The 72,089-nt window shown below is 38.3% G+C and overlaps 1 protein-coding gene and 1 pseudogene across 5 annotated transcripts; both read right to left on the minus strand.

Moving 5' to 3' along the window:
* Nucleotides 1–1,598: 1,598 nt before the first annotated feature.
* Nucleotides 1,599–3,268, minus strand: LOC105488517 (26S proteasome regulatory subunit 4 pseudogene; annotated as a pseudogene).
* Nucleotides 3,269–17,224: 13,956 nt separating this feature from the next.
* On the minus strand, nt 17,225–52,445 carry LOC105488516 (serine palmitoyltransferase small subunit B). Of its 5 annotated transcripts, none has more exons than XM_071091193.1 (5): nt 51,426–52,424; nt 35,531–35,623; nt 24,624–24,662; nt 23,854–23,910; nt 17,225–18,783 (listed from the first exon to the last, which is right to left on the minus strand). In XM_071091193.1, exon 5 carries the CDS (start codon nt 18,749–18,751, stop codon nt 18,521–18,523), a length of 231 nt encoding a protein of 76 aa, XP_070947294.1. In that variant the 5' UTR covers nt 18,752–18,783; nt 23,854–23,910; nt 24,624–24,662; nt 35,531–35,623; nt 51,426–52,424; the 3' UTR covers nt 17,225–18,520. The 5 variants fall into 5 exon arrangements, with proteins under 5 accessions (XP_070947294.1, XP_024650733.1, XP_070947295.1 ...); XM_071091192.1 differs by having other exon boundaries at nt 18,757–18,783; nt 51,426–52,445; XM_024794965.2 differs by lacking the exon at nt 23,854–23,910 and having other exon boundaries at nt 51,426–52,422.
* Between the last annotated feature and the right edge of the window lie 19,644 nt (nt 52,446–72,089).

The following is a 72,089-nucleotide window of genomic DNA, read 5'->3' on the forward strand; positions in this document are numbered from 1 at the left end:
ATCTAGGTGCATTTTTATCACCCTTGTGTATTTTAGATATCAGTCTCCAGTCAGATGATGGTTTGCAAATATTTTCTCCCATTCTACAGGTTGTCTCATCACTCCATTTACTGTTTCCTTTGCTATGCAGAAGCGTTCTAATTTAATATAGTTCAATTTGTCTATTTTTGTTTTCATTGTCTGTGCTTTTGGAGTCTTAGCTGTCAAGTGTTTGCCTAGGCCAGTGTCCTGAACAGTTTCCCTTTGTTTTCCTCTAGTAAGTTTACAGTTTGGGGTCTTATATTTAAGTGTTTAATCCATTCTGAGTCAATTTTTTTGTACATGGTGAGAGATAGGGGTCCAGTTTCATTCTTCTGCATATGGTTATCTAGCTTTCCTAGCACCATTTATTGAAGAGATTGTACTTTCCCCAGTGTATGTTGTTAATGGCTTTGTCAAAGATCAGTTGGCTGTGAATATGTGGATTTATTTCTGGGTTGTCTATTCGTTCCGTTGGTCTATGTGCCTATTTTTACACCAATATTAAGCTATTTGGGTTACTCTACCCTTGTAATATATTTTGAAGTCAGATAGTGTGGTGCCTTTAGCTTTGTTCTTTTTGCTCAGGGTTGCTTTGACTATTCAGGCTCTTTTGTGAATAGTTCCACAAGAATTTTAGGACTGCTTTTCCTATTTCTGAGAAAAATGGCCTGGGTATTTTGATAGGGATTGTATGGAATCTGCAGACTGCTTTGGGTAGTAGAAAAAAATTTTTAATGTGTAGATTTTATTGAAAATATTTATATTTATATTCAAAAATAGTTTTGAATTCTAAACACTTAGATTTTACCTAATTAAAATCAGAAGTGTTGATTTTATTGTTAGAAGAAGCTTTGGTTATCTTGTCTTAACAGATAATTTCTACATAAACAATTATTTGATTATATAAAATATCAAATGTAAATAGTAGTAGACCACGAAAACAATAGACATAAATAATTATTTAACCAGTAGCAATCATTTGGACCACCTTTTAAAGGTATTTTTGGATCCATGAAAAATGGAAAGATATTGTAATAAGATATTGAAGCACACAAAGCCATTTGATCCTAACTTGTCACTGTTACTAAGCTTTTGTTTTTCAGTAGTGGTGGACCCTCATTATTGCCCATCAATCATTCGGTTTATTATATAAACCAGAATGCAGGACCATGTGTTCTGCAGGCAGGACAGGTCTTAGAATGCCAGCATCTCTGATGGGTTGTAAGGCACAAGACTTAAATGTTTATTTCATTCACTACTTTAGACTTTTCTCTTTTTTTAAGTTCTAAGATGGACCAAGTTATCCTGTTGTTTTTTCTCTTCAGGAGGAATAGACAAGCATTTAAGTCAGCAAGTACTGCAACTGGCTGCTTGGAAAAGAAATCAACCAAGGAAGGGCAACAAGGAAAGCCATAGTGACACTGTGCTCCAGAGGCTGAAAGTTCTTAGAATCACCAAGGCAGCCCTTTCCCTTTACAGGCCATGTTCTCTAGCACGTTGCCTCAGTGCCCTTGCCAATAGCAGACATTGCTGCTCCCAGCCCAGCATTTGCAGCATCAGTCTTAGCCGGTTGGGCCATGCTGTTGTCTGTGGTTGTGGTTTGTTAATTTTCACTTCTGTATATTCTTCCATTATGCAAACCTGCCACACTTCATCCATAGTACTGTTAATGGATTTTCCTTTTTTCTTTCTTTCTTTTTTCTTTTTGTTTTTTTTTTTTTTTTTTTTTTTTGGTGAAATAGCATGCTTTATTGGGAAGCAGAGTGCTGCACAGTGACCAAGATAAGAAGGCTGCCCAATGGGCATTTACACATTTTACTCCAAAAGACACACAGAACATCTTACCAATAAAAATAAACTGGAACAGTGATTCCTCTGGGCAACTCCCCAGCCTCATCCCTTTCAGAGATTGGGAAATCTCCCACCCATTTTCCTCATGGCAGCTGTGGTTCACTAGAGATAGAGTCCCTTGGGAGTGCCTTCCTGTTTTTTGCAAAGAACATTTTTTCTTTGTATTTTTTGAAATCCTCCTTTGTTACCTTCATTCTGTAGCTCTCTTAAGGCCATCAGGCAAGCTTCTGTGCAGATTGTCTTGATGTCAGCACCAAAGATGTCATCTTTAGTCATGATCAAGTCGTCCAGAGTTACATCATCAGCCGGCGTCATCGTGCTTTTGTGAATCTGAAAGATGGTCTTCTTAGTATTTTCATCAGGGAGGGGGATCCCGATCTTCCTGTCAATGCGACCTGGTCTGCTAAGTGCTGGATCCAAATTTCTGTTTGGTTTGGGTCCATGATAACTTTCACATCTCCCCTAGAAACAAATCCATCCAACTGGTTCCACAGTTCCAACATTGTTCACTGAATTGCTTTCTCACCACCAGAATTTGAGTCATATATTTTTGTTCCAGTGGCATTAATATCATCAATAAACACAATGGATGGTGCGTGTTCTTCAGCAACTTGAAACAATTCCAGTATGAGTTTGAGCCCATCACCCAGGTACTTCTGAATAAGTTCAGAGCCAACCACTCTCAAGAAAGTGACTAAGGTTTGGTTTGTTACCGCTTTGGCTACAAGGCTCTACCTGTGCTAGGTGGACCATAGAGAATGACCCCCCACCCGGTAGGAGGCTTTATACCCATCTCTTCATAATATTCAGGTTGGGTAAGAGGAGGCTCCACAGATTCCTTAATTTCCTGAATTTGGTTGTCCAACTTTCCCCCAGTATCAGCATAGGTCTCCTGGGGAGTCTTTTCCACCTTCATCACTGTGACTAGGGGATCCATGTCATCCATCAGCACCCCTAATCACTGCATGCACCTTGTGGCTTGGCAGAACCGAGCAGCCAGGTTCCAGCAGATCCTTGTCTATAAATGAAAGAATGCTGATGTAGTGTTCTGAGCCCACAGATGTAGAATGATGGTATGATTGCGATCTCTTCCAGGGTTCCTACTGCTCTTAGGGTCCCCCTTCAGATCATCCACTTTTAATCTTTTCTCCTGTTGCTTTTCCTCTAATGGTTTCATTTATTTCTGATTTCTAATGAATTCTTCCTCCATGAGAAGACAGTCTTCAGTTCTCTCTAACTTCAGTAATTTTCATCGGCACTTTGCTGGCAGCATCTAGTCCCTGTGTTTTCTTCTTCTCCACTTTAGTTGATACAGGAGGTTTGTATTTATATTTCTTGTCCTGTCATCCTTCTTGCAAACTCCAGGACCATAACCCCCACTCTGACTTTCACCCATCTTGCCTTGGCCACTTGAGCTGCCGATTCTTTCTTAATGTCTGTCTTTTCATTAGGCTGTGGCTTCACAAGGTGTTCAATAGGTTTTTTTTTTTTTTTTGATGAATGGATACTGAGTAGATGGTGTAATGTTATGGTGATGTGAGATAACCCTGGAAAAGGTTAGTTGGGGCCGTACTGCCGAGAAATGCAAAGTCTGGTGAAAACTTTGTACTAATTTGTTAGACAATGAAGCTTCAGACTGGAGTGATCAAAAGCACAGACTAGGAGCCAGACTATCTATGTGGGTTCCACTGCCAGTCCTACCACTTACTAGCTGTGTAACCGTGGGGTTATTTACCTAACATATCTGTGTCTCAGTTTCCTTAACTGGAAAAAAAAAACAGATTTCATAGGAGGATTGTGAAGATTAAATGAATTCATATTTATAAATTGCTTAGACCAGTACCCAGCAGAAGATAAGTTGAAAGCAGTGGTTATTAAATAAAATGGTTATCCATCACAGGTTTTTGAACACAGAAGTGGCATTTTTGGAGCAGAATGAGAGGCTGTAATAAAGGCAGGGGCAGTGGTCCAGGCTACAGCTACTGTTAGGGTCAGAAGGCTGATTCTCACTGATCCCTGTTGCCTGTATAAGACATACTTATGAGCAACTCACAAGCAGGAAATAACTTGACAATAGGGATTGAGAAAATTACATTTTCAAAAATTTTATCCTTTACTTTTGCAGACAAATTCTGAGTGGGCAGTTTGGAATTGCAACCTGTAATTAGAAACTTTCATTTTTTATATCCACCAGTGAATGAACTGTAGTTATCACAGTGGTGGAATTTCAGACCAGCAGGAGAGGGATTTTTTCCATCCCACTGAAGTGGCACAACATAAGTTTCTCCCTGTGTTGCCTAAGCACGAGTTTGATCTGTTGAAATTTGCAGAAATTTCCACTGGAAGTTTCCTACAGTGAAGTTGTCTCTGTAGAGCTGGGTCATCTCACTGAAGCCACACTATGGAACAGTGAATATGCGGGAGTCTAGGAAGAAACAGATACTCCACTCCAACTGGGTACTTTGAAACATTGAAGAAAAGGATCACTTGCTGACTAGGGAAAACAACAAGAAATGATACAGAACCCTGAAGCCAGCAACCCTGGGGAAGCCTGATCATTTCAAGTCTGAATTGCATGCTTAATCTTATTTAATCCTCACAATATCTCCATAGCTATTATTACTAATACTTCTCAGATAAGGAAAACTGAGGCTTAAAGAAATTAAGTGAGTTGCCCAAGGTCTCACAGCTCGTAAGAATCACCTGAATCAATTTTAGTGCTAGGTTTTCTGAAGCTAAAGTCCATGCTCTTTTCACTACTTGAGTGTTCTACTGACCTTTTATTTATGCAATAACTTTATGTTTTACTCTATTAGATGAGTATACTTGTATACAATTCAAACATTACAGAAATTACAGAGTAAAATTATAGAGTAAAAAGTTCAATTCAGTTCTTCTGATCTCTGTCTCTCAAACCACTTTTTTTTTTTTTTCTCAAAAGTTATCATTATTGACAGTGGGACATGGTTTCTTCCAGATACTTTTTCCCCTGTGCATTTACAAACTTAGTACATATATAACTATTCTTACAGAAAAGGTAAACTGAAGCTTAGAGAAGTTAAAGCAACTTGCCCATGGTCTGTTTCTGCTGGATATCCACTGTAAATAGGGTCATTTTGTTAATAATTTCCTTTAACTTCTTATTACTTTGTGTTTTTTTTCCTTTCACTTTGGACCCTTCCCTCCCAGAGTGATTTGAATTATTTCATTATACAGTGGCTTAAATTATACAGGTATATATCTACACATCTATAGATACATATCTAAATATATATTTAGGTATGAAACTTCCTGGTGTCTTTATAGTTATACATAACTACAAAACCTGAATAAATTAAGAAACAACATAATTTAAAAATAAAAGTTAAATCATCAATGTTAATGCAATGCAGTTTAATATAATTGAAATAAAATTGCCAGTGTTTGGGTTTAATTATAGGAAGACATTTTATTCACTTGTTGACTTTTGATTGGAGCATGATAGTTCATTTTTATCTTTTTTTTTTTTTTTTTTTTTGCTTTTAAACAATAAATATATACTCTCATTTTATCCTATGGCCAGTCAAAAGGCAGTAAAGCAATGTAATAGTGCATGCCCAAACAATACTGAAACATTTTTAAAGAACAATTTACCAAAAATATTTTTCATGTATCTCTACAACTGTAAGTTCTGGTAATGAACTTCTGCAATCTGATTAGTACAGAGGTAGATACATACAAAGAATCAACATTTCCCAAATGGTACTAACTACCATACCACTGTATCTGAATTATTGTGTATAAGATGACTCAGTTCTCTCACAAATTGTTCCTTGTTTGAATTATTGGTAAACTTTTGTTTGCATAGTATAAAATGAGGCAATCTGGCCTCCAGTGGATGTTGGTGCCTTGTTTCCATTCTGAATCCACCTCAATTTCTTCCTCATTAGCTGCCCCTGTTCGTATATATTACTGCCCCGTCATTTTCATGACAGCATATGTAAACCTCGGTTTATTCAGTAACTTAAAAAACTAAAGTTTCAGTCCATGAAAATGTCTTATAATTCTATCATTGAAAATCTCAAGATTTGTCATATAATTGGTTAAAATAAATTACAAGTACAATAGCAGATACAGAATGTTGTCATTTAGATACCAGGATGTGCAGGCTCAAATGCATTCAGTTATGCGTGTGAATACATAGAAATGAAATGCTATTCCTTCATAGGATCACTTGGTTATAACCTGATTAAAAATAGCAGTACAAAATGCAGGGATTGCATTTTGTGGCTATTAGGTGGTCAACTGATGCAGAATATGCCTACGTTTTTTAAAGAGTATCAATCATATGAGAATAAAAAATTAAAATAATCTCACGGTGTTTGTGATATAGTCCCCCACCCCCGCCCCAACCACAGCTCTGGATAAGTGAGAAGTTCCCAGTTTGAGAATTGTTGTGCACTGCGTTCTACTTCCCTGCATGGGGCACAGAGGCCATAGGATTGGGGGTGGGAGGAGAACGCTGCTGAAGGGATTGAACACAGACTTACCTTCAAACTCTTACAGGGTTCTGTCTGCTGCTGGCAAGGAAGTTGGCCATATTAAGAATGGGATGCTGTAGTCTGTGTGGTTTTATATCTCCCCAGTGCCCAGGCCAGGGAGATATTTCTCCATTTTGCAGACAGGCTTAGATTACATTCTTTCTGTGGATGTCTAGACTCTGCTGGATTGATGTCAGCCTTCCATGTTACCCATCTCCTAGTCTGTACTATGGCTTGAAGCCCCTGTTTCCTGTCCTAAGATATACTTACTATAAAAGGGAAGAGAAAAAGCCAAAATGGAAGTTCTATGGCATGTAATGTCCTCATGAATCCATTACCCTGGTGCATAATAAATTTATTATTCTAGTTGGCATAAGTGCCAGAAGTGTTTCTGTTTCTGGATCTTTCCTTGGGATTCAACATGGGAATCCACTGAAAGGAAAGTGTTCCCTTAAAATACTATTCGTTTCCAAAGTAACTGATAGTTAAGAAAAAGGAAAAGACACTTTTTCCCTCCTTCCTTCCCTTCTTTAGTTCCTCTTGTTCCTCTGTCTCCTTTTTTCTGTCAGATATCCTTTAAGCAGAGTTGTGACTGGACAGGGATACCCAGACCCCCAGGACTGTACTCCCCACACTAGGCACCTGCTGAGAAACATAAATCAACAATATATTGAGAGTAGGATGATAGTTAACAGAGGCTGGGAAGGGTAGTGGGGCAGGGGTAGGAGGTGGGGGCTGGAGAGAAGTGGAGATGGTTAATAAGCACAAAAAATATAGTTAGAATTAATAAAATGTAGTATTTGATAGCATAACAGGGTGACAAAAGTCAACAATAATTTATTGTAGATTTTAAAATAACCAAAAGAGTATAATTGGAACGTGTATAACATAAAGAAATAAAAAATGCTTGAGGTGACCCTGATGTGATTGTTATGCATTGTAATACCTCATGTACCCCATAAATATTTACACATACCATGTACCCATAAAAATAAAAAATAAAAACAAAAACCCAGTATATTAAGAAACACAGCCTTACAGAAGAATTCCAATTAATAAATGTAAAATAAAAGAGGGGGAATAAAAAACCATCATTGGGGAAATACCAGAGTAGTAACTATTGCAGACAAGATCCAGTGACAGATAAAATTAGTGGGCAAAAGTTTGAGGAGAAATAGGACATTAGCACAGTCTCAAAATATCTCTCCCAAAGCACTTATCCCTTATAAAGGGAAGAATAATACATTTGCAAGGGAGAAACCCAATAACACCACAGTAACCAAGTGGTCAAGGTTAATGTCACTGGTATTGAGACATATCAACATTACACACCTGCTGATAGTGTTCACTGGGAAAGACACAGTATCATTTTTGCCATAATCTTTCCAAAAAGGTATAAAGCCTCTATTTAATCATGAGAAAACATTAGGTAAACCCAAATTGAGGGTCAGTCTACAAAATACCTGATGAACCCTCATTAAAAGTGTCAAGGTCACGAAAGACAAGGAAAGACTGAGAACTGTCACAGACTGGAGCAGACCAAGGAGACAATCAAATGTGATGTGGGATCCTGAGTTGATTCTTCAATAGAAAAAGGACATTCAGGGAAAGACTGAAGAAATTCAAATAAGAGCTGTAGTTCAGTCAATAGTGTCGTAACAATATTAATTTCCTGGTTTTGATAATATACTATGGTTATACAACGTGTTATTAAAAATATTAGAAGAAGCTAGGTGAAAGGTATACGGAAAGTCTCTCTCTCTCTCTCTCTCTCTCTCTTTTTTTTCTACAACTTTTTGGCAAATCTAAAATTATTTCAAAATAAAAATGTAAATAAATAAAAGAAACACTTAGGACTAGAATGGTCATAATAAGTTTCCTATGTAAGAAATTATTTGATCTCAGCCTTGAATCGTGGGCAGAATTCCATAGGCAGAATTCCAGACAGGGAATCTCCCAGATAGGGAAGGAACAAATCATCACTTGACTGATCAATGGCAAGAACACAGTGGGCCATGGATATTGATGTGAGGTTGTATTTGTAGTGGGAAGAGAGAAAACTGGATTATGAGGATTCTTGAAAACCAGGTCAAGATTATTAGACTATAAGCCTGCAGCAGATAAGAGAGAGTCTTTATATGTCTTGAGAATGGGAAGACTGTTGTGATCATCCAGATGGGACCGGAGGCCTTGCTAAGTTTGTGTTTTGACAGTGAGGATGGAGAATGAATATTATAGGAAATGTTATAGGACATGAAATATTATAGGAAATGTTCAAGATTTGATGAATATAAGGGAAATGAGGAAGAGTCAAAGAGGACTTGATTTTAAGCTCAGACAGGTGGATGGTGGTATCATTGACAGTAAGAAATTCAGGAGGCAAGAAAATGTGGAGTGGGGGGAAAGGACATCATATTGGTGTGAAGTTTGAGATATTGCAAGAGATTCAAATTAAAAAGTTTTAGTAATAGTTCTAGGGACATTTCTTTCTTTATTTGTTTAGCAGACATTTATTCCTTACTTTGTGCTAGGACTTGTGCTAGGTGCTGGAGATACTAAATCCCATGATGTGGCTCTTACCCTAAATGAGCTGGAGAGGAAACAGACACTGTATGGAGGGTTGCATATAGGCTGGGATTACAGGGAGTATGAAAAGCTTTAAGAATTTTCCCAGTGTTGGGAATATGGGACTACAGGTCAGACAAATACAGAAGATGTGAAAACTTAGGAGTCATTAACCAAAAATGGTAGTGGAAGCCTTGTATAGCTAAGTTAAAATTTAATAAAAGAAGAAAGGCAAAAGTTCAAGAGGTAGTCCTGCTGAGACTCACCCCGAGAGAGTGAAAGTCAAAAGTTACTCACAGAAAGGAAGAAAGTGTTGGAAAAGTTGCAACAGAATCTGTAGTCATGGAACCACAGACATGGAAGAGAGTTTCAAGGAAGTAGGAGTTTGCCAGTTGTTTGGATTTTGAGGGGATCAGTTCAGTGGAGTGGAAAGGTAAAGAATTATAGAGGCACTAGAGAGGAAATGAAAGCATGGAGTACTCATTTGAAAAGTATAGTAATGAAAGAAAGTCAAGAAGTAGGAAGGTACCTGGAGGGGGCACCGAGAGTGTGTGAAGTAGAATCTTCTCCACTCATTCACTCAATTCAACAAATACTGATTTCAGTTGCCAGGCACTGTGATGGGTATTTCATGTATATTTCTCAGTTAGTCCTCACAACTTTTTGAGTGGGTATTATCTCTTCAGCAAACATTTTTTTGGAGAGCCTACTTGGTACCAGAGAGTGTTTCAGTTGATGAGGACAAAATAGTGGACAAAAATAGACAATCTCTAACCTCTTGTCACTATTGACGTTAAGCAAATTATGTCACACATCATGAAAAATTGCAAAAGGAAGAAAGTATACTATTATGGAACTTGTGATCATTCATAGAGGGTTGTGCTCAAGTTCACCTTTGTCCTGTAAAAAAGAAAGGCTTGCTAAACAAATTAATAGTGGAAAGGTCATAACATCTTTATGCAAAACATTCCCATTTACAGAGAAGTGTGTAAATGGGAACTCTGGGTTTGCTGTAACTCTTAAAGCCATTCTAATTGTGGGCACTGACTTTAGGTGACTTCAGATGGAAACTTGTTCTGCTATTCTCTTGAGCCTTTCAACTCACAAATGAACCTTTTCAAAGTCCAGAATGGTTCCAGGAGTGTGCTCTGAAAGTGGTGGAGCTGGAATTTAGCATTGAACCTGGGAAACTGGGTTAGGTTGTCCAAATGCCTCCTCCACCCTAAACCCCAAGGGCAGCCAAGAATTTGGAATCTGCAGATTCTCCTTATCTGGGGTAGAAACCATAGAGTTTCCAGACAACATTCTCAATGCAGCCTTTGGAGTTTCTCACTTGGTCTTGAGACCCTATTTCTGTTATCTGAAGCTCCTGATCATTTTCTTTTTTACCCAGGCCCTGATCTCTGTTCTTAACTTAGTCTGATAAATTGAAATCATCTTTGATCTGTTTCTTTTTTCTAAGTTGGTTTCTGGGAAGGGCAAGACTTTCATAATTTTGATAAGTTTTATCACTTTTTTCCCTGCCCCTCATTTGGAGGCGGGTAACTTCAAATTTCCAGGCTATATGATTGTCTTTAGAGTAGAATAATTTTTGAGCTTGGTTTGAGCATCTTATTACAGCAGTTAATTAACTCAGAGTCATTCTGTTGCACCTTTGCAGAAATGAGAAGCAGTCATGTCTTCCCTGACATTCATTTTCTGAGCTTCTCAGTGTTTTCAGGTCTTATAGGTAAATGTGTCTTACAAGGCTAGTATCTTTGCATGACTGTAATATAAAGTCACCATAATGGTTAACTTAAATAACTATTCATCATTACAACAAATCTGAAAAATGTAAAATTAAATAAAAGACAAAATTATAAAAAAATACTATTCCAATATGGCCCTTTTTTATTCTATCTGGTCACTGTGCTTTCCTGTTGGTCTAACCACCCTTAAACTAGGTCACAGAGTATATAAGTAGAGCCAGTTTTAATTTGTCTGGACTCACGAAGATGTGCCATCTATTTCTTCACACCCTCATGAAGTTAGTGGATCATTACCTTTGATTTATTAGAAAGTCTGAAGCTCTTGACTGTGAGAAGGAACTATTTCTCTTCCTCTTTTGCCCTGAATTATTTTCTCCTTCCCTAATCAAGAATTTTATTAAATTTTTCTTTACTTCTCTAACTGCCCAAGAACATCACCTAGAAGTTCCATATTAAGACTTTCATATGAAAAGCAAGTTCCTCTAATTATAATAGCACTGAACTTTATTCTTATATATAATGTGAGGATTTCTTTGAGTTTTGAGGAGGGATGGCTAACTCTATTTACTGAAAGATATATTTAGAGGTCCAAGTTATATAACCAGTTGGCAAGGGAGAATGTTTATATTAGAGAATAAACTGATTTTAATTGCTAATTTTATTGTGACTAATTGCTGTTCATCCTCTAAGATGTAACTCGGGCATCGCTTTATGTAGAAAGACTTCTCTGAATTTCCTCATCCCCACCCAAAAGCACTAGGTAGGCAAACCAGAATCTGTGGTCATCCTATATAATGTTCTGTCTAAATCTCAAAGTGCTTACTACATTGATAGATGTCCTATAATCACACAGAATCAGTGAATGATAGAATGCAGAAAAAAGTGTGGTATAGTGATGGTTTATGTGGACGTGTAGAAGGTGCCATTTCGTCCAGTGGTTAAACCCGTCACGTCTGCAGCCTCAGTTCAAATCTCAGCTCCTTTACTAACTGTGTAACCTTGAGCAAGTCACTTAAACAATGTGCCTTGCTTTCCCTATCTGTAGAATGAGGATAATGATATCTACTTAACAGGATTGCTGTGAGAGTTAAATTAATTACATATGCAAAATGCTTAGAAGAGCAGATGCATAGTACCTGCCTTATAAATATTAGCTATTTAATGTTATGGCATGTAGTTGGCCTAATAGAAGAGGTAGAATTTGAACTGAAGTTGAAGAATAAGCGTACCTGAGTATATAGAGACAAGCTGCCAGTATGTGTGTACACATTTCTATGTGGCTGCAAAGATTACCTGTTACAGTGTTGTAAGTAGGTGTTTTCGTTTTATGTCCACAGGTTTCCAGCCACTGCACTGGGTTAGGAAAGTAATTCTATGATTTTTGACCCAGTAGAACTTAAAGTCCACTTCCTTTCTACTGATCTCATGATAGACACTGACATGTTCATAATGGCATTCTTTCCAATGAGCAGGTATACTGATCTCATGATAGACACTGATATGTTCATAATGGCATTCTTTCCAATGAGCAGGTATAGCTTCAAAGTTCTTAACAGCATGACCTTCTAGGGTGGCCCTGCCAGTGATCACAAGAACCAATAAGAGAAAAACACATATGCTATTCCCAGAGGAGTCATTCTTTTCACAGCAGAGAAACTGGATCCCAGAGAAGTGAAGTCCCTTGTCCAAGGGCACACACAGGTAGGCAGAGCAAGAAGAACTCGGGTCATTCTACTCTCTGAGGGGTGATTATCTTTCCATTATCCATATCACTTGTTTATCTTAGTTTCTAACTAAAATTTTCTGCCACAAACATTTGCAAACTATTCACCTGACAAAAGTCTAATATATAGAATCTCTAAGGAACTTAAACAATTCAACAAGAAAAAAAAAACCCATTAACAAGTGGGCAATGACATGAACAGACATTTCTCAAAAGAAGACCTACAAGTGACCAACAAAAATATGAAAAAATGCTCATCATCACTAATCATCAGAGAAATGTGGATTAAAACACAATAAGATACCATCTCACACTAGTTGGAATGGCTATTATTAAAAACTCAAAAAATGACAGATGTTGGTCAGGATAAGGAGAAAAGAGAATGTTTACACATTGTTGGTTGGAATGTAAATTAGTTCAGCCTCTGTGGAATACAGATTGGAGTATTCTCAAAGACCTAAAAATAAAACTGCCATTTGATCCAGCAATCCCATTACTGGGTATGTACCCAAAGGAAAATGAATCATTCTACCAAAAAGACATATGTACTTGTGTATTTATTGCAGCACTATTCACAATGACAAAGTTATAGAATCAACCTAGATACCCATCAATGGTGGACTGGATAAAGAAGATGTGGTACCTATGCACCATGAAATACTACAAAGCCATAAAAAGTAATGAAATTATGTCCTTTGCAGTAACACGAATGCAGTTGGAGGCCATTATCCTAAACGAATTAATGCAGGAACAGAAAATAAAATACCACATGTTGTCACTTATCTGTGGGAGCTAAACAAGGGGTATACACAGATATAAAGAGAGAAACAATAGACACAGGAGACTTCAAAAGAAGGGAAGGAGGGAGGAGGGCAAGGGTTGAAAAACTACCGTTTGGGTACTATGTTCACTGTTTGGGTGATGGGTTCAATACAAGCACAAACCTCAGCACATTATGCGATATATTCATTACATCCGCATGTCCGTGTAACCAACCTGCACATGTACTCCCTAAATCTTAAACAAACAAACAACAACAACAACAACAACAAAAAACCCACACCCGTTCTGGAGCCAAGTCTGGGTCCAAATAGGTTTGTTGAAATAAATACATATAACTGCAAGTAATTAAAAACAAAAGGAAGCAAGGTACACTCATTCATCCATGAGGTGCCCTATTGTGATATTATTGTGAAATGCACAGATTTGCATGCTCCGCAGCGGTGCTGATGGTACTATCTATCTGACTTAACCAAATTATTGTGACACGATCTTGTACTCAGGTTGTAAATGAAAGTGCTCCACCAAGCTCATCAGCAGCAGACTGAGTGTTCTTTAGAGCTTCATGCCTGTAAGCATAATTTGTGATATTTTACTGCTTTTAAATGATGCATGATGAAATGATTGAAGACATCATTAAGTGGAACAAAATGTAGCAGGGAGCGTGATGCTAACTATTAAGCACTTCAAGCTTCTATGGGAGTGTTGAGTACTTTTACTGAAAAACAGTAAGGAAGCGCTGTTTGTTATGATCAAGACCGTATCTAGAGAAAGAGTAGTGCCTTAATCGTATTATAGACATGTTCGACAAGCCTGGCAAGTGGGACGGTACAGAGGAGCATCCAGCTTGATGCTGGATTTTAGTGTTTTAATCAGCATTCACTAAAAGTCTGTTAAAGTGGTTCTCAATCTTGGCCAAGTATTAGAATTATCTGGGGAGTTTTTAAAACTACTATGTTGGGCTCTCCCTTCTGGGGGTTTCGATTTAGTTTCTCTGGTCAGGGCCAGGCATTGGTAGTTTTTAAAGCTCCCAGACGATTCTAATGTACAACCAGAGCTGAGAACAAATGGTCCAGTACTTGAGGAGAAAACAGTTGCAGATCTTTACAGATGCATCAATGAACTTTTAAAAAAAGTCCTCCCTTTTAAAAAAATGCTCATGTGGGGATTGCTGTGAGAATAAATAGGAGCAGGAGAGAAGGAATAATGGGTAGGAGAATACAGGAGAGGGAGAAAGGTCTCTCAAAACCTTCACCAGATGTTTAAAAACTCACCTTAGGTGAGTGACTTCATAAAAATGCTAGTGACAAATCATGTCTGGAATATGACTCAATGCCTCTACTCTGGAGTTGTAAAAGGGCTTAATTTGTTCATCAATCCATTCATTTAGTGAGTTTTTATGAGAATATGTGGTGCAAAAAACCATGTGCTGTGGTTCTCTGTGCTCTTCAGAAGGAACACTTGCATAATTCTGAGGCAACCAACACCTGAAAGGTACAGAATATGCTATGTGGGTGATGAACTTCTCTTTTCCCTCTTTGAAGCCGGGTACCTTCTCTGGCCCAGGTAAATATAACTCAGGACTGGGAGGAAGGTATTGCATTTGCATGGTAAGGCGCGAGAGATAAGCAGGGTTTCAGGGGTTTACATTTTGACAGCGTAAGGGCCAAGGGAAAACGTCCCTTTTGGCCTCTGAAGATTCACTGAAAAATCAACTGACAAAAGGCAGATTAATAGGAGAAATGGCAGACAAATTTATTAATGTGCATGGAGAAGAATCATAGAATGATTACCCCAACACCCCGAAGTGGGTACAGATGCTTATATGCCATCTTGAGGTTCCAGAAAGAATGGGGGACTTGGATCATGGTCTGAAACAGGTTATGGTGGTAAATCATGCCTCTGTCCCATCCACTCTTACACCACAGCCAGTGCCATCATCTTACAGTATAAATGACATCACATTCCTTCCACATCATCCCCCTGCTTACAGTCCCTCAATTAGAGAAGTTTGAATCCTGCTCTACTGCAGCTGGAAGAACTATGTTCTCTTTGCCCCAAGGGCTTCATCATCCCCAGCCACCTGTCGCTGTCCTTTTAGCACACTAGTGTTTTTTTTTTCAACTTTATCACAATTCATAAATATTTTGCTTGCTTGAATTTTTGTTGTTGTTGTTATCTTGCCTACCAGATAGTATCATTAATAAATCCAGAGATGTTTTGACCGCTCATTCATTCTCATTTTCTAGTACGAAGCCCAAAGACTAGCACATGGTAGGATTTTATTCCCTATGTTTTTAAGTAAAAAACTTCAAACACAATGTTAACAGAATTTTGCAATGAATGCCTGTATACCTAGCATCTAGTTTCTATTGTTATATGTTCTTCATCACATATGTTTTCATTTTTCTATCCTTCTATCTATCCATCAATACATGGTTGACTTTTAATAAATTTATTGAATGAATGAATGAGTGTTACTCTTTTGGTCCATAGCCAGGAGCTGTCCATCTTGAGGTTGGCCCAATACAAACACTGAGCTTCTTTGTTTTTGTGTGGTCACAGGGTAGAAGGAGCTACATAATGTCCTCTTGGGTGGGAGTTTGCTAAGCTCTGTATCAGCAGATTCAGAAATAAGGACAAATCTTACTGGGGATCACTCCAGTAAGAGGATCTAAATATATTTGTGATGGAAGAAGAAAAAAACAGAAAATGCGGATGAGTGATTTTTTTTTCCCGCAAACAACTTAATGAAGATTGGTTAGTCCTATCTTGATACTTAAACTGCCTGATATGTTGACATTTTGTGTTTTTTGTTGCACAAGCAGATAAAAGTAATTGTTGACTTGGCCAATGCCAGGGAAAGAACATTTTACAATTTCTCGTTTGGTGAGTGACAAATGCAAGTTCACTGGGACCATGGAACCTTTGGCCTTTCTTGTTTTTAAAGTTCTGTACACATCATTGAAATATCTAAGTAATGGAAGCAAAGGAAAGACACACGAAAAGTGTTTCTAATCTAGGCAAACTGTGGTCAAGGTAAAGAATGTCTCTGCCATGTCTGGAAAATAAACTTAGCAGGCAGGGAAAGTAATGCTTACTCTTCTTTCCCACTACACGCTGATAGGTTTTTTTTCCCCCAAACTATTTTTGATTATGTTTTTTGGATGCTGTATTATTATTTTGACCGCTCATAAGAAACACCTTCGAAGTGACATCCTGGGGTGGTGTTGTGCAATAATCTTTTATTAAGCTTTGCTGTGTCTATTCATGTTTATTTTAACTCTCTTATTTTTAGACGGAGGATTTTTTGAGGTCACTGCCGTATCTTTGTGATTGAATTCCAAGAGTGCTTAGCAGGGGTCCATGTATATAAGGGTGTTGAATCATTATGAACTGGGAATGCATCCAAGTTCATGCTTAACTGAGAATTCTCTTAAATATTTAGAAGTGAAAGCAATCTTTCAAAATAGGCACGTGGGCTTTGGAAGCATAGAAATGGGTGAACACAGCATCCTAGGTACAGCAAAAAAAGTGACAGCTAGGACCTCGGCTTATCATTCCTCCAACCTTGGCTGTCTCCTAATGCTCTTCTTTTTATTTGATGGAGTTATACTTTCAAACGTTGGTGACACTCATCCCATCAACTTTCATTTGTTCATTTTGTCCTCCCCTGGGCTTTCGTGTACAAAATATTTGCAGGGCCTGGTGTGGTCCTGACCTGGATTTGCATCCTTGCTATGCTACTGGTAGCTAATCCACCTTGAATAAGAAATGTAACCTTTTCAAGTTTCAGGCTCTTTACCTGTAAGTAGGAGATCTTTGCACCTACTCCAACATGGAAAATGTGTCCAGCATGGAGAAGTCCCTTGATAAATGTTAGGTTTTTGTTACCATTTTAAGACCCGTTACCACACTGGATTAGTAAGAAATGATATGCTAGGGAGAAATATGCAATGTACCGTCTAGATATTTAGTGCAATATGAAAAAAAAAAAGTAAATCTGGAAGTAGATATTTACTTACAAAATTAATTTTATTTTGCAAAACTCAACAAATACATGTTCAGATCTGGTTTCTCTTCAAAACATGTGTTTGTTTTTTTAACAAACATGCAAGTTAATTTGGCATGCCAAACATCTTTCTCTCCAGCTCGCCTTGGAAAAAATTTTTTCATAACACAAACAAGGGTGCAAATATTGTTCAAACCTATTTACATTTTTACCCTCTAGAATTACATACATTAATATTTATTGGGAGGAAAGCAAAACTATAAAACTTAGTCTTTGGCATTCACATTCACTTCAGCAGTATAATTAAAACCTTGTATTTGTTTTAAAGATAAACACTTTGAAGGAAATTTAATAAATCTTGTTTTGGCTCTGCAAAAGAGCCACTATATCAAAGCACTTAACTGGAGCTGTTGAGTTCCTGCTGGTAGAATATTACTTCCAGCCTACTTATTAGCTTTTCTTCCTGTGGCCCAATACATGCTTTTTTCCCCTCCGCTGAATAAAAGCACAAAAAGAAAACAATTTCCTTTCTCTTTTTCCCCCAGCATTATGCAAGGCAAGGCAATACCACAAATCACAATATCTGAATTTACTTTGATTATACTTTAGTTTCCTACACTTAAAATTATTTTGTATTATAATACTTACTTGGTTATCTAAAATCAACATTGTTGATTTTAAACGGTTATAAAGCCAGGCTTTAAGAAGCATTTAAAACAATTCATGAACTGTGTATGAAAGGAAATAATTGCCTCCAGCTTATTCTTTTGTATTTGAAGTAAAAGAATTTCCAGTATCATCAGTTTACTAGAAAATAAGACTTAGGGGTTCCATATAATTTCTTCACATCTTTTTATACATCATAAACAAAGATAGGATACTTCTGACAGTAGCCTAAAAAGAATTTTAAAAATTTACCCTTCAGTATAGAATAAGTGTCAAGGGAGTACTTTAAGTATGATTCTGGTAGGTCTGTTATGAGCTTATTTTCCAAAAAAAATTTTGTAGGAAATTGTTCTGATTTTAAATAAACTAAATTCATAGATTTGTGTTGAGAGAATTTGATTTGTGAGGTAAAGTCACTGTATTATCTATGGTCTGATGCACAATGTGGCGTGTGCAAAAGAAACTAAAGAGACATCTACTTCAAACTCCAGGCAGAAAGGCGGAATATAAGAGTGCATAGAGAAGAGAGTGCTTTTCAGGTCAGATAGTGAAGGAAGACACAATAGTTACCTAAATCAATAAGTTGTAAGCAATATATAAATATGCAATGCCATTTCACTGAACGTGAACAAGATCAATTAGAAATGGTACTGTGATATCCACATATTTTTGAGAAAAATTCCCAAGCCAGGCGAATGTGGATTGGAATAAAGACATAGGCAGTGTATACCACCATAGCAATAATGGTTAGTAAGATGGTGTTAAACATAGATCGCTCCCAGGGCTCTAAAACAGCACAGCAGCTAATGATTTGGTATTGATAGTAAAGCCAGGAGAAATATTCCTTCACGCGCCTCAAATCCATGGTTGGCTCCTTCAAGTTGCAGTAAGTTTGTCCTGTTAAAAAATGTAACATATTAGAGGACAAGGAACCAAACAAAGAATCTCTTTAAATTTTCATGATCTCAGCATGTTAAAATCTTTCAAAGATTTGTTAAAGATCAGTGAATATATTACTAACATATGAATATTCTGTAAAATAATATATACTATATACTATATTAACTATAAAAATTAATAGTATTGTCACCACTACTAATAATTACTACTAAAATTGGCAGCAATAATACTATTAGTAACGGTAATATCTATCTAAACATGATAATTGTTATAAATAACTTTCATGATAACAGTACCTAAAAATTGAGGTTAGCCTCATTTTCCTGAGCCATGTATACAAAGAGAAATAAAAGTTAACTTTTCTATTTCCTACAGCATATATTCTAACAGAAGATTTAAAACACGGTGTGCAGAGAAGAAATAATATAGCAAGCCCAAGGCTACTACTCTTAAGAAGGGCATGCTTGCAAATTTAGTCCTTGACTGGCATCTGAGAACGTGGCCTTTGGAATGTTCTCTCCATTTCCTAACAGATAAGGAAGATTCACTGTGCGTAATCCTTACAAGCAATACAATTTATAGTGAATATCTACTGTATTCTGGTAGTCTGGAATTTTTAATTGCCAAGCAAAGTGTGCCCACATGACCAGCCCCAATATAAACTTTGGATGCTGAATTTCTTTCTAATCGGTCTCCCCAGGCAGAAGCTGTACATACATTACTGCAGTTTTTGCTGGTAGAGAAAGGAACTCTTAGGTGGATAATGCTCCAGAATCTGGAGAAATTCATGTACATGCTTCTGATGCGCTCATGAATAGATACTCTGTGGATAAATATATGTTGACTCCCACAAGTCCTTCTGGTGAATCACTGGACATGTGGGTGGTCTTAGGGGTCCCCAAAACAAATGGGAAGCCCTAAGCGTACCTTTGGGTGGTCATTTGGTTTTGTAGTAAAGAACTTATAAAAACCTCGTTAGTGTTTCATTAGTCTTCAGATAGGACCACAGTTACAACCACATGTAAAACTTCCCTGAAAGAAGTCATTTCTTAGAAAGCTTCCTGGGGGCTGGGCGCAGTGGTTCATACCTGTAATCCTAGCACTTTGGGAGGCTGAGGTGGGAAGGTCACTTGAGGCCAAGAGTTTGAGGCTACATGGCAAAACCCCATATCTACTAAAAAAATACAAAAATTAGCTGAGTGTAGTGGCTTGCGCCTGTAATCCCAGCTACTAGGGGGAGGGGGAGTGGGGGCGCTGATGTGGGAGGATGACTTGAGCCTGGGAGGCGGAGATTGCAGTGAGCTGAGATTGTGCCACTGCACTCCCGCCTGGGAGACAGAGGGAGACTCTGTCTCAAGGAGAGGAAAAAAAAAAAAAAGCCTTCCTGGGAGATATTGCAGACTTTCATAGGCATAGTGGTGGGTGTCTCTGAAAATACAGGCTCATCTTTGTGCCTCTTTTGCTTACTCCTAAGAATAAGATGGTGTCGCATCATCAAAGTTCACTTTGATAACTTTTACTATTCAAAGCACAGTGAGGATTTTTAAAGATAATTTCTACCTTCTGATCTGAAAATGTCTCTTTTTTCTTTTGAGTATAAGCAAGATGCATTTGTTCTGTAAGACTGTGGACTCCTTAGGCTATGGGGAAACCCTCATTGATCTTTGTATACTGGACGCTAGGACAATGCATGGCACAAAGATGGTCATCAGTAAGTATTTGCTGAAGGAATGAGTGGATGAATGAATAACAGGTAACCAACTTAAAAAAATAATTATAGAGCACTCATAGTATCAACGTAAGTAGAATACAGTTAGCTATTGTTGATTTTCATACAGCTTGGCTCTCATAAGAAGTGATCCATTTTGACAAGCATCATTTTCACAAAAACTTAAAATGGAAAGCCCCTGTGTGACCAGGTCACAATTATCTGTAATAATGGCTAAGATAATCCAGACAAATAGATAATACAAAACTGAAGCATTCTGACTTTCTTATGGAATGAAAAGTCAGCCTCCCGTCTTTCCTAGAAGCCAGAGTAAAAACTAAATAATTTGATTTAAATTACCTCAATAATTTAAATTATGAAATTTAAGTTGGTAGGTGGACTTCAGTGAGAAGTTACCTCCAATGTTCTTTCCCCCAGCTCTGGCTTCACAGAAACAGCAAAAGTCAATAGGGTTAGGTCTTGGAGGAAATGAATGACAGAAGGAGAGTGTCTTAGTCTGTTTGTGCTGTTATTACAAAATACCCTAGACTGGGAAATTTATAGATAATAGAGATTTATTTCCCAGTTCTGCAGGGTGGAAGTTCAAGATCAAGGGCCCAGCAGTTTTGGTGTCAGGTGAGGACAATGCTCCATCTCTGCTTCTAAGAATGCTATGTACATCACACAGCAGAAGGGATGGAAGGGCAAAAGGCTGACTCTGTGGAAAGCCTTCTTTTATACAGGCTTTAAGTGCCCTAAAGGAAAAATACCATGTATAAGGGGCTGTGGGAAACCTAAGCACAGCTCTGAGGAAGAAACTTTTGAGATAAGGTCCGAGGGATCATTATGAGTCAAATAGATAGAATAGGCAGTGAAGTGGGGAGAACAGCCAAGACAGAGGGAACAGTATGTGCAAAGGTTGTTGGTGGGAAGACGTAGGTTGGTTTCGAGGGGCCACCGAGGGAGCAGGGAGTGTGATGACACTGAAGAGGTGGGAATGGCCAGAGTGAGGGCAGGAGCTATAGGGGCTAGTTGGATAGGTTAACTGTTTTATCTTCAACCTCTGAGTTAGGGCAATGCTGTGGTGGGTTTGAGAGGAGGAGGGGTTAAGTTCATGTGATAACGCTGCATTCTGGAGTAGAGTTGAAATGACTTTGGAGCCCAATTATTTCAGAAAATCTGTACCTCTACTCTTCCCTTGGGCATTACTGTTTTGGAATGAACAGTGTAATGAGAACTTGTTTAAAATATTCTTAATACTCTTCACTTTTACAAATGAGATAATATTGCTTATTTAGAAATATTATTAACTTTTGTCTATATGTCATGGATTTTTATTATTTATTTAATTAATTAATTTATTTATTTGTTTTTGAGACAGAGTCTCACTCTATCACTTAGGCTAGAATGTAGTGGCATAATCTTCGCTCACTACAACTTCTACCTCCCAGGTTCAAGAGATTCTCCTGCCTCAGCCTCCTGAGTAGTTGGGATTACAGGCATGCGCCATCATGCCTAGCTAATTTTTTTTTTTTTTTTTTTTTTTTGTATTTTTAGTAGAGATAGGGTTTCACAATGTTGGCCAGGCTGGTCTCGAACTCCTGACCTCAGGTGATCTGCCCGCCTCTGCCTCTCAAAGTGCTGGGATTACAGGCATAAGCCACTGCACCTGGCCTTGTTGTGGCTTTTACAACTGCACTAATTGCCGGGCTCGGTGGCTCACGCCTGTAATCCCAAAACTTTGGGAGGCCAAGGCAGGCGGATCACCTGAGTTCTGGAGTTTGAGACCAGCCTGGCTTACATGGCGAAACCCTGTCTCTACTAAAAATACAAAAAATTAGCTGAGCATGGTGGTGGGCACCTGTAATCCCAGTTGCTGGGGAGGCTGAGGCAGGAGACTCACTTGAACCTGGGAGGCAAAGGCTGCAGTGAGTCGAGATCTCGCCATTGCACTCCAGCCTGGGCAAAAATTCTGTCTCAACAAACAAACAAACAAACAAACAAACAAACAAACTGCACTAATTAAGCTAGGCCTGGTGGGGCAGGACAATAGTCTCAGATACTAGAGAGGCTGAGGCTGGGGGAAGGATCCCTTTGTCCTAGGACTTCAAGTCCAGCCTGAGAAACGTAGTGAGATCCTGGCAAAAACAAAACAAAACAAAACACTCTAATTTTTTTTTTGAAATGCATTGATTAATTTCCTGGCTATTGCGTTCTCTATTAAAATTAGAATTCCTTGCTTGGGTAGCCCTAGCCAACACCTTAATGATGGCCTTGAGAAAGACTCTGAGCCAGAGGCACCCAGCTAATCTGTATCCAGATTCCTGAGCCATAGAAACTTCAAGATAATTAATGTCTATTGTTTTAAACTGCTAAAAATCAATCAATCAATCACTGAATAAAAGAAACAGCAGATAAAAAGCACACCAACCTGTATAACACCAACAGTGGATACATGGTAAGATCTTGATCACAAATACCCTAAATCTGCAATGACTTTAAATCTGGCTGTTTTAAATATACTTTTGCACTGCTAACCATTTAAGCGGTTAAGATTAAAAAAATTTTTTTTGCCACTTTCCACAATCTCAGCCCTCTAAGTAGCTAGAACTGACATGTGAAGTGTCTCTTGAAAGCACTGATTGTCTCCTTTTCTTTGATTCATTTTCCCCTTATTGATGATAAGCAATTTTAAAGACAGTTTGTGTGTCATTTCTTATTATGTGAAGGTGAGAAGAGCGAGAGTTGGTTATTATTGGTGAACCATCTGCTACAATCTATTGTTAGAATGCACCCTATTTTTAGGTTCTAGATTTGCTTAGGTAATATATTTCTACCTTCTGTGAGTCAACTTTCTTATCTCCTATGGGACTATATACAAGATTAAAAGGAAAAAAACCACTTTAGACAATTTGATGAGTAATGTGGTTAGGAGAATTCATTCATTCATTGAATGAATACATTTTGAGTACTACTATGTGGCTCCTTCTGAATATTAATGGCTTTGGAAAGACTTTATTCTCAGAGGTATTACAGGCAGGAGATGGTCTTCCAGGAAGCAGCAAACTGGACCATGTAACAAACATGCAGTGATCAAGGGCCCAGGAATGAGCACTAAGTGGGAGTAAAGGACATGGAAAAATGCTAAGAAGAAAGCTAGAAAAAGAGGCTGCATTTGAGGAAATAAGATGACAGAAATACCGTGAAATTAATTATCCAGAGATAACCTAGAACTATATGACAGCAAACATTTTAAAGTTCTAAATTTTCACAATGAAATGTGATCTTAATCTATCCACTTCCTTAGAGACCTAGCGCTACATCTCAGCAAAGCTAAACCAATAACTTGAAATGCTTACTTTATTCAGGCACACCATGCATCTCCTGTTTTCAGTTATGTGCTTTTGAAAAGATGACTTTCGATATATGGAAAAGAAGAAGGAGAGAGTAGTTTATTCTTTTTTTTTTTTTTAAGCTTCCTCTAAACTTGATGACTTTAAAAATGTTCTTAGATCTTTCATGAGATTGTGTATTCAAAAGTGGCACTCCTAGGCAGACTGTGATGTGTCTTCAGGCAGGGATACAGTGGCCTGGGTACAGTTTGACTCTGACACGCTGAGACTGTGATAATACCTGCTGTAGACTGAATGTTTCTGTGTTGGAAGTCCACTAAAAGGTTATTTCATAGCTGGGAATGCAGAGAAAATGATTATTTCTTATTTCTGATTGTTGCTACTCTTTTATCAATGGGTGATGATTTTCCTCTCATTAGATTTGTGTGCAGTAGAGAAGGAGATAAAAGTTATACCTCCTCTTTCAGACAGAGAGGGAGAAGATTTGAGACTTATGACTCATATTATGCAGGGGCAGTACTTTGTTCTGGCTTGGATGCAGAAGAAAGTGAATAAATGTAACAATTAAGAAAAAAAACACATGTGGTAACATGAACATTGCTGTATGAGTCATGGGATGTGAACACTGTTGAGGGGAGCTTGCAGGAAAAGTATTGGCTGGGCTTGCTCAGGGAGCTCTTCGTTGTCGTTTTCTGTTTTGGGGAACAGCACTGGTAGGAAGTCAGGTAACTGCAATGAAAGAGGTGTAGCAGATGATTTGGTACAGTGGCATTTACCTTGGAAATATTGCAGAAGATGTGATCCGTAGCCCTCCCCTGCCAAAAAAAAAGTACCCCAAGTTATTGGATTTTCTCATTAAGGAATTTCTTATTCTAAAGGTAGCTATTCTCCTGGGGAAAATAGACTTAGTACATTTTGGTTTAAATTTACTTCTAGAATATCAGAATAAGGGACTAAATAGTCTGAAGGGCCTAAAGTTGATTTTTGGGTTAACTCCTTCTCAACTCACTTTGGAACTCTACATCAATCACTCAGCTTCATTTTTTTTTTTTTTTTTGTGCTTCATATTTGGAACCTGAAAATCTGAGAAGTGATAAAAGCGTCCTGCCAGTTTCAGAGAGAGAGAGATGCTGTATCTAAAAAGAGACTCTTTCTGTACTCACAGTAGCTTTCTTTGGAAACAGCTTAATATGACTTACTCAAGTACAAGCCTTGCTTTAACTAAGTAATTCATTTATTTAAAAAATTAGGAATACAGCGATTTCCTTCTAAAGAACACAGTATGGAAAGGGGGATAAAAATGAGTAACTTTACAGTGGAGAAAACCGATAAGCCCTGCTTCAGGCAGATGATCAAGGCCAACATTGATCATTATTAATCATGTTGATAATAGGTCTTCATGATATGAAGTCAAAAAAGACACTTTACCTCTGTAGTCTTCTTCGTAGTAACCCATAGCTCCAGCCTAATCTAATACCTAAAGCCTAATGTCTGATACCTAAAGAAAGGTATCAGACAAATTGCAATAGAGGGGCATTCTACAAGATACCCGACCAGTACTCCCCAAAACCCCCAAGGTCATCAAAAACAAGCAAAATGTGAAAAATTGTTATAGCTGAAGGAGGCTAAAGGAGGCATTATGACTAATTGTAATGTGATATCCCAGATAGAATCCTGAAACATTAAATGTCCCTGAAAAGGGACATTAAGTAATAACTAAGGACACATGAGTAAAGTAAGAACTTTAGTTAATAGTAATGTATCAATATTGGTTCATTAATTATAATGAATATGTTACAGTAATGTAAGATTTTAAAGGGGACACTGGATGTAGAGTATATGGGAACTCCCTGTATTGTCTTCTTGATTTTGCTGTAAATCTACAACTGCCTAAACAATGAAGTCTATCCAAAAGAGAAAAGATTAATTAGGAAAACCTTCTAAGGTCCAGATTTATCCCTATTCTAAACTCCAGTGAACTTTGCTGATGTTTTATTTCCTATCTGGAAAACTTTTCCCACTATGTACATAGATGAGTAATATCCTTGTATAAGACACTGGTTTTTAAAATTTGTTAAACACAACAGAGAGGAAAAATACATCTTACATTGTGATCCATGGTGTACACACACACACACACACACACACACACACACACACACACACACAGAGAGAGAGAGAGAGAGAGAGTCATATAACTGAAACGAACATCTCTCAAAAGAATACTTTGCAGGGCATGCTGATATTTTTTATTCTATTCTGTTTCATTATATTTATTTATTCTTTTCTATTCTAGTTAATTCTACCTTATTTTGTTATTCTCTTCTTTCATTAAAAACATCCTGATTGTGATTTACTACATTGATTTCTTAACCTACTAATTGCAACCTGCAGTTGGAAAAATCCTACTTTAAGGCTTAAGTGTTAGCTTCTCTAAGATGTCTCTATACTGCCCAATATGGCAGCCACTAGTCACACATGACAATTTAAATGTCTAGTGTTTAATAGCCACATATGGCTAGTGACTACCATATTGGAGAGCAGAGATATAGAATATTTTCAACATTGCAGAATATTTTGTTGGATAGTGCTGTGGACTCTCTCCATCTGTTGCTTGCACTAATGAAATAGCCTAACTACTTGTCTCTTTTTTACCTTATAATCTTCTAAACTGCTGCTAGAATTAACCGTCCAAACTTAACAGATTCATTTCTCTTCTTTTTTTTTTTTTTTTTTTTTTTTTTTTTTTTTTTGAGGCGGAGTCTTCACTCTGTCGCCCAGGCTGGAGTGCAATGGAGCGATCTCGGCTCACTGCAAGCTCCGCCTCCCGGGTTCGCGCCATTCTCCTGCCTCAGCCTCCCGAGTAGCTGGGACTACAGGCGCCCGCCACCGCGCCCGGCTAATTTTTTGTATTTTAGTAGAGACGGGGTTTCACCGTGTTAGCCAGGATGGTCTCGATCTATTGACCTCGTGATCCGCCCGCCTCGGCCTCCCAAAGTGCAGGGATTACAGGCGTGAGCCACCGCGCCCGGCCTCATTTCTCTTCTTGAAAGCCTTTAATGGCTCTCCATTTCCTATGAAATAAAGTCTTCGTTTAAGGCCCTTCACAGTTTCATTTCTTCACCTCTCCAGTTAAATCTCTCAACTCTCCTGCTAAATGCCATTCATTCTAAAGCTTCTGTGTTTTCATTCATGCTCTTTTCTTTTCTTGAAGTTTTCTTGTGCCCCTTCTCTGCTAGATAAACTCCTATTTTAAGCTATTACTTAAAGAAGTTATTTTAAGGCTTATCTTCTATGTCCTTTCTTCTTTGAAACATTCTCAGAAGACCCCTCTCTTGCAAAGGAAAATATTATTACTTTCTTTTATGTGTTACCATTGTAGCAACATTTTTAGTTATGCACAGTCTGTTTCCCCACAAGACTATGAGGGCTTTGGGTACTGGGAATGTACAGCATTCATCTTTTTATCCCCAGTGCCTGGTTGGTGAGCTGGCCTGTTGGCTGACTGAGGGATTCAGTTGTAAGTTGGTTGAGGGCAGGAAGCCCACTCAAACTTACTTAATATTTCCACAGCACAATGTGGGGATCATAAAAGGTGCTTCTGAATTCTCATTGTCTGCTTTCAGGCAGTGAGTTTTAGACAGATTGTTTTGTGATAATTCACTGCAATCTGTTTTTATTTTTTTTATTTTTTGAAGCATAGAAGGGTTCTGGTGCTAAATTTTTAAAAAATATATAACAAGTGCTTTTTAACTTTCTTTTTTTTTTTTTTTTTTGAGACGGAGTCTCACTCTGTCGCCCAGGCTGGAGTGCAGAGGCCAGATCTCAGCTCACTGCAAGCTCCACCTCCCGGGTTCACGCCATTCTCCTGCCTCAGCCTCCCAAGTAGCTGGGACTACAGGCGCCCGCCACCTTGCCCGGCTAGTTTTTTGTACTTTTTAGTAGAGACGGGGTTTCACTGTATTAACCAGGATGGTCTCGATCTCCTGACCTCGTGATCCGCCCGTCTCGGCCTCCCAAAGTGCTGGGATTACAGGCTTGAGCCACCGCGCCCGGCCTTTAACTTTCTTATAATGCTAAAAGTTAATGGACTTTGCAGGTGAATAAGAAAGACTTATGAATTAGTTTTAAATCCTATTAAAATAGCTCTTAGAAGTGCTTACTCTAGGTGAGTAATAATTTAAGATTGGTAGGTAGAAAAGTGGTTCTAATGGGAAAAATTCCAGGATGGGAACACCTGGACACTTGAAGACTTGAATTCTATTGCAGCTCTTTTCCTCTCTTTCTATTTATTTATTTTATTTGTGTCTTTGGGTAAATTCCAAAATCTTCTTGTGTCACAGTTTCTCCATGTGTAAAACTAGGATAATTGATAATTGTCTCTAAGCCTGTTTGAGTGATGTAGTAAGGAGAGGTGGAATGGGTTTTAGCTCTTTAGATGTAATAGTAATATTCACAGCAACTGCAGTGTCTTGTCATTACTTGTGGATGGGTAAAACTTTAAACCACTTGTAAGTTTTCATGAAATTATAGACTCAAAGAGTCTTTGTGGAATATAACAGTTACTTCAACAATGGAGTGATTTGTATATTTGATGGGGAAAAAACTACCCCTTATTTATGTTCGCTAATTGAATTGCCTAGTACCTTAAAATAAATAAATAAATACACATGTGTATGTAGCCATGATTGCAAGCCACTAGTTGAAAGGTATTGGAACCTCTAAACAAATGGTCCAATTTTTTTTTGGGCAGGGCCACCGCACACTATTTTTTTTTTTTTTTTTTTTTGAGACGGAGTCTCGCTCTGCCGCCCAGGCTGGAGTGCAGTGGCCGGATCTCAGCTCACTGCAAGCTCTGCCTCCCGGGTTTACGCCATTCTCCTGCCTCAGCCTCCCGAGTAGCTGGGACTACAGGCGCCCGCCACCTCGCCCGGCTAGTTTTTTGTATTTTTTAGTAGAGACGGGGTTTCACCGTGTTAGCCAGGATGGTCTCGATCTCCTGACCTCATGATCTGCCCGTCTCGGCCTCCCAAAGTGCTGGGATTACAGGCTTGAGCTACCGCGCCCGGCCTAACCGCACACTATTGTGTGGGCTGTGCACTGCACAACCAATGTGATGGCTCTTGTCTCGGGGGCCTAATCACAAGCTGCATCTTCATGTGAGCACAATTAGATTCACAGAGATACAAAGACATGCAATTTCTTATTGTATCAGAGACATGAATGTGGTTTAAGTTCATCTGATTAATGCCAAAACCCCATATTGCTTCTGTGTAAGAATTAGACATAAACACATTTTATTGGCTGCTCAGTTTCCAGATATTTTGCTCTACATTCTATGTGGGTGACCCCAATGTTTTCTGTGCCCCACTATAAATTCGATCCTTTTTTAAACTTTTAGGGGAGAATTTCCTTTTCATCTTAGAATACTCCCCAGCCTTCCTTTGGCAACCAATTCCTCATGTTGACAGCAGAGTGCATACCAGAAGTCAGACTAGAGGTGAGGATTTGGAGTCCAAGTTTTTAGAGAAAGCTGAAAAAAACAACTTAAAAGTTTATGATGAATCAAAGCTAGGGAAGAAAATTGAACAACTACAGGGCAATTAAGGAACTTTCTCTGCACATTCATTAGTTGGATAATTTTATAGACCCTCTAGAGAGTAAGAAACAAACAATTGTAAGTCAAAGCACATTATTGGTTTAGGCAGCAAAGTTACTCTAATTAAATTTTATAATCTTATACTTGGAAGTTTACTGAAATCATTTACTAGAAGGAAAAAGTCTCTCTAACAGTTTAGTCAAGTTTTTGTTGATACAGTGTTTTGTGTTATATACAAGAACAGAGTGTTTTGTGGCTACCTGAACTCACCTTATTTTATTTATGTATTTATTTATTGAGACAAGGCCTCGCTCTGTCACTTAGGCTGGAGTGCAGTGGCATGATCACAGTGATTGCAACCTTGAACTCCGGGGCTCAAGATATCCTCCTGCCTCAGCCTCCCAAGTAGCTGGGACTATTGGCGCATGCCATCACGCCTGGCTAATCCTTAAAAAACAGTTTTGTAGCGGCCAGTTTGTACTTTGTTGCCCAAGCTGGTCTCGGACTCCTGGCTTCAAGCAATCTTTCCACCTTGACTTCCCATAGTGATGGGATTACAGGTGTCAGCCACCAGGCCTGGCCTGCACCAATTTTATTGCCTTCCATTTGTATTAACACTAACAAAAGCAAAACAACAACAACAATAACAACAACAAAAACACATGTATTTCTAGTCCAACTATCAATTGAAGTCATTGTGCAACATGACATGTGTTGAGTAACTGCAATTTCAAGGCAGTCCTTTTTTTGGTCATCTTCTAATAGATTACAGAGGAATTTATGAATGAGAAACTTCTGGCTGGGAAAGAAAATTCGGAATTTGACTTTAACAAAAATTCTCATGATAATATAGAAAATACTAAATTCAGATTAGATTAATCTCAATATTGTGTGGCTATCAAAAAGAAGATACATATTTAGAAAATAAAAAGAGTGCCACATACATTGATGCTGAGTAAATACTAGGAGTAGGAAGATAAATTTGTAACAAGGGAATGGTCTATCTTGTCTTGCTCCTGATGTCCTTTCACTTCCTAACATAGAAACAGGACAAGGATCCCTGTTTATTTCTGGCAATACTGGAAGGGAGAGTATGGCTTCTAGGTCAAGGTTTAGCTACAATGTTATTTCTTAGGATGAGCTTCTTTATAACTATGTTATTCAAGAAGAAAAGAAACTTTGTTGTTATCTAAAGAAGGAAAAGGGAAAATATATAGCTTCCGAATGGCTTTTTCCTTTCGAATATATTGTTGCCAAGGGCTGCCAGCTTGTTTTTAGAAGCAAAAAGTGAACAAACTGCAACATTAACAATGGCATTAAAGCCACTAAAAGTTGTTTTCTAAGTCATTAAAAGTGTATCCACATTCATAGAAGCATTATGCACAATAGTCAAAAGGTGGAAGCAATCCAAATGTCCATGGACAAATGGATGGAAACATAAGATGTGGTGTATACATACAATGGAATATTATTCAGCTTTAGAATAGAAGGAAATTCTGGCACATGCTGCAACATGGATGAGCCTTTCTTGTTGAAGAGAAATAAGCCAGTCACAAAAACTGTATGATTTCACTTACATGAGTTTTCTAGAGTAGTCAAACCATAGAAACAGAAAAATGATGGTTATCAGGGGCTGGGGAGATGCAGAAATACAGAGTTGTTGTTTAATGGGTGTAGAGTTTCAGTTTTGCAAGATGAGACAGTTCTAGAGATTGGTTGAAGAACAATGTAAATATACTTAACGCCACTTAACTGTACTCTTAAAAATGGCTAGGATGTCAAATAGTTTACCACAATTAAACATTTTAAGAAATCAATGAGTAACCCTAAAAATTATGAAGGACTGAAATTTTAAAATAAACTTTAAAACAGTCTGAACAATATTTTTTTTTTTTTTTTTTTTTTTTTGAGACGGAGTCTTGCTCTGTAGCCCGCGCTGGAGTGCAGTGGCCGGATCTCAGCTCACTGCAAGCTCCGCCTCCCGGGTTTGCGCCATTCTCCTGCCTCAGCCTCCTGAGCTGGGACTACAGGCGCCCGCCACCTCGCCCGGCTAGTTTTTTGTATTTTTAGTAGAGACGGGGTTTCACCGTGTTAGCCAGGATGGTCTCGATCTCCTGACCTCGTGATCCGCCCGTCTCGGCCTCCCAAAGTGCTGGGATTACAGGCTTGAGCCACCGCGCCCGGCTCTGAACAATATTTTTAAAAAGTTATTAAAAGTCAATGAGAGTCTCAAGTTGGAATGGGGCATTACCAGCCTAGCAAAATCACACCAATGTACCATACAAAGGTGAATAAGCAACCGCAAAGGCCTTCAAATAATAATTGTGAGGTCCCAATTGGGGTTCCCTTCTTGGTTGTCAAAATAGAAGGGGAAAACTCGGAAGAGCCAAACCCCCAAGAACCTTCTTGAAAAGAGAGCTGATATATTTAGGTATGCTCTTGGCATTGGTGAAATTCTAATAGCTTAATCTTCTACAGTACTTGAGGGAATTGTGAATTCTATGATATGCTTAACTGCCTTAGGAAAGGCTTGATTTTTTTTTCTAAGGCCTTTGTTTTTCTTAAGAGCTAGAAGCCTGACCATGAAAAATTAAGCCTTTTTCTCTTCCCTACCTACTGTTATTACATTTTATGAATCTTCAGCAACTGAAGACCTTTATCCAGTGAATAATTTGAGGGTGAAAAAGGTGCGTTACTACAGTATTGATCTGTCAGGAGCACATTCTCAGAGTTCTGCTGAAGCAAATCTGGTTGTATAAGGAGCTGCTTAGCCGAGACCTTTCCAATAGTGTTTTCTAGCATTAATTGTCCTTTTCCTTTGCACTGTTTTGGGTAACATTGAATAGACATGTTTATACAACTTTTTATAAAATGTATTTATTTGTCTTTCCCACTTCTACTTATTCTTTATTTCTTATTACATTGTCTGGAAAGCTGTGGCAATGAGGTCAGTGTTTTTCCTATTTTGGTGACTGACAACATTGAACTTTCATAGATGTGATTTTGTGACAGTAGTAATCTAGCTTGCTGCCCTTTCATTGTCCTCAGTTGACCTGCTTCTGTATCTCAGTTATTAGTGCTTTTACAGAAAAGAGTGGATGCTGGGCGTGGTAATCCCCACACTTTGAGGGGCTGAGGTGGGAGGATCTCTTGAGCCCAGGATGTTGAGGCTGCAGTGAGCTGTTGTCATGCCACTGCACTTCAGCCTGGACAACAGGGTAAGACTCTGTCTCAAAAAGAAGAAAAAAAAAAAAAAAAAAAGGAAAAGAAAAGAGTGGAGAACTAGGCGGATCAGGCCATAGAGACAGGCATAGCATTGATAAGGTGCTCTCTCTGCCAATCCCTGAATCAAGGGACATTTCCCTGCTTGGTTAGTTATACTGATGTATTCCAGGTCAGATGGTTTCAGAGACAGAGACGGAGGGGAAGTGAGAAGGGAAAGTAGGAGTTTATAGTCAAATTCATGAGTATTCAGTCAAAACATGTTGCTTTAGGCACCTAAATTACTTAGATTTTATAATCTTATACTTAGAAGTGAGTTACTGCAATGATATACTAAAAGAAAAAACTCTCACTGACAATTTAGCCAAGTGGATTTCTGATTCTCCTGAGAACAGTGTGGAGATATTACTGTTGGCTTCATCCTCCTTCACCTGCTCCCAGCCATATGGCTACCTACATGCTTCCAGTGCAAAGCAGAGGAGTGGTGAGATAAAATGATTTACTCCCTCTGAATAAAGCTGGCTTGTTGTCAGGACGAATGCCAGAGGGAATCTTCCAAAACATAAAAATACTTATATTGGGATATTGTAGTAAGTCAGATATTAGCTGCCCAAAAGCTATGTCCATGTCTTGGAAGCAGTGAATATGACCTTTTTGGAAGAAGTCTTTGTAGCTCAATTAAGTTAAGGATCTTGAAAAAAGAGCATCCTGTATTACCCAGATTAGCCTTAAATCTAAGGACAAGTGTTTTTAAAAGAGAGACACAGAGAAGGCCCTGAGAAGACAGAGGCTAGATCAGAGTTATGTAGCCACAAGCCAAAAAAAAAAATACGCCCAAAGCCACCAGAGCTGGAAGAGGTGAGGAAGAATTCTCCCTAGAGCCCTTGGAGGGAGCACAGCCCTGCCAACACTTTGATTGCAGACTTCTAGCCTTTGGGACAATCAGAGAGCAAACTTCTGTTGTTTTAAGCTGCAAAATCTGTGGTGATTTTTTACAAGAGCCCTAGGAAGCAAATACAGATATCGTCCTTAGAAATGGTAGAATCTTATAATGTGAACTGTTTGCAGGGAACAGAAACTTTTTTTTTTTTTTTTTTGGGATTGAGTTTCCTATGTTGTCCAGGCTGATCTGAAACTCCTGGAGTCAAGTGATCCTCCTGACTTCAGCTTCCCAAATAGGTAGGAATATAGGCTTGCACCACTGCCCCCCAACCCCTGGCAGAAACAGCAGTTTTCAGTACCAGTGTGGTAGGCAATGGCTAGATGCCTAACTTAAATTATCCCTGTTTTGAAGATGAACAAACTCAGGCTCATGAGGCCATGTGGAGAGCTGGCTGGGAATCCTGCTGACAGGTGTTATAGTGAAGTGGTTACAAGCTTGGGCTCTGGTCCTGTCTGGGTTTGCATCCCAACTCTATTCTTACTAATTTTGTGACCCTGGCCAAGTTACTCAATCACTCTGACCCTCAGTTTCTCTAACTGGAGAATAGGAATAAGATAACTTAATTCACGCAAATGCTGGGATGATTAAAGAGTATAAAATATTTAGAATAACACATAGGAAGAGCTAAGTGAATGCTAGCTATTATGATTATTACCACACTATGCTAATATGCTGTTGCTAGATTATGACTACCAGGCAAAGAATGAAAGAGAATGGGATCATTTTTAAGGCAGGGCATGTGACTTTTATTGGTTACTAAATTCAAAGCCAGTTTTAGAGAGGTTATTCTTCAGAATGTTTATTCAATTTTGGTGTGGCTGTCATAAAGGAGACAAATAGGCTTCAGCAACCTCAATGGCACCTGTTCTTTCTTGAATACCTTACAGTGTTTTACAAATGCCAGGCATCCTACAAGTATTTTTGAATTAGTAAAATCGAGGCTTGTTATCAATAATGTTAAGGTAATATTGAGCTTTCACAAATATTTTTAAATGAAGAAACTATTGCCAACCATTTCAGAGTTACAAATCTCCGAAAACACTGTAGCAAAAGGGGAAGGATTAGGAAACAATCATTCATAAGAGAAATCTATTTCTTTTTGTCCACGTCCCCTACCCTTGGCTGATAGGTTACTTTTACTACAGGTCACTCATTATAATTGAATAAAAGTGGACAGGCAGCTAGTAGTATCTAGGTGTTTTTTTGTAATTCTATTTCCTTTTCTTTCTTTATTAAAAATAAAGGAACCAGAAAGAAAATTAATGTTCTATTATAAACATTAGGTATCTTCATTTTAATTGTTAATATTTTTTGAAAATAATGTTTTCATTTTACCATATTTTTCTCTGAATTTGTCTGATCTGGTTAATTAAATGCTTATTAGAACATATATTCCTCTCTTGTACCAAAGGTCTTCAAGGATAAGATGCTGCTCCATTTAAATAAAAGATGAAGGATGTCGAAACACAAGCAGCCCCTTCATTGAAACACAAGCAGCCTTTAATCACTAGACCCATAAATAAGACAGTAGCTGGTGCTACGCAATTCTAACACTGGCACTGGTGCTGGGATTGGCCTTTTCTAGGCAGGAGTTCTTAACCTGGAGGTCAAGGACTTGCGGGGAGGGTCCTATGGACCCTTTGCAATGTATGGAAATTTTGTATAAACATTTTTCGGCATATGTTTCAAAGGAGCTTGGAATATCCGTAAGCTGAGACCACCAAATCACTAAAGCTAATTGCCCCATTTTATTCCCTTGTATCATCTCAAATGCCAATATAGTATCCAGTGTATAATAAATGATTGCTGGCTGCTTAGGAGAGAACTAGAAGCTTCATTGTGTTAATGACACCATCTCACAGTGAAAAGGGGCAGACTTCTCAAAGGAAGCCTCCATGATATAATCAGAATTTACTTGCCTAAGAAAGTCCAGGTCTGGGTCTTCAGCCTTGCTCCTTCACGAAATGATCTAGTGTGGGTTACTTCTCCTCTCTGGGTTGCTGTTTCCTCATCTGCAAAATAAAGATTTGAATTAAATAAACCAAAAGATGTCTTCAAATTTTAAAACCATTCTGTCCCATGTAAAAGGTCATTAAACCACTTAGATGGATAAACTCTCACAAGTCTAGAATGTGTTATAAAAACAAACTTCCCCAACCTAGTAAGGCAGGCCAACATTCAAATTTAGGAAATCCAGAGAACGCCACAAAGATACTCCTAGAGAAGAGCAAGTACAAGACACATAATTGTCAGATTCACCAAAGTTGAAATGAAGGAAAAAATGTTAAGGGCAGCCAGAGAGAAAGGTCGGGTTACCCACAATGGGAAGACTGTCAGACTAACAGCGGATCTCGTGGCAGAAACTCTACAAGCCAGAAGTGAGTGGGAGCCAATATTCAACATTCTTAAATCAAAGAATTTTCAACCCAGAATTTCATATCCAGCCAAACTAAGCTTCATAAGTGAAGGAGAAATGAAATCCTTTACAGGCAAACATATGCTGAGAGATTTTGTCACCACCAGGCCTGCCCTACAAGAGCTCCTGAAGGAAGCACTAAACATGGAAAGGAACAACCAGCACCAGCCACTCAAAAACATACCAAATTGTAAAGACCACTGATGCTAGGAAGAAATGGCATCAACTAACGAGCAAAATAACAGGATCAAATTCACACGTAACAATATTAACCTTAAATGTAAATGGGCTAAATGCTCCAATTAAAAGACACAGACTGGCAAATTGGATAAAGAGTCAAGACCCATCAGTGTGCTGTATTCAAGAGAATCATCTCATGTGCAGAGACAAACAAAGGCTTCAAATAAAGGGATGGAGGAAGATCTACCAAGCAAATGGAAAACAAAAAAAGGCAGGGGTTGCCATTCTAGTCTCAGATAAAAGAAACTTTAAACCAACAAAGATCAAAAGAGACAAAGAAGGCATAATGGTAAAGGGATTAATTCAACAAGAAGAGCTAACTATCCTAAATATATATGCACCGAATACAGGAACACCCAGATTCATAAAGCAAGTCCTTAGAGATCTACAAAGAAACTTAGACTCCCACACAATAATAATGGAGAGTTTCACACCCCACTGTCAACATTAGACAGATCAATGAGACAGAAAGTTAAAAAAGATATCCAGGAATTGAAGTCAGTTCTGTACCAAGCAGACCTAATAGACATCTACAGAACTCTCCACCCCAAATCAACAGAATATACATTCTACTCAGCACCACACCACACTTATTCCAAAATTGACCACATAATTGGAAATAAAGCACTCCTCAGCAAATGTAAAATAACAGAAATTATAACAAACTGTGTCTCAGACCACAGTGCAATCAAACTAGAACTCAGGATTAAGAAACTCACGCAAAACCACTCAACTACATGGAAACTGAACAACCTGCTCCTGAATGACTACTGGGTACATAACAAAATGAAGGCAGAAACAAAGATGTTCTTTGAAACCAATGAGAACAAAGACACAACATACCAGAATCTCTGGGACACATTTAAAGCAGTGTGTAGAGGGAAATTTATAACACTAAATGCCCACAAGAGAAAGCAGGAAAGATCTAAAATTGACACCCTAACATCACAATTAAAAGAACTAGGGAAGCAAGAGCAAACACATTCAAAAGCTAGCAGAAGGCAATAAATAACTATGATCAGAGCAGAACTGAAGGAGATAGAGACACAAAAAACCCTTCAAAAAGTCAATGAATCCAGGAGTTTGTTTTTGGAAAAGATCAACAAAATTGATATACTGCTAGCAAGACTAATAAGAAGAAAAGAGAGAAAATCAAATAGATGCAATAAAAAATGATAAAGAGGATATCACCACCAATCCCACAGAAATACAAACTACCATCAGAGAATACTATAAACACCTCTACGCAAATAAACTAGAAAATCTGGAAGAAATGGATAAATTCTTGGACACATACACGCTCCCAAGACTAAACCTGGAAGAAGTTGAATCCCTAAATATACCAATAACAGGTTCTGAAATTGAGGCAATAATTAATACCCTACCAACCAAAAAACGTCCAGGACCAGACAGATTCCCAGCCGAATTCTACCAGAGGTACACGGAGGAGCTGGTACCATTCCTTCTGAAACTATTCCAATCGATAGAAAAAGAGGGAACCCTCCCTAACTCATTTTATGAGGCCAGTATCATCCTGATACCTAAGCCTGGCAGAGACACAATAAAAAAAAGAAGAATTTTAGACCAATATCCCTGATGAACATCGATGCAAAAATCCTCAATAAAATACTGGCAAACCGAATCCAGCAGCACATCAAAACACTTATCCACCATGATCAAGTGGGCTTCATCCCTGGGATGCAAGGCTGGTTCAACATATGCAAATCAATAAACGTAATCCAGCCTATAAACAGAACCAAAGACAAAAACCACATGATTATCTCAATAGATGCAGACAGGGCCTTTGACAAAATTCAACAGCCCTTCATGCTAAAAACTCTCAATAAATTCGATATTGATGGAACGTATCTCAAAACAATAAGAGCTACTTATGACAAACCCACAGCCAATATCATGCTGAATGGGCAAAAACTGGAAGCATTCCCCTTGAAAACTGGCACAAGACAGGGATGCCCTCTCTCACCGCTCCTATTCAACATAGTGTTGGAGGTTCTGGCTAGGGCAATCAGGCAAGAGAAAGAAATAAAGGGTGTTCAGTTAGGAAAAGAAGAAGTCAAATGGTCCCTGTTTGTAGATGACATGACTGTATATTTAGAAAACCCCATTGTCTCAGCCCCAAATCTCCTTAAGCTGATAAGCAATTTCAGAAAAATCTCAGGATACAAAATCAATGTGCAAAAATCACAAGCATTCTTATACACCAATAACAGACAAAAAGAGAGCCAAATCATGAGTGAACTCCCATTCACAATTGCTTCAAAGAGAAAAAATACCCAGGAATCCAACTTCCAAGGGATGTGAAGGACCTCTTCAAGGAGAACTACAAACCACTGCTCAACGAAATAAAAGAGGACACAAACAAATGGAAGAACATCCCATCCTTATAGATAGGAAGAATCAATATCATGAAAAAAATGGCCATACTGCCCAAGGTAACTTATAGATTCAATGCCATACCCATCAAGCTACCAATGACCTTCTTCACAGAATTGAGAAAAAACAACTTTAAAGTTCATATGGAACCAAAAAAGAGCCCACATTGCCAAGACAATCCTAAGCCAAAAGAACAAAGCTGGAGGCATCATGCTACCTGACTTCAAACTATACTACAAGGCTACAGTAACCAAAACAGCATGATACTGGTACAAAAACAGAGCTATAGACCAGTGGAAGAGAACAGAGGCCCCAGAAATAATACAACACATCTACAACCATCTGATCTTTGACAAATCTGACAAAAACAGGAAATGGGGAAAGGATTCCCTATTTAATAAAAGGTCCTGGGAAAACTGGCTAGCCATAGTTAAAAAGTTGAAACTGGGTCCCTTCCTTACACCTTATACTAAAATTAATTCAAGATGGATAAAGGACTTAAATGTTAGACCTAAAACCATAAAAACCCTAGAAGAAAACCTAGGCAATACCATTCAGGACATAGGCATGGGCAAGGACTTCATGTCTAAAACACCAAAAGCAATGGCAACAAAAGCCAAAATCGACAAATGGGATCTAATTAAACTAAAGAGCTTCTGCACAGCAAAAGAAACTACCATCAGAGTGAACAGGCAACCTACAGAATGGGAGAAAAATTTTGCAATCTACTCATCTGACAAATGACTAATATCCAGAATCTACAAAGAACTCAAAGGAATTTACAAGAAAAGAACAAACAACCCCATCAAAAAGTGGGCAAAGGATATGAACAGACACTTCTTAAACAACAACATTTATGCAGCCAACAGACACATGAAAAAAATGCTCATCATCACTTGCCATCAGAGAAATGCAAATCAAAACCAAAATGAGATATCATCTCACACCAGTTAGAATGGCGATCATTAAAAAGTCAGGAAACAACAGGTGCTGGAGAGGATGTGGAGAAATAGAAACACTTTTACACTGTTGGTGGGATTTTAAACTAGTTCAACTATTGTGGAAGACAGTGTGGCGATTCCTCAAGGATCTAGAACTAGAAATACCATTTGACTCAGCCATCCCATTACTGGGTATATACCCAAAGGATTATAAATCATGCTGCTATAAAGACACATGCACATGTATGTTTATTGTGGCACTATTCACAATAGCAAAGACTTGGAACCAACCCAAATGTCCATCAATGATAGACTAGATTAAGAAAATCTGGCACATATACACCATGGAATACTATGCAGCCATAAAAAAGGATGAGTTCATGTCCTTTTTAGGGGCATGGATGAAGCTGGAAACCATCATTCTCAGCAAACTGTGGCAAGGACAGAAAACCAAACACTGCATGTTCTCACTCATAGGTGGGAATTGAACAGTAAGATCACTTGGACACAGGAAGGGGAACATCACACACCTGGGCCTGTTGTGGGGAGGGGGCAGGGGGAAGGGATAGTATTAGGAGATATACCTAATGTAAATGATGAGTTAATGGGTGTCACGCCCCAACATGGCACAAGTATATATATGTAACAAACCTGCACGTTGTGCACATGTACCCCAGAACTTAAAGTATAATAAAAATAAAATAAAATAAAAAAAAACAAGACCCAACAAGCCATCCTTGTTTGAAATATTATTTTTAGAAAAGGTCACAGTTTGAAGACGTGCCATTGGCTAGTGATTCCCCAATTGTACTCTGAGGATTATAAAGTGCCACAGGTACCAGGGCTGAGGGGAGGCCCAAGGAGGGGCAAAGGGAGGGGCTAAGAACACCCCACTTCACTTCTGTTGGAGCAGACTGCTTTTGGTCTGCTCTCTAATTCAGTTTCTGGGTGAGATTTTGTTTGTAGAAAATATTTCTTAACTTTATTAGTCTATCTTAATATCCATGAGGGGCACGGGGAAGAGATTAGATTAATCACTATCTATAAAAAATCTGTCTTTAAAATCACATTAGATATAGTCGGAAGCACTAAGGCTTATATCTTATTGTATCATTTATTTGATGCGTCACATCAGGCATGTCATACAGTCTTTCTCAGTGTTTTTCCTCACATATAGAACAATGATATTGTCTTATGCATAGATTAGTTGTGAGAATTAAATGAGAAAATATCTGTGAAAATGTCTTGTAATTTGTGAAGCATCATAAAGATGGTTAGTGTGTCTTCAGTAGTTAGCCCCAGGTTTTGGCACTTTGCCCTGACCATTTGTAGCTTTTTTGTCCATATGAATTAAGTTATAGAATGTATGTATGATCAAATTTCCAGATGTTCCCATGTTATGGGGTGAGGGATAACAGACTTAGCAGATTGCAGATTCTGAGAGTAAAATGGGGGACTAAAAAGGTCCTGTTCTTCCATACAAAAAGATAATTGGTAAGGATAAGATTGGAGAAAATTTTGCTTATAAGGAGTTCAGGTAAAAATACTAAGTATTTTTTACTGGCTTCAAATTCATTTTAAACCAATAGTATTGTGACATGACTGCCAAATAAATAAATAAGCGGTCCAATATTCTTTCATATCTATAGAAATACAGTGTCACAGATGAGAAAAAGGGGATATGGCTTCTGGACTTGATTAGCACTCTTCCTCTAGCTGTTAAAATGGTCACTCCAGCAAGCTAAGCATATCCATACAAAGCTAGATGGAGAAGTCCTGGAAAGTTTCCTCTGGTAAATGCTGAGAGAAGATTTTGGGGGAGGAATGTGTCATGGAGGTCTTAAGAGATCTAAAAGGGATTAAAGGGTGTTATAGACTGTCGTGGAGGAGAAGATTTGGAACTATTGTATTGTTTTCAGGGGTGAATCTTAGGAATAACTTTAAACAATAAGAGCTGTCTAAAGGGGAATGGGTTATGTGGTGAGGCAGTGAGAGCTCCATTAGGAAAATTGTTCAAGCAGAGGCTAGACAACACCTTCTAAGGGTTGCTATGAGTCACGAGGCAGGTTTGAAGAAGATATTACTAAAATGTCACTGATTCTGAGATAGTATTTCTACAGTAGAATTAAATACTCCACTAGAGAATTATTTACTTTTTTAAAAATGTTTTTGTCATATTAAAAAAAAAAGTGTGGATTTTGAAATTGGCAAACTGGAGTTTGCTATTGAATGGTATTTGGATATTGTTTAACCTCTTTGAACATTAGTTATGTCATCAGTAACATGGATATTATCAATTATTTCTGCATTATTGTGGAGATTAAACAACACAACATTGGTGAAAGATCCTTAGTAATGACTTGTCTTAGCAAGGGCTCAAAGATAGTAACTTTTGTCACAATTATTATTTGTTCCTTCTATTTTCTACATGCATTTTATTTCCTCTTATCTAACAGATTCCTTTTAGGTGATTCTACTGAATCCTTCAGGGACATATGATATAAGTGGGTGAAATGATAATTCCCATGAGTCTGGTAGAAAGAATTCACCCTGAAGGAAGTTGGCAGGTCGCAGACGTACTGAGTCATCTGTTTTGTGTTTGCATTGATGCTTGTTTCCTACTAAACAGAGGCAACTTGTGGAACAGCTTTTCTTTGCTGTTGTTCTAAATTATAACCTGATTTTCCTGCCCATCAAAACCAGAACTAGGCCAACCTGATTGATTTATTTTTTCTTTGTTCAAAGTTTTAGGCAATAAAACAACCTATTAAAATTTTAAAGGCCCAAGCTCTCCATCGCAGAGTAGACATGATATCTGCAGCCTCCAGGAGTAAGAAGGGTTAGTAACTGAACTATTGGGCTCAGTTATGTATGTTTCTATGTCTAATTTTTCTATCATTAAAGTGAACCTAAATCAATTTTACTTAAAATTACTCTTCAATGGTTGAGTTGATAAAGGAGAAGCAGTTTACTATTCTTAGAAAAAGATCAAACACATGAAATCCTGTTCTCTCAAGCATATTGCTAAATATTAAGTAAGAATCTTCCACTTCAAATGCATTGAACTAAGGGACAAATGTACTGCGACTCCACCTCCCCGTGACAGTCCTTTGGTAAAGAGTTCACATCAAATTTTTTAAGTTGTTCACTTTGTTTCTTAACTACTTTTTGCTTTTCCTTCTAAAAGTCAAATTTGTACTCCACAGCATTAACTATTCTCGACTTTTTCCCTGCCAAATATGAGAATTCATTTTTTTGATTCTATAAACAAGAAACAAATTAGAATCTATAGCTAATCAAAACTGATAACTGTGAGAGTGGGAATGATCAAGGTACAGCTTGTTATTGCTTAAACAGTTGCCTTGTTTATGATGACAAATAATTAGATTAAAAAGCTGCATGACCAGACTGTGAAATAACTTATTTAAAGGATTGTTAGAGGAACTGGGCCTATTTAACATATATTATTCATAAAGCCCATGAAACTTGAGTAAGCACTTTCTACAGTATCTAATTTAGTGAGGACTAGTGATATTATGTTTGAGTACAAAGGTAGAGACAATTAGACAACATTTAGAAGAAGTTGTTGAATTTTTCTGTTGCAGCATTATACAATATGATAGCAATAATAATATGTATAAATGTATATTTATAAATATATTTTTGTATTATTTCTTTGCATTATTTTCAAATGCATATATTTATATCAACTAATATGTTTGTGTATCATTTTTAAATTTAAAAGTAACCAAATTAATTTATTTTATCATTTTAAAATAAGGTGTCAATTATGTTCTTAAGAGTTTACAGTTGCTAAATATTACATCAGAAGGTTATTTATTTCTAAATTTCATTTCCATTATGTTGGTTCCATTATGTTTAGCTTAAAAGATTTTAGAGAAGACCAAAGGTAAACTTTTTAGGAAAACATTTCTTTAACTCTTAACCTCACTAGAGAGATAAGGTTCTATGTTATGTGACAAATAATGCTTCTCCATCAATAGTATAATATATTTTAAAACTGTCTCTAGAAATAGTACAGTTAATCAGATTTTCTTGACTCGTTGAGTGACAAATACTGACTTTGGTACATTAAATTCAATGTTAGTGAAGGTAGATCAGATAAAGAACGTAGCTAAGTCAGAAGACTTTGTTGACAACTTTAAGAGAAATATTGTTGCTATGCTAATAGATTTTGGTTTTTAATCACAAAGAATAATTTCTTTGTTTATTTATAGTTTTAACCACTGTTAAAACCATACCTGCTCTTATAGACATAAAATATCCCCTGAAATATCACAATAAAAATTATAAAATATTATGAAAAATGTAGACACCCATAATTTTACCATTTTAAAAAAACTTTGTATATTGTTAACACTTTGGATTTTTTTTCTATGCATGTTTTTCTTTCACACTTGGTTGTAATCAAAATTTGTATTTAATTCTGTATTCTGATTTTTTCAATTAATTTTGCTCAAAGGGATTTTCAAATATCTTTACACAGTTTTCTAATCATCTTTCTAATGATTGCATTAGGCTAAATTTCAAGGTACCTCAAGATTTATTCCATTCGTACCACAAACATTTATTGGTCACTACTATAAGCTTAGCATTGTTTTAGGTACTTTACAAAAACTTCTACCCCTGTGCATTCTATGGGAAAATGACACAGGATGTATAGATGGTATATGAAAAAAAAAAAATCCATAAAATCTCTAATTCAGTGCTATTACTATCCTAGTGTTAAATATTTCAGTTTTTCATTAGGTTGCTGATTATCAGCCAAGGCAGTAAAAAAAAATGTGTATATGTTTGTGTAGATCCTGTGGCAGGTTTAAATCTATTAAACTTAAACTACTTTTTTTTTTTTTTTAATTTCTCTATCTAAACAGATATACAGCAGTCATAGCCTAGTAATAATGCCAGAAATATTTTGAGACTAAAAGAAAGTTCTGCCTGGATAGTTGATCTATTTTCAGTGGATCAGCCTGGACAGCTTCTATTTTCAGTGGGCCTGGGCATGTGCGCCCGGCAGCACCTGGATATTGACATGCTTTCCTTCATGTGTGATGGCTCCGAATTCAGAGATCCCACAGTCATCAAAGGTCCCTATCTAAGTAATTAAAATAAAAATGTTTTTGAGTGAGATTTGAAATTTCCTATGAGGATCCCTTTGGTAGGGGAAGAGCCCAAGCATATTCTCTCAGATAGAAGTAGAAGAAAGCAGCAAAGTTACTGGGTTTCCATATGTTGGTCACAGGTTAGCTTTTCATCTCATTTAGATGGTAATAGATAACTCCATACGAGGAGGCACTATGCTAATTTTGATTAAAGGTCACGCATAGAAAAAAGCATTAGATTTTCAACAGAAACAAAAAGATAATACAACACCCTTAGGTTTAGATAAGACTAAACTTCAAATAGGATACAGCCATATATATATATATATTTTAATTATTTTTGCTTTGTTTTCTACTTCTTCATCAGTGAACATTCATTGATGCTTATTTCTATGAGACACAATTAGAATGTTCCAGGACATAAACATAAACTAATATTTTGGCTATCTATGGGGAATGTAAGTGTGGTATTATTACCCCAGAAAAGTTGCTGTGGACATGACATCTTGAGCTTTTTTCCGCTTTCTTTTTTTTTGAATCATTTTAACTTTCTTTTTCAATAGGGTACTTACATTTATTCCCAAATTCTCTTTTTAATATTTTTATAGATATTGAACTCAAAGTGATAACTTTAGCTTGGAATTGCTAATTGACATCCTTTGATCTTATAATGGAGCTGAAAGAGTAGGGATGCAATACTTAAATAGCAAAGTGTCACCTGGAAACTGCCATTTTATACTGGTAACAGTAGTAGATATTTATTGAGCAACTTATGTTTCAGAAGTTTGGTAAGCACTTTAAATGAATTTCTTTATGCAATTCACTTAACGACAGTATAACAGATGCACTACTTCTATACCTGTTTTACCAATGAGGAAATTGGGGCACTGGGAAATTTTAAAACTGGCCCAAAGTCTCATGGTGAATGCAGAGCACACACTCTTAACCACTCTCTCAGGCTGCCTCTCTATATAAGGAGTTCTGATCATAACCTGGCAAATCATTTATCCATCCTTCCAGCCAGCTAGCCACTGAGTCAAGTATTTAGCAAGGATGTAGGAGGGATATAAACTGTCAATAAGATAGACACGGTCACTGTCCTTGGGCTGCTTTCTAGAGAAGAGGAGGAACAATTAAGCAAGCACCCACACCCAGTGTGGTTTATGCTATGATAGGGAATGTAAGGTACTCAGGGGCAGAGAAGAAGACTCTAAGCTAGTCTGGAGGAGGTGTCAGGTCGGCAGATCAGAAAGTTGTCCTTATTCCTGTGTTCTCAGACATTTTGTCACAAAAGGCATATAACATATCCTCAGAGGGAAAGGTCTTTGAAATAGGGTCCTCTTCTGTCTTGTTACCTGAGGGCCTGCCGCATAGTAGCTGGTCAATGAAAATTTGTTGAATGAATGAATGAGAATTCTAATGCTCCATAATAACTCCATTGTGACAGGGGGTCTTTTGACTTATTTCTAACTTTATCTTTATTCTGAATATTCTTAAACACTTTTCCTCTAAGTCTGAAATAAATGTATCCTTTTGACTTGCGAATTCAAGTCTCTGCTCCCTTTTAAGCCATTACTAAAAGCTCTAGTCCATGAAAGCTGCTGCACCCATAATATTTCACTAGAAAGAGACCTCCCCGGGTCTCTTTTAAACCAAGTGCCCTGAAGTAGGAATTCTGGGACAATCTGGTAAAGCGGAGACTGGTTGCTTTTTCCCTCTTTTTTTCAGCTGGTCTGTGGGATTTGATGCTCTGCTCACTTTCCATAGTTCTGAAAGACTTGTTCTCCATTTACCTGGGCATGGTGGCCTGGAAATTTCTCTTACCTCACTTCTCCCCAACTCTTTCACTCTTCAAACGGTATTAACTTTGGGGAACTAGTTCTTAATTATTTACCACACACTTCTCTGGAAGACTGTAAGAATCCAGGACGAAACTAGAGGAAGAGGCCAAAAGTAAACTGAAAGAACAGGCTAATGATTTCTCTGAGCAAGAATTTTTGTTATTATAATGCAGTGATTTACATAGGTTGTAATTCTCGAGAGCAGGTGTTGGGTTATGTCTTCCTTATGCCTGCTTGGAATGCCTTTGTGCTAATGTGCTATTTTTTCTGATGAAACAACAGCAAATATAGGCAGCAAAATAATGTTGGTGGTTGAAGCTAATGGCAAGGGGAAACCAAAGCTTCCCAGGGGAAGAGAGAAGTTAACTGGGAGCTAGTAATCTTTTTGGCGAGTTACAGTGGCCAGGTTTGTATGTGATTTTACATTTTTCTAATTGCATCATCTTAATTCCTAGCCTGATCCCACTATTTAAAATTGTACCTCATTCTTTTCTCCATTTTATGTTTCTTCAGAGCCCTTATCTTCATTATGTGATTTACTTACTATTATTAATGTCTGACATATTGGGAATTTTTGTCTGTTTCGTTTATTACTTATCCAGGGCCTAGAAGTGACCTGGTACAGGGTAGGTGTGCCATAGTTCATTTATCTGTTGGATAAATGAATTATTAATTCTGATGAAAGCAATATTTTAAAAGTAACTATAATCAAGTTTTTTCATACATGTATTGATTTTATAAACAAATGGCTGAGCTGGGCACAGTGGCTCATGCCTGTAATCCTAGCACTTTAGGAGGCCAAGGTGTGTGGATCACCTGATGGCAGGAGTTTGAGACCAGCCTGGCCAACATAGTGAAACCCCATCTCTACTAAAATACAAAAAAAAATTTAGCCGGGCATGGTGGCAGACGCCTGCAATCCCAGCTACTGGGGAGGCTGAGGCAGGACAATCGCTTGAACCTGGGAGGCGGAGGTTACAGTGAGCTGAGATCACACCATTGCACTCCAGCCTGGGCAAAAAGAGTGAAACTCTGTCTCAAAATAAATAAATAAAAAAAAATAAAGTAAGTTGCTGAACATTAAAAATTATTTTATATAAATCTTGTAATTAGACAAAATATTACAGTGGACTTCTACAAAAGCTTTGATAGTCAAAACCCACACGAATCAGCATGATATGCTCCTCAAAAACATACACATGGAAGAATAAGCCTGTGCTGGTGAGAATGGAAAATCCTGAGGTTTCCTGAAGCCAGTAGACTTGAATCCCTAAAGCTAAGGGTACGGTTTGTTTCAATGAACTTATAACTGTCTGGCAGCAAGGCTGAGGCTGCTTGCCACCCCCATGACACTCTGAGGCTCACTAGTTTTATATTTCTATTTCTGTACAAAACATTATCATTTGATTTCGTGGTTCTTAGTACAGGATCAGGCAGCTTGTGGGAACTCAAAACATAAAAGATGAATAGAGGAACATATTAATTATTTGGGAGTGTCTCCTGCATTTGAGGTTGACATAATCACAGCAGGTGCTTTCTGACAATGACATGTTAGTATGCTGTGAAGACTTCAGTGGCTGCTCCAGTTTTTCCTCTTCCCAAGACTCTCTGGCTTTTAGGGCCAATCTAGTGTAGGCAGAACTGGGCTAATCTGAGTAGAAGGCAAGTACACTTTTGGCTGAGATCCGGGTACCTTCCTCTGTCACCCAGTGTGGGCCTGAACAAACTCAACCGCTGGCCTGAATCACTGATAAAGGACTAGACATATCTAGAAGTAGGAGGAACAAGTGGCCTCACAGGTCCTGGGTTAATATAACGAGTGGATGAGTTCAAAAAGATAGAGCATTGCAAGTGAGTTCTTTGTAGGACTGTACTAATGGCATCTGACTTAATTCTAAATGGAGAAAAGTTTGGGCAGGCAGGTCAACATATGTGAATCACATAGTTGTGTGACACCTGTGAAATTCTTAAATATTTCGTATATTTTAACGTGGTCACTGGGGGAAAAGCCTCACATAAACTATTGGTCAAATGGTACATGGGGACTCATCAACTCTAACTTTTAAACCCATTTGTTCTTTTAACACTCTGGAAAATTTTTTAAAACCAGCTTTATTGAGATACTTTATTGAGATATTGACAATTTACCTACTTAAAGTACACAATTCAACAGTTTTTAGTATATTTACAGTATTGCAACCATCATGACAGTCAATTTTAGACTATTTGCATCACTCCAAGAAGACACCCTGTACCCTTTAGTCACTCCCCTTTTCTCCCTAATCTTACCTTCTACTCCAGTCTCAGGAAACAACTAATCTACTTTCTCTGTAGATTTGCCTATTGTGGATATTTTATGTAAATAAATCATATAATACGTGGTCTTCTTTCACTTAACATAATCTCTTCAATGTTCACCCATGTTGTAGTGTGTATCAGCCACATGATTTTCATTGCTGCATAATATTTTGTCATTTCATTCCATACTACATTTTATTTATCCATTCATCATTCAGTAGACAACTTGGGTTGTTTCAATCAACTTGTAATGCTCAATCAATGAGTAATGCTGCTATGAACATTTGTGTACAGTTCTTGAATGGACATAAGTTTTCAGTTCTGTTGAATATATGCCTAGGAGTGGAATTGTTTGATTATGTGGTAAATCTATTTTCAACTTTTTGAGGAACAATCAAACTCTCTTCCATAGCAATTGCACCATTTTACATCCCCACCAGCAATACCAGCAATATGTGACAGTTCAATTTTCCCTACATCTTACTAACACTTGCTATTATCTATTTTTATTTGTTTGTTTGTTTGTTTGTTTTTTGGTGATAGCCGTTCTGGTTGGTGTGAAGTGGGATCGTATTGTGGTTTTGATTTGATTTTCATTTCCCTAACCACTAATGGCTAGTAAACACCTTCTCATGTGTAAATTGGCTGTTTGTACCTGCTCTTTGGAGAAATGTCTATTCAAATTTTTTGTCCCTTTTAAAATGGGTTATTTGTGTTTTTGTTGTTGAGTTCTTCATTCTCTGCCTTAAGAGTGGAGGATGGTTGGAGGAAGAGAGTCTCAGACCTCTCAGTTGCTCTCATCTAGAATAGAGCTCTGAAACTCAAAGCTGGGGATGATGAGTAATGCTGGTAGTCTCCTTCTCTCAGGGTATACTGTAGACGAGAGTCTAGGTTGAGAGGGGGCCCTGTGTTATTGGCTGCACCCATCCATAGTGGAACATCATCACACTCAACGGGAGAGGGCGGGGAAACATATTGTGGTTCAAGCGTCACAATTGTTTGCAGTTCTTACTGAAATATAAGAGATTGTCTTGAATATATATTTTCTTCATGCTATATGTTCTCAGGACAATTTCCAGGAACTTTAAATGGTTATTTATCTATAATTTTCACTAGTTATTGTTGTTTTTAGGGAGTGGATTTGAAAAGCTCTTCACATCACCATTCTGGAAGTGAGTCCCGTTTGGATCATTTTTTATGAAATGAATATTTTGTTTCTTTTATACTTGGTGGTAAAATAGTGGTAAAACTCTCTTTATAATTAGCATAGTAGAGATAGAATTGCTGTATAATTACAAAGGGTAGTTTTTATAAAGTATTTGCAAATTTACAGTGAATTAAGAAAACCAATGAGAGTTGAGGACTGGTTGACTTTCAACTTCAAATTGACTTTCAACTTCAAATCTAGTCAAATTCTAGAATGTCCATGTTTTGACAAATAATTTTTAACTTATTGCCATTAAACAGTTGTAAAACAAATCTGAATAACGAGAGTGACAGTGCATTTCATACTACAGCTTGTTGGTTTTGGTCTAGTTATCTGTGTATAAAGCCATCACAGTCATTGAAAAAGTCACCAAAATGACCTGTTTTAAACAGCATAGGAATAATTCAGATGTGGAAATCAAGTTATTAAAAATTCAACATTTTTGTGTATACATTTTAAAAGTTCACTAGCAAAAATGACCATGTATTTTCTAATTTTTGTCTAATTCAAAATAAGTACTGCACCACAAACTATTTTTGAAAACCAACTTTCCCAACTCCCCTGATGCAGTTATTTGGACTTTGGGGGCTAAGTCTTACTTTTAACAATTCTTCAAACTCCTTATCTGATTATGCACTGGGCTCATATGTGAATTGCCAACCAGCTGAATGTCACTTTAGTTGAAACAAATCTGGAGTCCAACTCATATTTAAAACACTTCTCTAAACATTTCCCCACCTTCACCATCCCCACGGCAAAGGTAACTATTCAGCTAACTCTAGCTGGCTGTCTTTTGGTGAAGAAGTTTGGTTACTTATAAAGGATCACTTAAGTATCTTTGAGAAAATACATACTGCTTAATACTTACAAGAGAATGTTAAAATGTATTCCTTGTTGGAAATTCTTCACTTTTTGGCAGGTGGCTTGTGTGTACTATTGCCTAAAGTACAGTAGTTTAAGTAGCTTATGGGCAGAGAGGGATTGTATAAGACCATGGAACCAGGTAAAGATGAATATTTAAGAAGGAAACCAAGCACATCCCAATGATATTTTCCTGAGTAGTTAATGGACTACACAAAGGTAAATAGTGAAAATAGCAAAGTAATTTTCTCTTCTTTTAGTTTGGAAAGTTTCAGTGTTAAAGTTTGGCTTCTATTGAGTGAAACATCTTAGTTTCCCACATAGTGAAAGGTAAATGGAAAAATCCATCAATTCTGAAAATTGTAATGCAGTTAAATAATAAACTGATAAATTGCATTAAAGCTCAGTATTAATTTTTTCTCCTATAGAGACAGGAATTCTATCCTACTAAAGCTACTTAACAGTTCAAGTAGGTATTTTGGAAGATGCTTACCTCCTAGTTGGGTGTATCTCCCTGCGGCTTAGGTGAGCGCCGAGGCTTTGGCTCCTCCCCAGCTGCTGCGAGCTTCCCACTGTGCCGGGCGCCTGGGAGCCTCCCGGAGTTAGGTGTTCGGCCCCGCCCTCAGGACTATTGCTAAAACTCAAATTCTACCCGGCTAATTCCGGTGATTAATTATTGACAAAAGGAAAACACTCCTACGCAAACTTGTGTCCAACCGCACTGCTCCCAGCGACTCCTTCCAGAAGGGAATGCCTGCTGCAACACTCCCCTCCCCCCCTTGCTCTATGGTCCCAACTTCTCAAACGCTGCCACTCTCAGTCCTGGGCGATCAGACTGGTCCTTGGAGGAATGCAGCTCAACGACTTCTACATTTTAAAATTTGGTTTTCTGCAGCTCGTTCGCACTTCTCCAGAGACAAGCCTCTCGGGAGGGGGCGCTTTCCCAGTGCAGGTGAAGCAGGGGCTCCGAGAGCAACAGAGGCGGCTGAGGCGTCGCTGTCACCTCCGGCTGCTGCAGTAAAACCCCGAGCCGAGGCGGCGACGGGGAGGAGGGGATAGGGAGGCGCCCTCCCCCGCGCTGGGGCTGGGATCCCCGACACTACTGAAGGGGCACGTCCTTTGGCTGTGGTAGAGGGGCGGGCCGATAAACAGGAGGTGAGAAGGTGGGAGCTCTGGGGCTTTAGCCTAAGCCGCGTTAAAGCGCCCAGGGAAAGCCCGCGCCCAGCATCCACCGGGCTGCAGACTTCGGCAAGGGGGCGAAGAAGCCCTGGTGTAAGCAGAACAGGACTGCGTCTGAAAGTCGGCATCAGGCTGCTAAGTGAGCCAAGGGCTCGGGCTGGGGCAGCGGGCGGCCAAGCAAGCATCCCACCTCATTTGTTTGTCAAAAACCGAAGAAAACAAAGCCTTTTAGCACTGGCAGCTAATTTTGGTGCCTCTGAACGTGTGAAACGCCCCTCCCCGCCTCACTCGCATCCTGCCCCCTTGCCCGCGGTAGCTGGGAGGTTAATCTTTAAAAAGGTGGACTCCGCCGGGGAAACAGATGAAAGGATCGTTTCCGGAGAACTTGTGTGTGTGCCCACTCACAAGTGCAGATAATTAATCTGGGCCCGGACTGCGGCAGCAGGGCAAACTGGGGAAAGAGGGCTGGGAGGCGGCCCGGTGGTGCAGAGACGCGCAGCGCCTGCTTCCGCGGCCCCCGGGCTGGCGTGCCCTGCGCTTACGCTCCGCGCTCGAATATCTTCCCCGGAGGGCTCGGAACCAGCGCGAGCACCTTCCCTGGAAGCCCACATCCATCACCCAGCGATCTCCTCTCCATCGAGAGCAGGGCTTGCTGAGAGTGGCGGAGGACCTTGAAGGCTCCCAGCTCTGTATCTCCGTGGCGGAGACGCTTTCTGCTCGAGGCCCAGGGGAGACCGGGAGCGAAAGCCTCTTCTGATGAATGAGCATTTGGGCAGTATCTGCCCATCAGCCCCCACTGCCGAAGGAGGAGACACTGCACATGCTCGGCCAGGGCTGATGGCGCTAAAGCGCGAATTTTGGCTGCTGGCAGGTCTCTGCTCATCCTCAACGCGCTTTCAGCGGATTCCACACTGCCAGGGCTACCAAGAGGGAGGCTCAAACGTTATTGGGCGGTGGTATCTCCATGCAGGAGGGAGGATGTCCCCAGAGGAAGCTAAAGGTAGATGGGGGCAGGGAAGGGAACCAATAGAAACAGAGCACCTGCTTGGAGTCCCTGTTAGCCATTTTACATAGTTATCATTTCCTTCTGCTCCCGTGTCTAAATAGCAGCAACCACTGTTAGTGTTATTTATTTCTTTATCACATTCCTTATCTCTTGGCTTCTCCCGACACACCTTGCAATGCTGGCAGGGTAGATATGACCACTCAGGGCATGTAGATCAGGAAATAGAAACCCTAAGAAACGACTTTGCCGGGGCTACCAAGTCCATCTGTAGTGACGCCAATTCTATTTACACTGGTAAATCTTATTTTTCATTATCTATTTTCCCTCCCTTGGTTGTGACACTCCACCCTCCACACTGTGATTGCACATTTGTGGAAATATAGAAATAGACGTTGTTGGCAAAGGTTTGTGAAATGGATGTGAGACCTTGCAACTACTCCAACTGGAGGTTGGGGGAAACTGGTACAGCTGGCAGATGTATTCAGACCATTAAAAATAATCTGAAATAACACACACGTATTATAACCACACACAGGAACACCTTTATGAATATCTTAGCAACTCCAAATGGAGAATAAATATTCCATGTTTTCCATACAGCTATAGAATATTCTCGAAACTTAACTAGATCACAAACTATAGGTCAACACTTTTATTTTTATTTTTATATTGGAGACCTGGCTCACTCTGTCGCCCAGATTGGAGTGCAGAGGCATGGTCACAGTTCACTACAATCTCAGCCTCCTGAGCTCAAGTGATCCTCCCACCTCAGCCTCCTGTGTAGGTGAGACTACAGGCACGTGCCACCACACCCAGCTATTTTCTAAATTCCTTGTAGAGATGGGGTCTCATTTTGTTGCCCAGGCTTAGGTCAACACATTTTAAAAGGCAGAAATCATACAGACCACATCATCCATCAAAATACAATAAGGATAAGATTAACAACAAACATTTATCCTGATTGATATACTATGGAAATTTAAAGATGCTTTGAATCTGTATAAAAAAGCACAAATGGGAAAATTACAAACTCTTTAGGAACAGAAGAAAAACAAAAATCCTACATAATAAAATAGAGAGAATATAGAAAAGCCAAATATTCTATGAAATTATACACTAAATGTCTTTATTGCAAAACAATGTACAAAGAGATTTAGAAAAAAATTATGAAATAATTATGTTAACTAATAAAGCTAACAGCAGAAAATAATAAAGTAGGAAACTGAAAAAGCAAAAACAAAAATGAAAAAGGAGACTTGATCAATAAAAGAAAAAAATGTGTTCTCTGGAAAGATCAAGAAATAAATCTAGAAAAGATCAAGAATCAGAGAAGATACAGATGACATTAGGAAAGAAAGATGGCATATAACCACAGGTAAGGAAGATAATAAAAAGTTTAGAAAGCACCTCAATTGATTTTTTTTTGCCCATGAGCTGGAATCTTCTTTTGCTCTGATTATTGGAACTTGTGAGATAATAATTAGCTAGCACTACAGTTTGTGCAGAGGTGAATGAAATTTGAAGAACCAGGCAGAATTGTTAACACTATAATAGTGTAAGAACATAAAGTAATGATAACTGTATCAACTGAACATTTTGAACCAGGTGTTTCATCATCAGTATCATAAAGTTTCTATTGCATAACTGAAAAACACACTGCTGGAGTAGAAAATTTTCCAAAATAATCATCACTAGTATGTTTGCCCTTAGGTAACCTGAGATGTTTAGAGACAGATATTATTTGGAAAGGAATGGGTCCACTTTGTAAAACTGTGTTTAGGCTTTTTTGGGATGTCTCTGGAGTCTACAATATCAGGAAGAAGAAAGGAGTTGACGGGAGAATCCACTTAAAATGACCCATAGTCAGGTACGCAATCTTGTATGCATTGGCTGAGAGTGATCTTAGATTTAGCAGATTAAAATTCAAGGATAAAATGTGAGTTTTTCTAAAGCTTCCAAACCCGACCATGGTAAAGAGAATACGGACTTTGAAGAAAAACAGCTCTGGATTCAAGTCCTAGCTCTTTCTACTAATCAGTTCTGTAGTCTGAGACCATTAGCTAGTATCTGTATACTTGGTTTTCCCAATGATAAATTAGGAATAATATTGACTTCATAAGGTTCTTCTGAAAATTAAATGAAATGCCATTTACAAAGTACTCATCATATGGTTCCTGCTGAACCCCCAAACCCCATTCTGCCTTTCCTAAATGCCATCTTTTAGTAACTTCTCTTCTGGCCATTGACATTTCTTCCATTTTGTCACTGGGATGCTATCCTTCTTCCCTTCCTTTCAGTGAATCATGCACCTACTCCATAACTTACCAGCAATCAGAGAAACCCAAGCATCATTACTGAGTACCCTTGGAATGCTTTGGAAAGATCCTCTTAAATCTAAAAATAACATAACCCCTCTTTTACAAAGTGTAAATGGCAAAAATGAGACCTGCTTCTTCTTTCTTTCCTTCCTTCCTGCTTCCCCTTTATTTTTACTTACCACATTTTTTTTGAGTTCTTAAGAAACTATGCAAGACTGACATTCCCCAACTCACTGATTCTTGTTTAACATGTATGCACACGCTTAGACTGAAGTCCTTCACTGGGGAAAGACCCTAACCTTGAAACACTGTAAAATGTAATATTAGAATAAAGATCATGTTAATAATGATCCATAATGACAGTCAGTAGTTTATTCTAAAATTTGGAAAAACAGCATTCCATTAAGGAACTTAATGTTGATGTCCCCATTAGCACTAACAAAAATAAGAGATTTATCAGAATAGGCAAGAGTTTTGCCCTTAACAAGCCTATCCCCGTCTACCACTAGAGAGCTGAGGAGTAGCATTAAGACCAGTGTAACAAAAGATTTTCTGCATCATTTATTCTAAAGCAGTCTTTTAAAAACAGTATTTTTTTTTTTTTTAAGTTCTAGGGTACATGTGCACAACGTGCAGATTTGTTACATATGTATACATGTGCCATGTTGGTGTGCTGCACCCATTAACTCGTCGTTTACATTAGGTATATCTCCTAATGCTATCCCTCACCCCTACCCCCTCCCCACAATAGGAACCTGTGTGTGATGCTCCCCTTCCTGCGTCCAGGTGATCTCATTGTTCAATTCCCACCTATAAGTGAGAACATGCGGTATTTGGTTTTCTGTTCTTACGATAGTTTGCTGAGAATGATGGATTCCAGCTGCATCCATGTCCCTACAAAGGACACGAACTCATCCTTTTTTATGGCTACATAGTATTCCATGGTGTATATGTGCCACATTTTCCTAATCCAGTCTGTCACTGATGGACATTTGGGTTGATTCTAAGTCTTTGTTGCAATAAACATACATGTGCATGTGTCTTTTTAGCAGCATGACTTATAATCCTTTGGGTATATACCCAGTAATAGGATGGCTAGGTCAAATGGTATTTCTAGTTCTAGATCCTTAAGGAATCGTCACACTGTTTTCTACAATGGTTGAACTAGTTTAGAGTCCCACCAACAGTGTAAAAATGTTCCTATTTCTCCACATCCTCTCCAGCACCTGTTGTTTCCTGACTTTTTAATGATCGCCATTCTGACTGGTGTGAGATGGTATCTCATTGTAGTTTTGATTTGCATTTCTCTGATGGCCAGTCATGATGAGCATTTTTTCATGTGTCTGTTGGCTGTATGAATGTCTTCTTTTGAGAAATGTCTGTTCATATCCTTTGCCCACTTTTTGATGGGGTTGTTTGTTTTTTTCTTGTAAATTTGATTGAGTTCTTTATAGGTTCTGGATATTAGCCCTTTGTCAGATGAGTAGATTGCAAAAATGTTCTCCCATTCTGTAGGTTGCCTGTTCACTCTGATGGTAGTTTCTTTTGCTGTGCAGAAGCTCTTTAGTTTAATGAGATCCCATTTGTCAATTTTGGCTTTTGCTGCCGTTGCTTTTGGTGTTTTAGACATGAAGTCCTTGCCCATGCCCATGTCCTGAATGGTATTGCCTAGGTTTTCTTCTAGGGTTTTTATGGTTTTAGGTCTAACATTTAAGTCTCTAATCCATCTTGAATTAATTTTTGTATAAGGAGTAAGGAAACGATCCAGTTCCAGCTTTCTACTTATGGTTAGCCAATTTTCCCAGTACCATTTATTAAATAGGGAATCCTTTCCCCATTTCTTGTTTTTGTCAGGTTTGTCAAAGATCAGATGGCTATAGATGTGTGGTATTATTTCTTAGGGCTTGGTTCTGTTCCATTGGCCTATCTCTCTGTTTTTGTACCAGTACCATGCTGTTTTGGTTACTGTAGCCTTGTAGTATAGTTTGAAGTCAGGTAACATGATGCCTCCAGCTTTGTTCTTTTGGCTTAGGATTGTCTTGGCTATGTGGGGTCTTCTTTGGTTCCATATGAACTTTAAAGCAGTTTTTTCCAATTCTTTGAAGGAAGTCATTGGTAGCTTAATGGGGATGGCATTGAATCTATAAATTATCTTGGGCAGTATGGCCATTTTCACAATATTGATTCTTCCTATCCATCAGCATGGTATGTTCTTCCATTTATTTGTGTCCTCTTTGATTTCACTGAGCAGTGGTTTGTCGTTCTCCTTGAAGAGGTCCTTTACGTCTCTTGTAAGTTGGATTCCTAGGTATTTTATTCTCTTTGAAGCTATTGTGAATGGGAGTTCACTCATGATTTGACTCTGTGTTTGTCTGTTACTGGTGTATAAGAATGCTTGTGACTTTTGCACATTGATTTTGTATCCTGAGATTTTGCTGAAGTTGCTTATCAGCTTAAAGAGATTTGGGGCTGAGACAATGGGGTTTTCTAAATATACAGTCATGTCATCTGCAAACAGGGACCATTTGACTTCTTCTTTTCCTAACTGAACACCCTTTATTTCTTTCTCTTGCCTGATTGCCCTAGCCAGAACCTCCAACACTATGTTGAATAGGAGCGGTGAGAGAGGGCATCCCTGTCTTGTGCCAGTTTTCAAGGGGAATGCTTCCAGTTTTTGCCCATTCAGCATGATATTGGCTGTGGGTTTGTCATAAATAGCTCTTATTGTTTTGAGATACGTTTCATCAATATCAAATTTATTGAGAGTTTTTAGCATGAAGGGCTGTTGAATTTTGTCAAAGGCCCTGTCTGCATCTATTGAGATAATCATGTGGTTTTTGTCTTTGGTTCTGTTTATAGGCTGGATTACGTTTATTGATTTGCATATGTTGAACCAGCCTTGCATCCCAGGGATGAAGCCCACTTGATCATGGTGGATAAGTGTTTTGATGTGCTGCTGGATTCGGTTTGCCAGTATTTTATTGAGGATTTTTGCATTGATGTTCATCAGGGATATTGGTCTAAAATTCTCTTTTTTTGTTGTGTCTCTGTTACGCTTTGGTATCAGGATGATATTGGCCTCATAAAATGAGTTAGGGAGGATTCCCTCTTTTTCTATCGATTGGAATAGTTTCAGAAGGAATGGTAACAACTCCTCTTTGTACCTCTGGTAGAATTCAGCTGTGACTCCGTCTGGTCCTGGACTTTTTTTGGTTGGTAGGCTATTAATTATTGCCTCAATTTCAGAGCCTGCTATTGGTCTATTCAGGGATTCAACTTCTTCCTGGTTTAGTCTTGGGAGAGTGTAAGTGTCCACTAATTTATCCATTTCTTCTCGGTTTTCTAGTTTATTTGCATAGAGGTGTTTATAGTATTCTCTGAAGGTAGTTTGTATTCCTGTGGGGTCGGTGGTGATATCCCCTTTATCATTTTTTATTGTGTCTATTTGATTCTTCTCTCTTTTCTTCTTTATTAGTCTTGTTAGCAGTCTATTAATTTTGTTGATCTTTTCAAAAAACCAGCTCCTGGATTCATTGATTTTTTGGAGGGTTTTTTGTGTCTCTATCTCTTTCAGTTCTGCTCTGCTCTTAGTTATTCCTTGCCTTCTACTGGCTTTTGAATGTGTTTGCTTTTGCTTCTCTAGTTCTTTCAATTGTGGTGTTAGAGTGTCAATTTTAGATCTTTCCTGCTTTCTCTTGTGGGCATTTAGTGCTATAAATTTCCCTCTACACACTGCTTTAAATGTGTCCCAGAGATTCTGGTGTGTTGTATCTTTGTTCTCATTGGTTTCAAAGAACATCTTTGTTTCTGCCTTCATTTTGTTATGTACCCAGTAGTCATTCAGGAGCAGATTGTTCAGTTTCCATGTAACTGAGCAGTTTTGAGTGAGTTTCTTAATCCTGAGTTCTAGTTTGATTGCACTGTGGTCTGAGAGACAGTTTGTTATAATTTCTGTTATTTTACATTTGCTGAGGAGTGCTTTACTTCCAATTTGTGGTCAATTTTGGAATAAGTGCAATGTGGTGCTGAGAAGAATGTATATTCTGTTGATTTGGGGTGGAGAGTTCTGTAGATGTCTATTAGGTCCACTTGGTGCTGAGTTGAGTTCAATTCCTGGATATCCTTGTTAACTTTCTGTCTCGTTGATCTGTCTAATGTTGACAGTGGGGTGTTGAAGTCTCCCATTATTAATGTATGGGAGTCTAAGTCTCTTTGTAAGTCTCTAAGGACTTGCTTTATGAATCTAGGTGCTCCTGTATTGGGGGCATATATATTAGGATGGTTAGCTCTTCCTGTTGAATTGATCCCTTTACCATTATGTAATGGCCTTCTTTGTTTCTTTTGATCTTTGATGGTTTAAAGTCTGTTTTATCAGAGACTAGGATTGCAACCCCTGCTTTTTTTTTGTTTTCCATTTGCATGGTAGATCTTCCTCCATCCCTTTATTTTAAACCTATGATTGTCACTGCATGTGAGATGGGTCTCCTGAATACAGCAAACTGATGGGTCTTGACTCTTTATCCAGTTTGCCAATCTGTATCTTTTAATTGGACCATTAAGTCCATTTACATTTAAGGTTAATATTGTTATGTGTGAATTTGATCCTGTCATTACCATGTTAGCTGGTTATTTTGATTGTTAGTTGATGCCGTTTCTTCCTAGCATTGATAGTCTTTACAATTTAGCTTGTTTTTGCAGTGGCTGGTATTGGTTGTTCCTTTCCATGTTTAGTGCTTCCTTCAGGAGCTCTTGTAGGGCAGGCCTGGTGGTGACAAAGTCTCTCAGGATTTGCTTGTCTGTAAAGGATTTTATTTCTCCTTCACTTATGAAGCTTAGTTTGGCTGGATGTTCAATTCTGGGTTGAAAATTCTTTGCTTTAAGAATGTTGAATATTGGCCCCTACTCTCTTCTGGCTTGTAGAGTTTCTGCCAAGAGATCCGCTGTTAGTCTGACAGTCTTCCCTTTGTTGGTAACTCGACCTTTCTCTCTGGCTGCCCTTAACATTTTTTCCTTCATTTCAACTTTGGTGAATCTGACAATTATGTGTCTTGGAGTTGCTCTTCTCGAGGAGTATCTTTGTGGTGTTCTCTGTATTTCCTGAATTTGAATGTTGACCTGCCTTACTAGGTTGGGGAAGTTCTCCTGGATAATATCCTGCAGAGTGTTTTCCAACTTGGTTCCATTTTCCCTGTCCCTTTCAGGCATACCAATCAGATGTAGATTTGGTGTTTTCACATAATCCCCTACTTCTTGGAGGCTTTGTTCATTTCTTTTTACTCTTTTTTCTCCACACTTCTCTTCTCACTTCATTTCATTCATTTGATCTTCAATCGCTGATACTTTTTCTTCCAGTTGATTGAATCGGTTACTTAAGCTTGTGCATTTGTCACGTAGTTCTCGTGTTGTGGTTTTCATTTCTATCAGTTCTTTTAAGGTCTTCTCTGCATTGATTATTCTAGTTATCCTTTCATCCATTCTTTTTTCAAGGTTTTTAGTTTCTTTGTGCTGGTTATGTAGCTCCTCCTTTAGCTCTGAGAAGTTTGATTGACTGAATCCTTCTTCTCTCAACTTGTCAAAGTAATTCTCTGCCCAGCTTTGTTCTGTTGCTGGCGATGAGCTGCGTTCCTTTGGAGGGGGAGATGCATTCTGATTTTTTGAATTTCCAGCTTTTCTGCACTGCTTTTTCCCCATCTTTGTGGTTTTATCTGCCTTTGGTCTTTGATGATGGTGACGTACTGATGGGGTTTTGGTGTGGGTGTCCTTTCTATTTGTTAGTTTTCCTTCTAACAGTCAGGACCCTCAGCTGTAGGTCTGTTGGAGTTTGCTTGAAGTCCACTCCAGACCCTGTTTGCCTGAGTATCAGCAGCGGAGGCTGCAGAAGATAGAATATTGCTGAACAGCGAGTGTTGCTGTCTGACTCTTGCTCTGGAAGCTTCGTCTCATGGGTGTACCCCACCGTGTGAGGTGTGAGGTGTTGGTCTGCACCTAGTAGGGCATGTCTCCCTGTTAGGCTACTCAGGGTTCAGGGACCCACTTGAGCAGGCAGTCTGTCCATTCTCAGATCTCAACCTTCATGCTGGGAGATCCACTTCTCTCTTCAAAGCTATCAGACAGGGGCATTTAACTCTGCCGAGGTTTCTGCTGCTTTTTGTTTAGCTATGCCCTGTCCCCAGAGGAGGAGTCTACAGAGGCAGGCCGGCCTCCTTGAGCTGTGGTGGGGTCTGCCCAATTCAAGCTTCCCGGTGGCTTTGTTTACTCACTTAAGCCTCAGCAATGGCGGGCACCCCTCCCCCAGCCTTGCTGCTGCCTTGCAGTTAGATCTCAGACTGCTGTGCTAGCAATGAGGGAGGCTCTGTGGGCGTGGGACCCTCCCGACCAGGTGTGGGATATAATATCCTGGTGTGCCGTTTGCTAAGACCCTTGGTAAAGTGCAGTATTAGGGTGGGAGTTACCCGATTTTCCAGGTGTAGTGTGTCTCAGTTTCCTTTGGCTAGGAAAAGGGATTCCCTTCCCCCTTGCTCTTCCCAGGTGAGGCGATGCCTCGCCCTGCTTCAGCTCTTGCTGGTCGGGCTGCACCAGCTGACCAGCACCGATTGTCTGGCACTCCCCAGTGAGATGAACCTGGTACCTCTGTTGAAAATGCAGAAATCACCTGTTTTCTGTGTCACTCACACTGGAGCTGGAGGTTGGATCTATTCCTATTCGGCCATCTTGGGCGCAACCTAAAACATTATTTCTATATTACATTATTATTACATACAGCATCCATTTTGGTGTAGCTATATCTATTTGGGCAAGACAAAGAAGATAATGGAAAGTCAAGAGACAAGAGTGAGGCTCCACTTAATCATATTAGGTGATATCCCTACTTAGCAACTCTTATCCTTTTTTATTGATCTCATTTTCAGAGGGGAAAAAAGAAATAAAATGAGTAATCCATGAGGATATTTGAAAGTATAAACAGAAATTGAAGCAAAGTTTTTTTACTTTTTTTTTGGTTTGCTTTCATAAGGTGCAGATTAACCCTTGCTTATTTCTTTTAAACCTTGCTATATTAAGACTATTTATTTATTTATTTTGATGCCATAAAGATACTAGTACTCCCCCAGAGTAGAACTCTTCATAACATTCAGTAGAATTTGAAGGGTATTTGAAGGAATTGTCATGTGTTAATGGAGTTTACATGCTCTAACAGCAAGCAGCTATGCACCTCTGGTACACTAGCTAACTTCCTAACCATTTTTAAATGGCCAGTGCAGTGGTATTAAATACATTCATAACATTCTGCAACCATTACCACCACCTCTCTCAATAATTATTTTCATCTTATAAAACTGAAATTCTGTACCCATTAAACAACAACCTCCCATTCCTCCCTCCATGCAGCTGCTGCCACCACCTATTCTACTTTCTGTCTCTATAATTTTAACTATTCTAACTGTTTCATATAAGTGTAATCATACGGTATTTATCTTTTTGTGGCAGGTTATTTTACTAGAAAGTTGTTCTCAAAGTCTGTCCTTGTTGTAGCACAGGGGTCCCCAATCACTGGCCCTGGCCCAGTACCTGTCTGTGGCCTGTTAGGAACGGGGCTGCACAGCAGGAGGTGAATGGTGGGTGAGCATTATCACTGGAGCTCTGCCTCCCATCAGATCATCAGGAGCATTCGATTATCATCAGAGTAAACTACTGTGAACTGCGCATGCGAGGGATCTAGAATGTGTAGAATGTCTCCTTATGAGACTCTAACTAATGCCTGATGGTCCGAGGTGAAACAGTTTCATCCTGAAACCATTCCTCTCCTACCCACCTCGCTGTCTGAGGAAAATTTGTCTTCCATGAAACAGATTCCTTGTGCCAAAAATGTTAGGGACCATTGTTATAGCCTATGTCAGAATTTCCTTCCTTTTTAAGGTCAATATTCCATTATATGTATACGACATTTTGCTTGTCCATTCATCTATTGTTGTGCATTATGTTGCACTCTTATGCTCAGTGATGCATCAGTGAATGAATTGGTTGCCTGGAGCTAGAGGTTGTTCCAGGTACCTACATAATTGGACCATATAATGGTTAAACCTAAGATCTTGAGTAAATTACTGGAATACATTTATCAATAAAGGAACCAATCTCACTTTCCTTCTGGCTGGTATAAGGAAAGCCCCATTAATAATCTGATAGTTATCTTTTTATTTTCCTCAAAATAAGTGGGCAATTGTTTCTCTGTAAAACGGAAAATATTTTTCCCTTCATTGCTATATTGTTACAAAGATGCATATGATATCCCCCATTACTATCAATTCTTTTGCTTTAATTTTCCTGTATCAAAATAGAAGTTTATTTTCCTCATTAATTAGTCCCGTTAGATTAAAGGAAACAAAACAGGTGGGGCGCAGTGGCTCACGCCTGTAACCCAGCACTTTGGGAGGCCAAGATGGGTGGATCACCTGAGGTTGGGAGTTCAAGACCAGCCTGACAAACATGGAGAAATCCCGTCTCTACTAAAAATACAAAATTAGCTGGATGTGGTGGCGCATGCCTGTAATCCCAGCTACTTGGGAGGCTGAGGCAGAAGAATTGCTTGAACCTGGGAGATGGAGGTTGTGGTGAGCTGAGATCACGCCATTGCACTCCAGGCAGGGCAACAAGACTGAAACTCCATCTCAAAAAAAAAAAAAAAAAAAAAAAAAGAAAAAGAAAAAGAAAAAAGAAACAAAACAGGAAAGTGGTAGTGGCTTGAGTGTTTGAACTCTGTCAGGCTCAAAAGAAGATGAATAATATTGATGTAGATAATAACGATGATAATGACATCAGTTATTAAACTTATATCACAAAATTTTCACAAATAATCTTACAGCAAGTTTGGAGGGTAGAAGCTTTTTATCTCATTTTGTAGGCCAAGAATCAGAGAGGTTGGAACCCTTCTAAAGTGATACAACTTTACGAGTTGGATACCAAAGCCTGATTTTTTTTTTTTTTTTTTTTTGCTGTTTTTTTTTTACCCTTTACTCTGTTAACTCACTTTAAATGATTTCTCCATGACTGCTCATGCATCACTTCTCCTGATATTTTTCTCAGAGAAGATAGTTGTGCTGTGCTACTTAAAAGAATAGATGTTGGAGCCAGACCTACCAGATTTAAATCCTAGCTTTATCACTTAGCTGTATGAATGAGGACAACTTACTTAAACTCTCCTCAGCCTCAGTTTCTTTATCTTCCGCGAAGGATAAAACCAGTGTTGAATTATTGTAGTTCATATACCGAAGGCATTTAGAAGAGTAGCTGACGTTGAGTAAATGCCCTGTAAGTGTTCACTACTATTGTTTTGAGAGTTTCAGATAATAACATCTGTAAAGCACTTAGGGCAGTATCTGACCCCAAGGAAATGCTTAATGCATCTCTTTACTTTTAAATATGTTTTATTTATATAATAAATAGTTTTAAAGTAGTTTTTCAGGAATGCAATCAGCATCTTCTTCCTTCCCTCTCCCCTTCACTCTGTCACTCCCTTTTTCCCCTTCTCTCTTTCTTTTGTCTTTCCTACCTCCCCTTTTGTGACAAGTGGCTATGACGTGTGTGTGTGTGTGTGTGTGTGTGTGTGTGTGTGTGTGTGTTTGAGACGGAGTCTTGTTCTGTCTCCCAGGCTAGAGTCAGTGGCACAATCTCAGCTCACTGCAACTTCTGCCTCCTGGGTTCAAGTGATTCTCGTGCCTCAGCCTCCCAAGTAACTGGGATTACAGGTGTGCACCAATACACCCACCTAATTTTTGTATTTTTAGTAGAGACAGGGTTTCATCATGTTGGAAGGCTTGTCTCAAACTCCTGACCTCATGTAATCTACCTGCCTCTGACCTCCCAAAGTATTGGGATTACCAGCATGAGTCACTGGGCCCAGTCTGCAATTGTATTTTCTATGAGCTATTTTTCATGGAAATCCATTTATTTACCCTAATGTTTCAGAGCAACAGAAAATACATTTACTTCAACATCACATAGTCAGAGGAGAACACTGCATTTCCCCCATCTCATTAAAAGACTTTTACTAAAACAGTGGTTGTTAAAAAAGAACTTAAGGTTTTCAAAGTAGAGATTAGTTTAAAAAGAAAAAACATCCCAATTTATGAAAAAGAGAGAGATTAATGATAATGACAGAACTCTCTATATTTGAATTACAGATTGAGCCACATTTTTGATGATCCAACCATCTTACTTTGCTTTTGACATGTGACCATGTCTCTGCCCAGAACAAACTTACTTTGCCTGTCCTTGCTGAGAGATTTATTGCTTCATCGAAGGCTTTTGATTTAGCAACCATCTTCCCTAACTAGTTTTCTTATCTTGAATCACTTGGAGTAAGACTCTTCAGCTATGATGAATAGCTGTGTAATGAGATGGAGAGGAAGCCACCCCATCATTTTATATTTCCACTGGGTGAGTTGTCACTCACCTCCAGCAAAACATCTTTCTCTCTTATATATTATGAAAATTCATAGCAACTCTAGTGTAGTGACATTTTGTGGTGGAGAATTTGGCATTCGTTGTGAAGGTATTATTTTAATTCCTGTCAAATTAAACTTTCAGGTCAGGGTTGCTATTAGGGCTGAAAAGAGCAAATCTGGAATGAAAGTAAGAAGTAAGAAAACAAGGCAACAAGACAATTCAGATGTCAAGATTTAACAACAGGAAAAGAAGCCCATGGAAACAGAGTGGCAACTGGAAGTAAAACCATGGTCTTTCATGGATAATTCTGTCCCAGTCTTCATCTCATCTAGTGATGTGTACGTTAAATTTATATGATGACTTGGTGGGAGGCATTGGGGAGGTTAGAGAAGCATCTCACAAGCCACATAATAATAACCTAAGAAGTTTTTCCCAGCTGGACTAGACTTCTAAAAACCAGGGAGCTCACAACATGCCATCATCTATGTAATTTAAAATAGAATCTCACCACAACTAGCAACTCAAAGTTTATATTAATCGCCAGCTTTTTTATTTTGTAAATAGTTGTCATACTCTTCTACCAGGTGTTTTAAAAATAGCGTTACTGAGACATAATTCATATACCACAGAATTCACTGGGTTTAAGTACATTCACAGAGTTGCACAACCATCATCACTATCTAAGTCTACAACATTTTCTTGACCTGAAAAAGAAGCCCCATACTTGTTAGCAGTCACTTCTCATTCCTCCACCCCCACTGTCAATCCTAGGCAGCCATTAATCTATTTTCTGTCTCTACATATTTGTCTATTCTGGACATATTATATAAATGGAATCATACAATATGTCGCCTTTTATGACTGTTTTATTTTACTTAGCATAATATTTTCTGCTCACTGTTGAGGAGGGCACCTGGCACATAGTGGGTGATCAAAAAATATTTACAGAATGAAGAATAAGAAGTGGAAACATTTATACCTTCATGCTTGGAGTTGGGAGGTGAGTGGATCCATTCGCTACTCTGTTCATTCATGTTGTAACATGTATTAGTACTTCATTCCTTTTTATTGCTGAATCGTATTCTATTGTGTGGCTAACCTACATTTTGTTTATCCATTTCATCAGTTGATGGACATTTGGGCTGTTTTCCCTTTGGGGTGATTATGAGTAATCTGGCTAAGAACAGTTTGTGTGGACGTATGTTTTCATTTCTCTTAGGTATATGAGAAATGATAGTGGAATGGCTAGGTCATATAATAACTCTGTGTTAACTTTGAGGTACTGCCAAGTTATTTTTCAAGGTGGTTGCTCCATTTTACATTCCTACCCATAATGTATGAGGTTCCCACTTCTTCACATCCTGACCAATGCTTGTTATTGTTTGTGATTTTAGCCATTCTGATGGATGTGAAGTGGTATCTCATTGTGGTTTTCATTTATACTTTTCTAATTAATAATTATATTTAGCATCTTTCCATGTGTTTATAGGTCATTTATACATCTTTGGAGAAATGCCTATTCAAATTATTTACCCATTTTTAAGTTGGAATATTTGTCTTTTTATGTTGAGTTGTAAGAGTTTTTTTTTTGTTGTTGTTACTATACTTTAAGTTCTAGGGTACATGTGCATAACGTGCAGGTTTGTTACATATGTATACTTGTGCCATGTTGGTGTGCTGCACCCATCAACTCGTCAGCACCCATCGACTCGTCATTTACATCAGGTATAACTCCCAATGCAATCCCTCCCCCCTCCTCCCACCCCATGGTAGGCCCCGGTATGTGATGCTCCCCTTCCCGAGTCCAAGTGATCTCATTGTTCAGTTCCCACCTATGAGTGAGAACATGCGGTGTTTGGTTTTCTGTTCTTGCGATAGTTTGCTGAGAATAATGGTTTCCAGCTGCATCCATGTCCCTACAAAGGACATGAACTCATCCTTTTTTATGGCTGTATAGTATTCCATGGTGTATATGTGCCACATTTTCTTAATCCAGTCTGTCACTGATGGACATTTGGGTTGATTCCAAGTCTTTGCTATTGTGAATAGTGCCGAAATAAACATTCGTGTGCATGTGTCTTTATAGCAGCATGATTTATAATCCTTTGGGTATATACCCAGTAATGGGATGGCTGGGTCATATGGTACTTCTAGATCCTTGAGGAATCGCCATACTGTTTTCCATAATGGTTGAACTAGTTTACAATCCCACCAACAGTGTAAAAGTGTTCCTATTTCTCCACATCCTCTCCAGCACCTGTTGTTTCCTGACTTTTTAATGATCGCCATTCTAACTGGTGTGAGATGGTATCTCATTGTGGTTTTGATTTGCATTTCTCTGATGGCCAGTGATGATGAGCATTTTTTCATGTGTCTGTTGGCTGTATAAATGTTGTCTTTTGAGAAATGTCTGTTCATATCCTTTGCCCACTTTTTGATGGGGTTGTTTGTTTTTTTCTTGTAAATTTGTTTGAGTTCTTTGTAGGTTCTGGATATAAGGCCTTTGTCAGATGAATAGATTGCAAAAATGTTCTCCCATTCTGTAGGTTGCCTGTTCACTCTGATGGTAGTTTCTTTTGCTGTGCAGAAGCTCTTTAGTTTAATGAGATCCCATTTGTCAATTTTGGCTTTTGTTGCCATTGCTTTTGGTGTTTTAGACATGAAGTCCTTGCCCAGGCCTATGTCCTGAATGGTATTACCTAGGTTTGTAAGAGTTTCTAAAATATACTCTGGGTACAAGTCCCTTGTCAGATATATGATTTGCAAAGAGTTTCTCCCATCTTATGGTCTGTCTTCACTTTCTTGATGGTGTCCTTTGAAACACACAAGTTGTTAATTTTGATGAAGTCTAACTTATCTCTTTTTTTCTTTGGTCTGTTATGAATTTGGTGTTTATGTAAGACACTATCACCTAACCCCAAGTTATAGAGATTTTCCTCTAGTTTCCATCTAGGAATTTTAGAGTTTTAGCTCTTACATTTAGATGTGTGATCCGTTTTCAGTTGTCTTGTGCATGGTGTCGGGTAGGTATTCAAATTCATTCTTTTGCATGAGGATATCAAACTGTTCCAACACTGTTTGTTGAAAACACTGTTCTTTCTCCATTGAATTGTCTTAGTACCCTTACCAAAATCAATCGACCATAAATGTAGGGAATTATTTCTGGGTACTGAATTCTATTTCATCGATCTATCGATCTATCTAGCCTTATTCCAGTACCACACTGTTTTGATTACTATAGCTTTACTCTAATAAGTTTTGAAATTTGGTAGTGTTGATCCTCCATTTTGTTCTTCTTTTTAAATCTTGTTTTGGCTGTTATTTTTTTTTGCATTTTCATATAAATTTTAGGATCATCTTGTCAGTTTCTGTGAAAAAGGTAGCAGGAATTTTGATAGGTATTACTATCCTTTAATACAGATTTAATTTATAGATTAATTTGAGGATTATGCCACCTTAACAATATTACATGTTCTGATCCATGAACATGGGAGAGCTTTCCATTTATTTAGATCTTCTTTATTATCTTTTTCAATAATATTTTGTAGTTTTCTGTGTACAAGTCTTGCACTTCTTTTGTTAAAAGTTTTTTAAAACCCCAAATGTAAATGAAGCTTAGTGGTGTCCAGGAAGTACGTCTTGGTCAACCCTGCATCCATTGTACCAAGCTTAGTATCGGCATTAGTGTCTTGAATTGTGGTTGGCAGTCTTTGTACTTATCAAGGTGAGTTCAAAAAATATCTTTCATGTCTACAGAAAGTTGACAGTATCATCTCCTCTTTATTACAGCATTCCATTAAGAAAACAACATATATTAATGCCATTTAATAAGAATGGTAACTTATGGATAATATATTAAAGCCAAGAAGGTTAACTGACATAGCCAAAGATATGCAGTCAATGTCAAATATAAAATTTGACCACAATTCAACATTTCTCCCAGTGATGCATTAATTCTAAAAGCCTTTAAGCCAAGAAAGACATGACAAAGATACAGAGAAAAAAAGGGGGTGGAACTAAGTGATTTTTATTGGATCATATAAAAATGTATATTGTCATATCATCCACCTTTTTTATGGCTGAAAAAAGGCTTTCAGTTAGGAAATGTACTTTTTTCCTTTAACTTCTAAATTAGCTAAGTGTTTGAAAAGGAGGCAATGGCATTGACATGAATATACCAGAATCTTGACTTAGTGAAAGTTAAGGTCAGACTCCCAAAGATGAAGCTAAAGATGTAGCAAACTTTCTAAACTCCCTTTTCCACTTGTGCTTCAAAGGTAGGGATCTCTTTAATGAGATAACACTTCCTAGGATGTGGTCTGTGCTTCAGGATTTAGATTGAGCATCCAGTTAAACATCTGACAAGGTGCTTAATAGAGAAACTCCTGAGGGGGTGAAACTGGTGTTAAATTACCATGATTGAAAGGAGTGGAGGGTAAGGGTAACTAGCATTTACTGAGAACACTTATAAAGCAGAAAGGCATTGTCAAAGTGAGGCAACCAAATGGACCAAGAGGTGGGTGCTATACTGGCTAGATGTTACTGATTATGCAACTCTCATTCACAGGAGAAAATGAGGCCTATTGAGAATTTCTTGATGCTGAAAACAGGAGGTGCAAGAAGAGAGATGCTTATTATCAAGGGTATCAGACATTGTGCCTGCAGGAGCTGCTGTGGTTGACTGAAACGTTTTAGATCTGAACTGGACAAATGATGATGGCTGCCTAGACTCAAGACCCATAACATATTCTATTATAAATGGTTAAAAAAGAAATAACTGAATACCCCCAGACGTGCTCCTTATGGGAGCCAGGTTAAAACCTGTAGGAAATATAGGTAGAGGGGCAGAGAACTTCTAAAATGGGAGTTAAACAAAAGATCTTTCAGATGAGGTGTGAGTTGAACTAATGTTAACTACATATTTACTATCCTATCGGTTGTCTGAGAGTCAAACCAATGACATCATCATTAAGTGATGAAGCCCTTGAAATAAATTCTTGGCACACATGGATGTAACATTTGTGGTTCCACTATATTTAAAGCGTTGTAGAGGTCCGTTAAATTTGTAATTTTGCTGAGACACAAGCTTGAATTCTGAATTTGATGTGAGAATGAGCAAGTTGATTGGTTAGGAAGTCACCTAGCTAGTGAATAAGAAGTAATCTGAAACTTAATTTTTCATGTGTTTTGAATTTGCCAGCACCTCTAGTAAAAATTAGCGAGGAGGTAACAAATATTTACAATAAAATAGTTTAATTACTTGAGCTTTATTTCACCTTATTCCTGTCTCCCGTTAACATTGATAATTCAGTTTATTTGGAGGAAATAGAGTGATTTCACATTTCTATTTAAAAGTTTCTGAGAGGTAGCAGATAGTAGAAAGGAAGGCTTTTGTCATGAAACTGTATTTCCATAGTAAGTATCCAAATTTAATTCAGGAGAAAATTAAATAAAAATTGGAAGGGTTTAATTTTTAATCTTAGTTTCAAGTAGGCACATAGCTTCTTGAAAGGAATTAGATCACTGCTGTTGTTAAGAAAATTGAGATGCAATTTTGAGGAATAAGTTACGTAGGCATTTTCCTCAAACCATTAGCAAATAATATCTGATCAATTCCAAGGTTGTGGCTTTCAATTTTCAAGGTGAAAGCTATTTTTCCGCAGTGGCTGTTTGGATGCAACACAATTTAGTGGAAGGCATGCTGAGAAGTATCTTTGAGAGGTCTTTGTAGGCTGTAAGAATGACAACATGAGTTTAAGTCCTTCTGAGGACTAAGACTATTTAAAGTTTCAGAAGAACAGAGCCGGAGTTGCTCTTATGGGATTTAGCAATAAAGGACTTAATTTTGAGGATCAATTAACTAAATTGTGAATTTGGAACCATAGCAGGATCTGATAGTGACCCTGAAGCTGGAAGGAACCTTGGAGCACAGCTTCTGTTCTCTGACGGTTATAAGCAGGGCAAGTAGTTTCAGTCAGCAGTACATCAACATTTAAGTCCTTTCTTTTGAGACATTTGGCTGTCTTTCAGTTTAGAAGGTGCAGGGACAAGCAGATACTACCCTTTCCTTCTCCCCCATCAGCCCCTATTCCCCACAGGCATTTAAAAAATGACTTATCATTTTAATTATTTATTTATTTTAATTTCTTTTTTTTTTAGATTCCGGGGTTATATGTTCAGATTTGCTACAAGGGTATATTGTGTGGTGTTCAGA

This window comes from Macaca nemestrina, chromosome 2, assembly GCF_043159975.1.
Source record: "Macaca nemestrina isolate mMacNem1 chromosome 2, mMacNem.hap1, whole genome shotgun sequence".
Taxonomy (NCBI): Eukaryota; Metazoa; Chordata; class Mammalia; order Primates; family Cercopithecidae; genus Macaca; species Macaca nemestrina.

What these genes read in the sequence shown, in the direction of transcription:
- LOC105488516 (XM_071091192.1), bottom strand. Translation starts at nt 52,296, where the DNA reads ATGCTTGCTTGGCCGCCCGCTGCCCCAGCCCGAGCCCTTGGCTCACTT.